General features: G+C 44.8%; 3 protein-coding genes and 1 pseudogene across 5 annotated transcripts; 3 read left to right on the top strand and 1 right to left on the bottom strand.

The window, feature by feature from the left end:
* The first annotated feature begins 27,945 nt into the window (after window positions 1-27,945).
* psmc6 (proteasome 26S subunit, ATPase 6) lies at window positions 27,946-34,140 on the top strand. The gene is made up of 14 exons (XM_041865105.2): window positions 27,946-28,058; window positions 28,505-28,584; window positions 28,698-28,737; window positions 29,269-29,321; window positions 29,432-29,499; window positions 31,002-31,116; window positions 31,208-31,295; window positions 31,582-31,643; window positions 31,762-31,885; window positions 32,120-32,181; window positions 32,516-32,636; window positions 32,990-33,070; window positions 33,215-33,286; window positions 33,570-34,140. Exons 1-14 carry the CDS (start codon window positions 27,974-27,976, stop codon window positions 33,686-33,688), a joined length of 1,170 nt encoding a protein of 389 aa, XP_041721039.1. The 5' UTR covers window positions 27,946-27,973; the 3' UTR covers window positions 33,689-34,140.
* A 299-nt stretch (window positions 34,141-34,439) lies between these two features.
* Window positions 34,440-38,201, bottom strand: LOC121552304 (annotated as a pseudogene).
* A 72-nt stretch (window positions 38,202-38,273) lies between these two features.
* Window positions 38,274-55,536, top strand: ddhd1b (DDHD domain containing 1b). Of its 2 annotated transcripts, none has more exons than XM_041865148.2 (13): window positions 38,274-39,416; window positions 39,637-39,819; window positions 40,207-40,335; window positions 40,624-40,771; window positions 41,109-41,218; window positions 41,585-41,691; window positions 42,363-42,622; window positions 45,543-45,621; window positions 45,738-45,887; window positions 46,166-46,230; window positions 46,384-46,565; window positions 52,428-52,679; window positions 54,436-55,536. In XM_041865148.2, the coding sequence occupies exons 1-13, from the start codon at window positions 38,624-38,626 to the stop codon at window positions 54,618-54,620; spliced, it is 2,643 nt and encodes an 880-aa protein (XP_041721082.1). In that variant the 5' UTR covers window positions 38,274-38,623; the 3' UTR covers window positions 54,621-55,536. The 2 variants fall into 2 exon arrangements, with proteins under 2 accessions (XP_041721082.1, XP_041721081.1); XM_041865147.2 differs by having other exon boundaries at window positions 39,637-39,840.
* A 4,053-nt stretch (window positions 55,537-59,589) lies between these two features.
* Window positions 59,590-66,478, top strand: stxbp6l (syntaxin binding protein 6 (amisyn), like). Of its 2 annotated transcripts, none has more exons than XM_041865917.2 (7): window positions 59,590-59,726; window positions 60,335-60,522; window positions 61,856-61,986; window positions 62,118-62,436; window positions 62,768-62,866; window positions 63,549-63,718; window positions 64,055-66,478. In XM_041865917.2, exons 2-7 carry the CDS (start codon window positions 60,369-60,371, stop codon window positions 64,076-64,078), a joined length of 897 nt encoding a protein of 298 aa, XP_041721851.1. In that variant the 5' UTR covers window positions 59,590-59,726; window positions 60,335-60,368; the 3' UTR covers window positions 64,079-66,478. The 2 variants fall into 2 exon arrangements, with proteins under 2 accessions (XP_041721851.1, XP_041721850.1); XM_041865916.2 differs by having other exon boundaries at window positions 63,546-63,718.
* Window positions 66,479-71,425: the final 4,947 nt, after the last annotated feature.

The raw sequence follows: 71,425 nt of genomic DNA, 5'->3' as shown, positions 1-71,425 counted from the left end.
GTGGGGTTGGAAAGTAATGAAGGGAAATATAATTTAAAAAAGGATATGTGTGTGTGTATGTATGTGTGTATGTATGTGTATGTGTATGTGTGTGTATATATATATATATGTGTGTGTATGTATATATATGTGTGTATGTATATATATGTGTGTATGTATATATATATGTGTGTATGTATATGTATATATATGTTTTTTTTTCTCGCATATATATATATATATATATGCGAGAAAAAAAAACATGGGGGATTGGATGTGATGCAGACAATTACATTGATGGAAGTTACAATCTATCTGAAATATTAAAGCTGATCTACCCACAAAAAAAAAAAAACCTGCACCATGCAGCCATCACCTGCATTGTGGGAGGCACTATTGGTCAACCAATCATTCTATTTTTTTTTTTACCCACGCGAATGTGGCCAAATACATGACTGACACAGCGCAATGTTGTTTTTCGTCACAAAAGGGGTGGCTCCTTATAAAACGATCCGTCATTCAACGCAGTTTTTTTCTACCTGGAAATTGAGACCTGACATATCATTCGTTGCGAAGACTGAGGGGCAGTATTGAGTGAGTTTTGCAACGGAAGTCCCGCCCGTGACTATTTCACATCTTTTCCGGTATCCTTGTGGTATAAACACGGAAGAGATGGAAGTTCTGCTACTTCGCCTCTACTAGTTGCAAGCTTCTTTATTTGTCCTTTTATTTCGAGATTTGCTACACGCAATAATGTATATTTCTCTGTTCAGTTTTGAGGAGCGTCTGTGCAAACTGGTGAGACATACGAGGATCGTTACAACCCTTCGATGCGGTTGTATTCGGACAAGCCCGCAAAAGACAACAACTGGAGGTATATATCATGGATATCACGAAATTTGAACACCGATACTAATATCAAAGAAACATGGAGAAAGATTTGGGACTGGTATGTTGGCAATCTGAAAAGGGTGAAGGAGACGAGGAGTGGGGCTGCCGCTGGTGTGTGTCCCCCACCGATTATCCAACAACTGGATTGGCTTCGTGTTCACGTGAAACATCGTCAGACGGACACCAATAATATGCCAGATACGGTATGTACTCTTGTCATGCAGCCGAGTCCTTTTGTACAGTGTGTGTGCTTGATCCTATGTTTACCGATGTAGTTAGAACATGTGAAATGTTCTCTTTTCTGGATGGGAGAAATTGTGAGTGGGAAATAGTCAGTGCCTGTGTTATCATACTGATTAGCAGGACTAGTTCAAACATCTGAAAAACAGACACTGGGTTGTGTGTGGGTGTGTGTTAATTAGATTGAGATGTTTATGAAATCAGTTATTTTGAGGAAGCACAAACTCAAAAGGAGCCCATGGAGATATTTTAAGATTGCTTGCAATGCATTTAAGCAATAAGGCATGAGGGGGTGTGGTATATGGCCAATATACCACGACTAAGGGCTGTTCTTATGCATGACGCAGCGCGGAGTGCCTGGATACAGCCCTTAGCCCTGGTATATTGGTCATATACCACAAACCCCCGAGGTGCCTTATTGCTATTATAAACTGGTTACCAGCGTAATTAGAGAAGTAAAAATAAATGTTTTGTCATTCCTGTGGTATATGGTTTGATATACCACGGCTGTCAGCCAAATCAGCATTCAGGGCTCGAACAACCCAGTTTATAATCTAATTTATACCATGGCATTGTTGAATGCTCGTTTCTGATTGGCTTGAAGGGCATTCTAGAGCGTGCATTATTTCCCTATAATCACATTTTAATACAACAGGTGTAGACCTTACAGTAAAATGCTTACAAGCCCTTAACCAACAATGCAGTTTTAAGAAAAATAAGTGTTAAGTAAAGAAATGGATAAGTTAAAAATAACAAATAATTAAAGAGCAGCAGTAAAATAAAATAACAGTAGGGAGGCTATATACAGGGGGTACCGGTACAGAGTCAATGTGCGGGGGCACAGGTTATTCGATTGTAATTGAGGTAATATGTACATGTGGGTAGAGTTAAAGTGACTATGTATAGGAAATAAACAGAGAGTAGCAGCAGTGTAAAAGAGGTGGTGGGGTGGGGGGACAATGCAAATAGTCCGGTTAGCCATGATTAGCTGTTCAGGAGTCTTATGGCTTGGGGGTGAAGCTGTTAAGAAGCCTTTTGGACCTAGACTTGGAGCTCCGGTACCACGTGCCGTGTGGTAGCAGAGAGAACAGTCCATGACTAGGGTGGCTGGAGTCTTTGACAATTTTTAGGGCCTTCCTCTGACACTGCCTGGTATAGATGTCTTGGATGGCAGGAAGCTTGGCCCCAGTGATGTACTGGGCCGTACGCACTACCCTCTGTAGTGCCTTGCGGTCGGAGGCCGAGCAGTTGCCATACCAGGCAGTGATGCAACCAGTCAGGATGCTCTCGATGGTGCAGCTGTATAACTTTTGGAGGATCTGAGGACCCATGCCAAATCTTTTCAGTCTCCTGAGAGGGAATAGGCTTTGTCGTGCCCTCTTCACGACAGTCTTGGTGTGTTTGGACCATGATAGTTTGTTGGTGATGTGGACACCAAGGAACTTGAAGCTCTCAACCTGTTCCACTACAGCCCCGTCGATGAGAATGGGGGTGTGCTCAGTCCTCTTTTTTTCTTCCTGTAGTCCACAATCATCTCCTTTGTCTTGATCACGTTGAGGGAGAGGTTGTTATCCTGGCACCACACCGCCAGGTCTCTGACCTCCTCCCTATAGGCTGTCTCATCGTTGTCAGGCCTACCACTGTTGTGTCGTCGGCAAACTTAATGGTGGTGTTGGAGTCGTGCCTGGCCATGCAGTCATGGATGAACAGGGAGTACAGGAGGGGACTGGGCACGCACCCCTAAGGGGCTCCCGTGTTGAGGATCAGCCTGGCAGATGTGTTGTTACCTACCCTTACCACCTGGGGGTGGCCCGTCAGGAAGTCCAGGATCCAGTTGCAGAGGGAGGTGTTTAGTCCTAGGGTCCTTAGCTTAGTGATGAGCTTTGAGGGCACTATGGTGTTGAACGCTGAGCTGTAGTCAATGAATAGCATTCTCACGTAGGTGTTCCTCTTGTCCAGTTGGGAAAGGGCAGTGTGGAGTGCAATAGAGATTGCATCATCTGTGGATCTGTTGGGGCGGTATGCAAATTGGAATGGTATATCAGCACGGTAGAATTCAATGGCTATAGTTCATTCTTACATGTTCTATGTTTGAGCTGCTTTTGAAAGCAAAAGTCCAATTGAAAACCTTATTGCATTGTTGTATTCAATTTTCATTATAGCAAGCTTGGACTAATAGTTTGGTTAGCTAACTAGCAAGTCTGTTTGTTTGGTTACCAAGGCAACTACTGTAGCTATCCAGTAAACTTGCTAGCTACTTCAGTCGATGTTGAACACATTTCTACCTGCAAATGAACACATTTCTACCTGCAAATGAACACATTTCTACCTGCAAATGAACACATTTCTACCTGCAAATGAACACATTTCTACTGGCAAATGTGTTAAATTATAGCGATGGTATAAAACGGACAATCAACTCGGGGCTCTATGCATTCTCTGGAAAATAATGCAATGGAAGGTTAGTTCCACTCCGCTAGCGCATTCTGGAACACACCTTCCACCTAGTTCATTATTTTCCATAGAATGCATAGCCCCTCGTTGATTATCCCTTATGTATTCCCCATCTGCTTGTAGGTGTTGGAGGGTGGTGGTGTTTTGGACACCCAGAGACAGAGCAAAGCCCTGAGGGCCCATCTACAGGTGGTTCATCGCCCCTTCGTTCATCTCTCTCCCCAGCCTGGTTCATCTCCTCCCCGGCCCCTTTCCCCAACGCCCAGGCCTTTCTCACCAACACCCAACGCACCGTCCAGGCACACCCTTGCTCTCTGCCTTGCAACTCCATCAACCATCAACCACCATCAGAGGTTGAAAATTACAGTGAATATGCCTGCCAGCTGTTCTGCGCATGCTCTGAGAATGTGCCCTGGAATACCATGTCTTGAGAGCGAGATCACCCAATCTTCTGGGTGGGTGACGGCCCTCACACCTGGCTTGATGTTGTTGTTGTCAAAGCGTGCGTTAAAATGCATTGAGTTCGTCTGGTAGAGAGGCATCATTGGGCAGATCACGGTTCGGTTTTCCTTTGTAATCCGTAATCCCCTGCCACATGCGCCGGTGGCGGAGCCTGTGCAATATGAAAAATTAAAACATCGTCACTAGCTAGAGTCAAAAAGAGTGCCTTGGCCCCTCTTGCTTGGTAAGCAACTCTGGCTCCCCAAGCCTCCTAGTGGATATACACTACACAAGACAGACTTCCTCTCTGGGTGTAACGCAACGGAAAGAGTCCGCTGCCCCCCAGAAACGAATCCACCAACAAACATGCGAGCGCGTAAATCTACGCACATAAACCGTGTAGCCGCCGTAAGGCCTTCTGCATCTGCAGTGGAAGGTGGCTGAGCTACAGCGGTGTTTGTCCAACTATGAGACATCCCGAATATCGGTCTTCTCACGAAAACGTCTGTAGCGGCCGAACAGTTTGGCCTACAAAACTAATATGACCACTCGATGGAAAGATGAGACTCTCACGAACACGATGGTGTTCGTTTTGCTCTACCACAAGTGTCATGGGAGGTAATCCTGAAGGTAACACTTTAAAACCTTATTCCTTGTGAGTAATTTTTTGTCTGTCTTATTTGCCATTTATGAATGTGTTATTCAATGCCTTTCTATGAGCTATAAATAATTGCTTTTGATACCTAAAGGGGTCCTAAAATTCAAAATCAAATAGCTAAATTATCCATGGTAAAAATTCATATGTTAGCTTAGTAGAATCCCGCTCCCCCAATGACTTAGACATTTAGAGGGTAAGGTTAGGGCTATGGTTTGGGGAAGGCTTAAAACAAAACACACAATTACCTTCAGGTATCATCAGTATTCTTGCGGCTTGCTAGAGTATCGTGATCTTCCAACTGCAGTGGTCTAAGTAATGCACTCTGGCTCCGAGCATCACAAGTTCCCTCCCAGTGCTGGGAAATTGTTTTTATTTTTCTGGGTGAGACTTTCACTCCACGGCCTTACACAAATCTTGTAAGGAAACACTTGCATTTAATTGTTTGACTATTACATTGAGCTGACATTTTGGCACATCTTTGCCAGGTCAGGAAATGGTACAGCTGCTCTTTGTAAAAGTGGCCATTGTAAACTGTTTTTATATCTGTGTCACTGTGTGTGGGTTGACCATTCTTAGTGTTAGTGAATTTCACTAGCCCATTGAAGTTAGGGAGAGATGTATCTAATATACTGTAGGTTTAGCTCTAATGCACCATATGTACAGAAACTCTCCAAATGGTCCTTTATTGAACTACAGAATGAAGAAAACAAGTCAATTATGACTCCAAGTGCAACAGTATATCATACTGCATTCCAACAGTACACTTCCAGGAAAGGATGCACAGTCATCTCACAACCTGTCTGGTTGCACTGATAAACATAGATTTGGACACGGAGCCCATTACACTAACAAACACTGTGTACAGCCCATAAAAATGTATCCATTTTATAAACATGGACATAGGATTTCGAAACACGGAACTCAGAACTTTATTTTCAAAGGGATCTGAGATTTCATTGCAGTGATGCTAACAGGGGCTATTCATGTTCATATCAGTTAGATTGGACAGCTCATAGAATGCATTTCTTATGATAATAAGAAGGAACAGACAACCACTAGTAAGAACATACTTCCTCAGCCGACATGACTATAAGTGTTAGTTTAGCGATTCAGAAATTGTTGACAGGATGCTAATAGTTAGCAGTGGTTAGTTTATCAAAACCAAAGTGTGGATTGCAATCACTCTTTGTCCATAGACAAATCAAATCAAAGTTTATTGGTCGCATACACAGTTTAGCAGATGTTATAGCAGGTGCAGCAAAATGCTTATGTTACTAGCTCCCAACAATGCAGTAAAATGTCAAACAAGTACACAGATAATACAAAAATAGTAATATTTTTTTAAAAATCAAATTACTTGGTAATAGGAAATAAATGTATTTCCATGACAGAAATAAAAAACAATTTTGGATTTACCAATGTAGATATTTTCAAATACATGCAACTTAAAAGTTTAATATCAAGACATTTCAATTTGAACTCTTTTGGACACTAGAGTAGTCTTTAGGGAACCCTATTTGAGTCAGAAAAAAATATTCACATGATAGATAAGATATACAAAACCTTGCAGAGAGCCTATCCAACTGACAATCTCTTAGAAAATAATACAAACTACTGAAACCAGGACTTAAAAATAACTGATATTGGCACAAAATGGAGTGAATGTTGGAACATAACTAACAAAATTACAGTTAACGAAAATGTACACTTAATCCCGTATAAACGAATGTATAGAATTTATTACACGAGACAAAATTCACAAATTCTACAGCACAACGGCAGAGTCATTGAATTGAGGTGTGTTCCGCCTCCTCATTAATTAACATAAGAAGTAGCCCATTTCACTGTTGCGGACAATTTATGTTTGAGGCTTTACTGAGCCGGACAAACTTCTCTCTTCAATGAGAGCCCCAGCACTTCCCCAGTGTTTCCCCAGATCAAGTATGAAGACATTGCGCATCTCTAGTCAGAACAAGCTTTACACAAACCTTTTCCCCCGGCACATTTTCTGGATGGCGCTCGCATTGCCTTCATTGTTGTTTTCCTTACAAACTGAACATCAAAATAAGTGGCTTATTTTCTGTATATTGTGTTGTCGTTTCTATTGTAGCACATCATATGTATGGATCATAATGTATTTACTGTTTTATTCACGTTTTCAAGTACTGGTGACAAATCATTCATTCCAATTCCTGAATAGATTGTAATGATGTGTGTAAAATACATTTTTGAAGGTTGTACTGATTATGATGAGCTAATGCTAAGCTATTTGCCGGCTATGTGTGGCGCCATGTTTGTTGACATCATACAATGCATTCTGGTTATCACATAAGCGTCTGTCAGACCAAAGATGTTATAACAAGGGATAGTTCACTCGACTGACTTATGGTTCATTCAAGACAACCGTGAACTCTGAAAAATTCTAAGTCAAATCATGACGTCAATGATCTTTAGTTCGGAAAGTCGGAGCTCTTAGAAAGAGGCCCGAGTTCCCGAGTTGGAATTCCGAGTCGGAGTTCCCAGTTGTCTAAAACGCACTAAAGTCATAAGTCGTAGATTTCCGAGTTCCCTGTTCCCAGTTGCATCAGATTGTAACTTTGGTACCTCAGGGTTGCCAGCTCAGACCCCCCTTTCCAGGGGTTTATTTTTATTTAGCTTATAAACTTCTCCTGTGTTTGCCCCCCATTTATTGATAAATCCCCATCATAGTAATATTTCCTGCATCATATCCCCCCACAATACCTTCCCCAATTTCTACCCCCCATGGACTTGAAAACCCCCCACAAATGAAATGAACCCCCCCCACAACCCCCCTAAAATGGTTTCACACCTGTTTAGCTTTCACGCTACGGTTAGGCTAGGCAGTAGGCTTGTATTTGGTGTGATGATCAGTGAGGTAATACAATTGTATTTGTTTTGTGATTTGTCAAAAATGGTAAACGACTTGTCAAGTCATGTGCTCCGGTTCTTGTATACACTGTAACAAGTACATTGAACATTTGTAATATGCTGAAAAGTGGATAAACTAAGTTCACACTTTTCAGGCAATGGGCGCAGCCATCTTTGACTTTGTTTTATTTGCATCTTATAGTGAATGGCATTCTGGGATTAGGGCGTTTTCGCCAAGTCAAACATAAACAAACATGGCTGCCATCATGAAGAATTTAGCTGCTGTTGGTTTACCTGACACGCATCTCTTTTCTAAACAATATTACATTTCTCCCTTGTGCTCACCAGAGATGTGGTACATTGTAAACAACTCTAGCTGTTAGGTCGCTAACTTATGTTTTGTTTTTTTGTCAGCGCAACCTGTTATTTAGACTGGTTTATGGAATGAGTTTAGCTGTGGATGTGTTCCGTGTGATGTTTGGATGATGAAGTTCGCATTTATCTTTTACAATAAAAGGTGAAATTGAGGAATAAAGTTGTGAAGACCTTTATTTCCAATCAGTACAAAATATTGTTTAGATGCTTTTCAGACAACAATGCTGTTTAGACGCGTTTGTTGCATCATACATTCCGTTGCTACTGTTCCAATCACAGATTTGTGATCGTACACTGCAGGGACCACTCAACAATGATCACAAATATGTGATTGTACGCCTCAAAGAATGTCTTCGGTGGGGTAATTGGTATTACCGAGAATAAGTATAAAAACTTTGTGAGCCATGCCATTCTGAAGAGGTTTATTCAACCTGTTAGATTTATGGGAAGATTGTTCAATTTAATTAGGTCTGTTTTCATATCGTTGAGTAATGAGATAAAGCTATCTTTATATATTTGTTGTTTGTTTTCACTTATTAAGCATATTTTTTTGATTTTGCTGTAGATCATGAGTTATTTTTTGTCTTTCTCTTTTTCCTATTGCCATTATTATTATGATTATTATGATTATTATGATTATTTTTTCAACATTAATTGTGACTCATTTCAGGAAACTAGGCATATGTCTCGCATCACTACTTCACAGGAGAGCCATTTGAACTGAAACTTTTTGGCAGAAATGCCTTCTGGAACGTGAACTTTCATGTGCCTTAATAACAAACTTGTATGCCATCTGTAAATACGAATAAAATTGTTAAATTAGGAGCCTAGTTGGTAGAACTGCATAAGTGTTGCTCTCCACTTTCTGGAGGACCGAGTTTTGAAATCAGTGGAATTAGAGTATGATAGCTAAGGAGATGGAGAACATTCTGCCGTTTGATTGCAAATATGCAGACTGAGTCGAAAAGAGAACACAGAAGGCTGTTGTATAAAACACCTTTCTCCGGATTACATCTTCAAACTAAGTGCAACCATGGCATCCGTAACAGAGAGGGAGAAGCGTCCATCCATGTAAATGGGTAAGATGGTCTAACTAGATACATTTTCAGATATTACACGTTTCTAATTTGGTCAGAAAGTCATTTTCATTTCAAGTTAAAGTGTACTGTTAGCTAGCTAACGTTAGCTGGCTCGCTAGCTAACGTTACGTGTATGATCTGTGTTATACTATTATTAGTATCTCAGAGCCATTTGCAGTACTAGTTATAGCCTAATTTTAGCTACAGTTGAAGTCGGAAGTTTACATACACTTAGGTTGGAGTCATTAAAACTCGTTTTTCAACCACTCCACAAATGTATTGTTAGCAAACTATAGTTTTGGCAAGTCGGTTAGGACATCTACTTTGTGCATGACACAAGTACATTTTCCAACAATTGTTTACAGACAGATTATTTCACTTATAATTCACTGTATCACAATTCCAGTGAGTCAGAAGTTTACATACACTAAGTTGACTGTGCATTTAAACAGCTTGGAAAATTCCAGAAAATTATGTCATGCCTTTAGAAGCTTCTCATAGGCTAATTGACATAATTTGAGTCAATTGTAGGTGTACCTGTGGATGTATTTCAAGGCCTACCTTCAAACTCAGTGCCTCTTTGCTTGACATCATGGGAAAATGAAAGAAATCAACCAAGACCTCAGAAAAAAATTGGTTCATCCTTATGAGCAATTTCCAAACGCCTGAAGGTACCACGTTCATCTATACAAACAACAGTACGCAAGTATAAACACCATGGGACCACGCAGTCTTCATACCGCTCAGGAAGGGGACGCGTTCTGTCTCCTAGAGATGAACATACTTTGGTACAAAAGTGAAAATCAATCCCATAACAACAGCAAAGGACATTGTGAAGATGCTGGAGGAAACAGGTACAAAAGTATCTATATCCACAGTAAAACAAGTCCTATATCGACATAACCTGAAAGGCCGCTCACCAAGGAAGAAACCACTGCTCCAAAACCGCCATAAAAAAGCCAGACTACGGTTTGCAACTGCACATGGGGACAAAGATTGTACTTTTTGAAGAAATGTCCTCTGGTCTGATGAAACAAAAATAGAACTGTTTGGCCATAATGACCATTGTTATGTTTGGAGGAAAAAGGGGGACCTTGCAAGCCGCAGAACACCATCCCAACCATGAAGCACGGGGGTGGCAGCATCATGCTGTGGGGGTGCTTTGCTGCAGGAGGGACTGGTGCACTTCACAAAATAGATGGCATCATGAGGAAGGAAAATTATGTGGACATATTGAAGCAACATCTCAAGACATCAGTCAGGAAATGAATGCTTGGTCGCAAATGGGTCTTCCAAATGGACAATGACCCCAACCATACTTCCAAAGTTGTGGCAAAATGGCTTAAGGACAACAAAGTCAAGGTATTGGAGTGGCCATCACAAAGCCCTGACCTCAATCCTATAGAAAATGTGTGGGCAGAACTGAAAAAGCGTGTGCGAGCAAGGAGGCCTAAAAACCTGACTCAGTAACACCAGCTCTGTCAGGAGGAATGGGCCAAAATTCACCCAATTTATTGTGGGAAGCTTGTGGAAGCCTACCCGAAATGTTTGACCCAAGTTAAACAATTTAAAGGCAATGCTACCAAATACTAATTGAGTGTATGTAAACTTCTGACCCACTGGGAATGTGATGAAAGAAATGAAAGCTGAAAGAAATCATTCTCTCTACTATTATTCTGATGTTTCACATTCTTAAAATAAAGTGGTGATCATAACTGACCTAAAACAGGGAATTTTTACTAGGATTAAATGTCAGGAATTGTGAAAAACAGAGTTTAAATATATTTGGCAAAGGTGTATGTAAACTTCCGACTTCAACTGTAGCTAACATGAAACCTGGTTGGTTAGCTACCTGCAGATTCATGCAGGGTAGTAACGTTATGAGTTGGGATTATGGTTAATTGTTTAGCTAGCTAGCTACATGTCTAAACAAAAGACTCCACTATGCAAGTAACAATTTCAATAGAATGTTCATGATGTCACTGCGACAACTGTCGATAGATGTAGCTGGTAATTTCGCTCTGGCTATCTACTCTGATTTCAGAGCACTCTCGTCTGAGTGTGCCAGAGCGCAGAATAACTGACAAATTTATGAACGGCAGCAGCACAGTTGTATTCACCAACGCTCTGGATAACATAAAAATAGCCTAACCAGGTCTGCTAGGGCGATAAAATGGTCAGAGTGAGCTGTTCTCTCATTTCTGTCTGGAAGTAGCTAGCTAGCCAACATTAGCCAGTTAGCTTGGGTGCTTGACTGCTGTTGTTAGGCCAGAATGCTCGGATCAACCCTACTCCTCAGCCAGAGCGTCCAGTGTGCGCTCTGAACGCTCCGAGAGCATAACGCTCTGAATTTACGAACGGACAATCTGACAACGCTCTGAGTTTACGAACGCCCAGAACATGTTAGGCCTACTGCTGCTAGGTAGCTCTCTCTCTGCTCTCCCCCTCCCCTCTGTCTGTTCTTGATTGCAGGAGTGAAGTCTGGTGTGCGGGAGTCAGGGTTCCAGCTGCAGCTCATTCACCATAATCACCTCAGCCTTAAAGACCCGGTCAAACTTGCCACTCATCGTCAGATCATAGTCAAGACGACCATGTTAGTCTCGCTGCTGGCTCAACCTGCTTGTTTTCGCTCTTTGTGTTTTTGGCCTGTTCTATTTACTTTTCTCCTGTGCCACAGATTATTGGAACCTGACTCCTGCCTCCGCTTCACTTCTGCCACCACCATCCTGCTTTCCACTACTGGACCTCCCTTTTGGACTCACCACGGACACTAGGACGTTACGGTACAAATCCTGCTCAGAACCTGGATCTGTTACCCTCCCTGTAGACCTGGACTTGCTCTTCCCCTATTTTTGGAAACCTGGACAATTGAACTTTGTAAATAAACCTGTTAAACCTTCTCTGGCTCGGTGTAGTTGTCTGCATTTGGGTTCATATCCAGTTAAATCGTGACAGTATGATCTGACCAACATGAACCCAGCAGACAGTAGCTCGGATACCACCCCAGAGTGCACTCAAATTCGGACTGCCATAGCCAATCAGGGCATTTTACTTGGCCAACATGATACTTTGTTTAAGACTATTTCTGAGAACAGTCAGATGCTGCTTAATCAGGTTCAATTACTCACCAATCAAGTGTCTGCCCTTACTACCCAAGTTAATAATACACCCCTCGTTCATGGCATACAAACTGCTCCTTCTCCTGCTCCGCCTGTTTTTCCTGCTCCTCCAGCCCAGATCAGAGAGCCTTTTGTTCCTGCTCCAGAGCGCTATGACGGGAACATGGGAACCTGTGGTGATTTTTTGACTCAATGCTCGTTAGTGTTTGAACAACAGCCCCTCACCTACGCCTCAGAAAGAGCCCGTATTGCCTACCTTATCAACTCTACTAGCGGTTCCGCTCGTTCCTGGGGATCCGCGGTCTGGGAGAGTCAGTCGGACATTTGCAATGCTTACGTTGCCTTCACCACTGAGATGAGGAAGGTTTTCGACCACCCCGTACGGGGCAAGGAGGCTGCTAAACGGTTGTTTTCTCTTCGGCAGGGGTCTCGCAGTGTGGCGGAGATGGCAGTGGAGTTTCGGACTTTAGCGGCAGTGAGTGGTTGGAGTGACGAGGCATTACAAGGAGTGTTCATTAATGCTTTGTCTGAGACTTTGAAAGATGAATTGGTGTCATATGATGAATCGCCTACGCTGGATAATCTTATTTCACTCACCATCAGGTTGGATAATCGGATTCGGGAGCGCCGCCGGGGAGAGGAGTGTTAGTTCCAAGCAACCTGTCTGTCGTCAACCAACTCCTCCCCGCCTCTTCCCTACGGAGAAGGCCGAGTCTTCCCGAGTCGATACTAGGAGCACTGAACCCGAAGCCATGGAGGTGGGTCGTGCACGGTTGTCCTCAGAGGAGCGTGCACGTCGTATTCAGGCTCGGGTCTGCCTGTATTGTGGAGAAGCTGGTCATTTCGTTCCTTCCTGCCCAGTTCGTCCGGGGAAAAGGGGCCGGCTCATCATTAATGGGAGAAGTTTTGGTGAGCCGAGCAGCGGATTCTTCCTCTTCTCCCCGCATTCTGCTCCAGGCATCCCTCCAGTGGCAGTCCCAGAGTTTCCCTGTTAGTGCGCTGGTTGACTCTGGTGCCGATGAAAGCTTTTGGATCGAGAGTTGGCTCAACAAATGGATTTAGAGACTGTTCCTATGGACCGTCCGCTGCAGGCTAAGGGTCTAAATGGACAATTGTTGACCCGTATTACTCATCAGACTGTTCCTGTTTGTCTCAGAGTGTCGGGTAATCATCAGGAGAACATTCAATTTCACATAATTGACTGCCCACAGACCCCCCTGGTCCTTGGTATCCCCTGGCTCATAAGACACAATCCACACATTGATTGGGTGACAGGTAGAATTGTTTCATGGAGCACATTTTGTCATGTGAACTGTTTGTGTTCTGCTCAGACCCCTGCCAGCACTGTGCCTCAACCTCCACTGGAGTCCATGGATCTCTCTGCTGTCCCTGACGTGTATCATTGTCACGATCGTCTGAAGGAGGAGACCAATGCGCAGCGTTGCGAGTGAACATGATGACTTTAATAATCAAAGCACGTAACTACAAAACAAAATGACGAAACGTGAAGTCCAACAGTACAATGACTAAACAGGAACACGGAAACAATAACCCACAAAACAAAGGAGAAAACACACAGAATATATATGGCTCCCAATCAGAGATAACGAGCCGACAGCTGACACTCGTTACCTCCGATTGGGAGTCATAGACCAATCACCATAGACACAAACAAAATGAAACTCACCCATCCCCAACACCACCAAATGAAATACACCCAAACAAATGAAAGTGAACAACCCTGGCTCAAATATCAAAGTCCATGGAGCCAGAGTGTCACAGTACCCCCCCCTAAAGGTGCGAACTCCGGGCGCACCAACATCAGGACTAGGGGAGGGTCTGGGTGGGCGTCTGTCCACGGTGGCGGCTCTGGCCCCGGTCGTGATCCCCACCCCACCACAGTCACAACCTGCTTCGGTAGCCTCCTCCCAATGACCACCCTCCAACTAACCCCACCTGGACTAAGGGGCAACACCGGACTAAGGGGCAGCATCGGCCTAAGGGGCAGCACCGGGATAAGGGGCAGCACCGGGATAAGGGGCAGCACCGGGCTAAGGGACAGCACCGGGCTAAGGGGCAGCACCGGGCTAAGGGGCAGCACCGGACTAAGGGGCAGCACCGGCCTCAGGGGCAGCACCGGACTAAGGGGCAGCACCGGGCTAAGGGGCAGCACCGGGCTAAGGAGCAGCACCGGGCTAAGGGGCAGTACCGGACTAAGGGGCAGTACCGGACTAAGGGGCAGTACCGGACTAAGGGGCAGTACCAGGCTGGACGACTCTGGCGGATCCCGGCTGGACGGCTCTGGCGGATCCCGGCTGGACGGCTCTGGCGGATCCCGGCTGGGCGGCTCTGGCGGATCCCGGCTGGACGGCTCTGGCGGATCCCGGCTGGACGGCTCTGGCGGATCCCGGCTGGACGGCTCTGGCGGATCCCGGCTGGACGGCTCTGGCGGATCCCGGCTGGACGGCTCTGGCGGATCCCGGCTGGACGGCTCTGGCGGGTCCCGGCTGGACGGCTCTGGCGGATCCCGGCTGGACGGCTCTGGCGGATCCCGGCTGGACGGCTCTGGCGGATCCCGGCTGGACGGCTCTGGCGGATCCCGGCTGGGCGGCTCTGGCGGATCCCGGCTGGACGGCTCTGGCGGATCCCGGCTGGACGGCTCTGGCGGATCCCGGCTGGACGGCTCTGGCGGATCCCGGCTGGACGGCTCTGGCGGATCCCGGCTGGACGGCTCTGGCGGATCCCGGCTGGCTGGCTCTGGCGGATCCTGGCTGGACGGCTCTGGCGGATCCTGGCTGGACGGCTCTGGCGGATCCTGGCTGGACGGCTCTGGCGGATCCTGGCTGGACGGCTCATGGCTGGCTGACGGATCTGGCTGCTCATGGCTGGCTGACGGGTCTGGCTGCTCATGGCTGGCTGACGGATCTGGCTGCTCATGGCTGGCTGACGGATCTGGCCGCTCATGGCTGGCTGACGGATCTGGCTGCTCATGGCTGGCTGACGGATCTGGCTGCTCATGGCTGGCTGACGGATCTGGCTGCTCATGGCTGGCTGACGGATCTGGCTGCTCATGGCTGGTTGACGGATCTGGCTGCTCATGGCTGGCTGACGGATCTGGCTGCTCATGGCTGGCTGACGGGTCTGGCTGCTCACGGCTGGCTGATGGTGCTGGCTGGGCGGCTAGCGGTGGAGGCGGACCCCAGCCTCGGATTGCAGTCATCACCTCCAGCAGGGCGGCTCCCATCCGCATGAGCCGCTCCTGCCCGTCACGAACCCGAGCCTCCAGTCCAGCATAGGCTGCGTCGGCTCCTGCTGATTCCATAGCAGGTGTATGATTCTGTCTGGCGGAAGGCTGTAGCGGCTCCCGGTCTGGCGGACGGCTCTGAAGGAACAGGCCGGGCTGGGCTGGTGACGCACCCGTAGGATACGTGCTTGGAGCAGGAACAGGCCGGTCCGTACCGGGAACACACACCACTGGCCTTAACTGGGGATCAGGAACGGGCCGGACCGGACTGGTAACACACTTCAGTCTCTCATGCCGTGCCACAACAACTTCCCTCCCTCTACTCGCCAATGGCTCCCGTAATCCGATAGCCTTCTCTCCAGCTCTCCCTGTGGCAGCCTCCTGCTGCCCAGGCGCCCAAGCCATGTGCCCCCCAAAAAATTTTTTGGGGAGTAACCACGGGCTTCCAGCCTCGACTCCGCGCTTCCTCTTCATACCACCTCCTCTCGGCTGCAGCTGCCTCCAGCTCTTCACGAGGGCGGTGATATTCCTCCTCATACCACCTCCTCTCGGCTTTAGCTGCCTCCAGCTCTTCACGAGGGAGGCGATATTCTCCCGGTTGTGCCCAAGGACCCTTACCATCCAGTATCTCCTCCCATGTCCATGAATCTTTTGGAGGCGTCCATACATCCTGTGTAGGTAGGTCCTGTTGCCGCTTGTTACGCCGCTTGGTCCTCTTGTGGTGGGTTATTCTGTCACGATCGTCTGAAGGAGGAGACCAATGCGCAGCGTTGCGAGTGAACATGATGACTTTAATAATCAAAGCACGTAACTACAAAACAAAATGACGAAACGTGAAGTCCAACAGTACAATGACTAAACAGGAACACGGAAACAATAACCCACAAAACAAAGGAGAAAACACACAGAATATATATGGCTCCCAATCAGAGATAACGAGCCGACAGCTGACACTCGTTACCTCCGATTGGGAGTCATAGACCAATCACCATAGACACAAACAAAATGAAACTCACCCATCCCCAACACCACCAAATGAAATACACCCAAACAAATGAAAGTGAACAACCCTGGCTCAAATATCAAAGTCCATGGAGCCAGAGTGTCACAATCATGACCTGGCATCCGTTTTCTGCAAACACAGAGCTACTTCTCTTCCTCCTCACCGGCCATACGACTGCGCCATTGACCTCCAGCCAGGAGCCCCTCTCCCTAACAGTCGCCTGTACAATCTCTCCCGCCCGGAGACGGAGGCTATGGAGAACTACATTCGGGACTCCTTGGCGGCAGGTATTATTCGTCCTTCCTCGTCACCTGTAGGAGCGGGATTCTTTTTTGTTGGAAAGAAGGATAAGACCCTCAGACCCTGTATTGATTTCCGTGGACTTAACAACATCACCATTAAGAACAAATATTCTCTGCCTTTAATTAATTCTGCTTTTCCCCTCCTTCATGGTGCAACTATCTTTACGAAACTGGATCTACGAAATGCGTATCACCTGGTGCGCATTCGTGTAGGTGATGAATGGAAGACTGCCTTCAACACACCCTTGGGACATTTTGAGTATCTGGTTATGCCTTTTGGTTTGTCTAATGCCCCTGCTGTTTTTCAGGCACTAGTGAATGATGTCCTTCGGGACATGTTGAATCGTTTTGTTTTTGTCTATCTGGATGATATCCTGATTTACTCAGAGTCCTCCCAGGAACATGAACTGCATGTGCGCCAGGTGTTGCAAAGGTTGTTGGAGAACAAACTATTTGTGAAGATGGAGAAATGTGAATTTCATGTGTCTGAAACCTCTTTTTTGGGTTACATAATAGCTCAGGGGGAGTTGCGGATGGACCCAGCTAAGATCTCTGCTGTCACGGACTGGCCAGCCCCCTCCACCCGCAAACAACGTCAACGATTCCTGGGGTTTGCAAACTTCTACAGGAGGTTCATCAAGGACTACAGCCGCATTGCTGCGCCACTCACCGCTCTCACCTCCATCTCACTACCGTTCGCTTGGAATGAAGGGGCCGAATCAGCGTTCGAAGAGCTGAAACATCGCTTCGCCTCGGCTCCCATTCTGATGCAGCCTGACCCCGACCGCCAGTTTGTCGTGGAGGTGGATGCATCCGACACTGGGGTAGGTGCGGTGTTGTCACAACGTTCACCTGAAGATAACAAACTGCATCCCTGTGCTTTTCTTTCACGGAAACTTTCTCAGGCAGAGAGGAATTATGATGTTGGCAATCGTGAACTGCTCGCCGTTAAGCTGGCTCTCGAGGAGTGGCGGCATTGGTTGGAGGGGGCGGAACAACCCTTCATCGTTTGGACGGATCATAAAAATCTTGCATACATCCAGTCAGCGAAGCAGCTCAATCCCCGTCAAGCCAGGTGGGCACTATTTTTTGGTAGATTCAATTTTTCTCTGTCTTACCGTCCTGGGTTACGCAACATCAAGCCTGACGCCCTGTCTCGTGTTCATTCTGCTGTTGATACTGGTAGTAACCCTGAACCCATCTTGCCTCCTACCTGCAGTATTGCTGCCATTACATGTGACATCGAAGGGATTGTTAGACAGGCTCAACATCTACAAGCTGACCCTGGGAGCGGTCCTCCTAACCGGTTGTTTGTCCCTGAGTCTGTTCGCTCCCAGGTACTTCAGTGGGCTCACTCGTCTCCCCTTACCTGTCACCCTGGAGTTACTCTGACCCTTGACTTTTTGCGACGGAAGTTCTGGTGGCCCAGGATGGAGGCGGACACTCGAGCCTTCATTGCTGCTTGTACGGTATGTGCACGAAGTAAGAACTCCACCCAGGCCAGCGCTGGTCATCTACGACCTCTGCCAATACCCAGCCGGCCCTGGTCCCACATTGCATTGGATTTTGTCACTGGACTTCCCCCCTCGTCTGGAAAGACTGTCATTCTTACTGTAATTGATCGTTTTTCTAAGTTTGCTCATTTTTTGGCCCTACCTAAACTGCCCACTGCCAGAGAAACTGCTGATATTTTGGTTGAACATGTGTTCCGCTCTCATGGTCTACCCACTGATATTGTCTCTGACAGGGGTCCCCAGTTTGTCTCCCAGGTATGGAAAGCTTTCTGTAAAGCTTTGGGCATCACATCCAGCCTGTCCTCTGGATATCACCCCCAGACCAACGGGCAAGCCGAGAGAGTGAACCAGGAGATGGAGACCGCTCTCCGCTGTGTCACAGGGTCTAACCCTGGGTCATGGAGCTCCATGCTCCCCTGGGTGGAATATGCTCATAACACCTTGACTAACGCTTCCTCTGGTTTGTCTCCCTTTCTGTGTGCTCTGGGTTATCAACCTCCCCTGTTCCCTTCTCAAGAGAGGGAACTGGCGGTACCCTCGGTGCAGTCCCACATGCGCCGCTGCTTCAAGGTCTGGAGGAAGGCCAGGGTAGCTCTGTCCCGAGCTTCGTCGTACATGCAGAGGCAAGCCAACCGTCACCGGTCCCAGGCTCCCGGTTACTCTCCTGGTCAAGAGGTATGGCTTAAGTCACGTGATCTTCCATTGAAAGTGGAATCTAAGAAGATGCCGCCGCGTTTTATAGGACCGTTCAAAATACTGTCTATTGTTAACCCCTGCGCGGTTAAACTACAGCTTCCTGCCTCCCTACGGGTTCATTCCACTTTTCATGTGTCCCAGATTAAGCCTGTGTCTGTTAGCCCTCTGTGCCCGCCCTCTCGTCACCCTCCTCCGCCCAGGATCGTGGGTGGGGGTCCTGTCTACACTGTCCGGCGACTTCTGGATGTTCGCCGCCGGGGTCGTGGTTTCCAGTACCTGGTGGATTGGGAGGGTTTTGGTCCTGAGGAACGTTCCTGGGTTCCCAGGAGCTTCATTGTGGATCCTGCTCTGGTCCGTGATTTTCATAGGTTACATCCTGATAAACCCTGTCGGCCGCCGGGTGGCGTCCGTAGAGGGGGGGTACTGTTAGGCCTACTGCTGCTAGGTAGCTCTCTCTCTGCTCTCCCCCTCCCCTCTGTCTGTTCTTGATTGCAGGAGTGAAGTCTGGTGTGCGGGAGTCAGGGTTCCAGCTGCAGCTCATTCACCATAAAGACTCAGCCTTAAAGACCCGGTCAAACTTGCCACTCATCGTCAGATCATAGTCAAGACGACCATGTTAGTCTCGCTGCTGGCTCAACCTGCTTGTTTTCGCTCTTTGTGTTTTTGGCCTGTTCTATTTACTTTTCTCCTGTGCCACAGATTATTGGAACCTGACTCCTGCCTCCGCTTCACTTCTGCCACCACCATCCTGCTTTCCACTACTGGACCTCCCTTTTGGACTCACCACGGACACTAGGACATTACGGTACCACTCCTGCTCAGAACCTGGATCTGTTACCCTCCCTGGAGACCTGGACTTGCTCTTCCCCTATTTTTGGAAACCTGGACAATTGAACTTTGTAAATAAACCTGTTAAACCTTCTCTGGCTCGGTGTAGTTGTCTGCATTTGGGTTCATATCCAGTTAAATCGTGACAGAGCACACTCTGGCACTCCAGATTAAATGTATGAACACACCCGTAGTATAAACCAGCCTTTAGTCTTGAAATCTTTGGTTGTTTACTACATGGCCTCACATGTAAGCTAAAACTTAAGAGGGTGTGAATGATGCTGAATGGGTGTAGACAAAGAAGAGCTCTCCAGTAGGTGTACCAAAACATTCAAGGGTCATTTTCTAAAAAGTGAGGTTACTAAAAAGTGTATCAACTTTCAAAGCAGAATTACTTTCCCATTGTTCCTCAACTGTAGTGTGCGATATACCATTTTCTAGCTCTGAGTCTCTACTTTTTTCCAATGTAAAAAACACAATTTCAAATTTTGCTACATAAGACCGAATCGAGCCGGTTGGTCACAATTTTATATCCTGAGATTTTTAAGCATTATTGGTCAGGTATATCAGGAGATCGTCTACAAATAAGTTGAGTTCATATTCATGTTTACCAATACGGATACCTGTTACGTTTAGGTCCTGTCTAATTCTTTCTGCAAGTGGTGCAATTGCCAGTGCAAACAGGAGGGGGGAGAGAGGACATCCCTGTCTTGTGCCCCTTGCTAAAGCAATTTCGTCCGATAATCTATTATTTGTGTATATTTTTGCTTTAGGACATTTATATAATATATGTTTAAAATGTAATATTTCAGCTGGAAAGCTGAAAGCTTCCGAAGGGTCTGAATTCTTACGTAAATAAGGTATTTCTGTTTTTGTTTTTTTGTACATTTTCTAAAAACCTGTTTTCGCTTTGTCATTATGTGGTAGTGTGTAGAGGATTTTTATTTATTTAATCAATTTTAGAATAAGGTTGTAACGTAACAAAATGTGGAAAAAGTCAAGGGGTCTGAATACTTTCCGAATGCACTGTATATAAAACTAGGCTACACTGCATTACACACTGCAATGAATAGGCCTTCCCAATCATGAGCCCCGGCCTGCCCTGCTGTTGTTGATGTATACCCCTTTGTGCTACCTAACCAATGACTGTGCTGTGTACGGTGCCACTTCAGGAGGCAAGTCAATTTGTCCAGAAAATGCAGTATCTGTGCCTGCGGACTAGGCCTACTGATGTTGTGTTCAGCTTGAGAGGGAGAGCGTGAAGATGAGAAGGAGGACCGGAGGTAAGCTTGCTATTGTTATTATTGATTTGAATAAAAACAAAATGTTTTGTTGCCCATAATGAATCTATTTATCAGAGATATTGACCTCACATTAAGCCATATTCGAGTAATTTACATACATTCCTATGAAGCGGCTGCTGAGATGGACAGCACACGGGTGATGAAAGTAGGCTAGTTTTGAGAAGACTTAATTAATTTAAACAGTCTTCATTTTAATTTGACTTTAGGCTACTAACAACAAGACAGCTTTGTGTTGGAGCCTATTTCTTCCTATTCAAGAAATAAGATGTAGGCCTACCTGTTTGACAGACGAAATTATGTTATACTACAGATTTTGTCAGCCAATTCCTTAAATATCTCAGTGTCAGTGAAGAGCTTGGTGTGTTAAGTTAAAACCACGGTTCAAATTGAGGGGGTATGTGCGGGTATGATGGCTTTTTTAAAGAAAATGGCTAAAAGCATAGGCCTACCCATCCTTAACTTAAGATTTTGAAAAAAAATCTATAACAACGCTTTAGTCCGCAATGCTAGAAACAAGCTGTATAATGCAGGGGACAGACAGCGATGCATATGGGATATATTTGGTTTGTCTCTGACATTCAGAGGCTGCACTACAACCTTCTATAGCCGAGGACAAGGAGACAAATGTACTTTGCTTGAGAAGTAATGATTCTGTCACTATCAATTGACGTTTTACATTTCAACAGGCTATTAAACAACATACTAACTTTAAATCAGTCAAGGGCAAGCCAGGTAGCCTAAGAAGGAACGAAAATTAATTATTTAGGCTATATTATTATTATTATTATTTCAAGGCTATAGCCTGCCATTTAAGAAATCAATTGTGAAGCATTTATGACATGCTACAGGCTGGCAGGAGCGCTCCGCATTTCAACAACACATCAACAACAGCACTTCAACAACATGCCTATACATTTTGCATTTAGGCTGTATAAAATGAAATTTCACTTAGAATTAAATAGTAATGAAACGAAAAATGCCTTATTAGGCTATACAGTCATTCTACAGTGCCTTTGAATTCACTTTTAGAAACAGCGGTTTGGCCAGTCTGTCACGGTTTCTGCCGAGGCTGCTCCTTCTCCTTGTTCGGGCAGGCTTCGGCGGTCGTCGTCCCCGGAGTAATAGCTGCCACCATTCGTTGTTTCTGTGTGTGTTTGGTTTGGTCTGTTTTGGTACACCTGTTGCTCATTTTGTCTTGATTATGTGTCCTTTAAGTTCTCGTTGTTTCTGTCTGTTGGTTGTGTGTAGTTGTTCTATGTCAGCAGGTGTTGCCAGTCAGTTTGTGCTCTATTTTTATAGAGAGTCCGCACTGTTGTGCGTTTGTTGTATTTTTTACGCTGAGTGCGTTATTTTCCTTGTTCTTCCGGCTCTGTTTGTAGCCGTTCATTCTGTGGACTTTAATAAAGTATTTTGGACTTGCATCTGCATCCTGCATTTGATTCCACACCACACCTATGCCCGTCTCTGACAGAACTACACACCTTTCATGGAATCAGCAGGAGCAGCAGCAGCGACCGAGTCATGGGAGGAGCGCGTCCGCGGACAGGATGACAGGATAGTCCAGATCACCAACGCTCTACAGGGAGTAATTAATACCCTGCATCGCCTGGAGACCAGTTGGGCACCCACGCCTCCTCCCACAGGACCACCAGCACCGGTCAGTCTCTTAGTCCACGTTCCGGAACCCAGTGGGATTCGGCTCTCGCTCCCGAGGGCGTATGATGGTACCGCTGCCGGGTGTCAAGGTTTCCTCCTACAAGTAGAACTCTACCTCGCCACCGTACACCCGGTGCCCTCGGGACACGAGAGCGTTTCCGCCCTCATCTCCTGTCTCACCGGCAAGGCGTTGGAGTGGGCCAACGCCGAATGGAGGAGAATAGACCCCGCGACGATCACCTATGCGGAGTTCTCCCGTCGCTTCAGGGCTGTATTCGACCATCCACCTGAGGGGAAGGCGGCGGGAGAACGTCTATTCTACCTCCGACAGGGGAAGAGGAGCGCCCAGGAGTTTGCACTGGAGTTCCGGACTCTAGCGGCAGACGCAGGGTGGAATGAGCGGGCCCTCATAGACCACTTCCGCTGCAGCCTACGGGAGGACGTCCGTCGTGAGTTGGCCTGCAGGGACACCACCCTCACGTTTGACCAGTTGGTAGACATGGCCATTCGCCTCGACACCCTGTTGGCCACCCGCGGACGTCCTGAGTGGGGGTCGTCCATTCCACCCTCCAGCACCTCCGAGCCTAGTCCTATGGAGCTCGGGGGTGCTGGCGCTAGAGAGGAGAGGAAAAGGAGCCCCAGGGGGACCAACCCCTGTACCTACTGTGGCCGTGGAGGACACACTGCGGCCAGGTGCTGGGGGGGGTCTCCTAGGGGGAGAGACGGCAGGCCACGCACTGGGGAGTCCTTCCAGGTGAGTAGGCGCCCCACTTACCCAGAGCTCTCTGTTGTGCACCTAACCATACCTGTTTGCTTCCCACAGGTTGCACCTCATTCCCAGCATAAGGCGCTAGTAGATTCAGGCGCAGCTGGGAATTTTATAGATCGGCGATTTTGTGCAGAGTTAGGGATTCCCCTCCTTCCTGTCAGTAATCCTTTCCCTGTACATGCTCTAGATAGCCGTCCGTTGGGATCGGGGTTGATTAGGGAGGTCACAGCTCCACTTAGGATGGGGACGCAGGAGGGTCATGAGGAGACTATTCAGCTATATCTTATAGACTCTCCTGCGTATCCGGTGGTGCTGGGGCTTCCCTGGTTGATTACTCATAATCCCTCTATTTCGTGGCAACAGAGGGCTCTCAAGGAGTGGTCTGTCCAGTGTGTAGGGCGATGTCTGGGCGTTTCCGTAGGGGCGACCTCGGTGGAAAGTCCAAACCAACTGCCCGCATTGCACATTCCCCCCGAGTATGAGGATTTAGCACTTGTGTTTAGTAAGGCGAAGGCGACGCAATTGCCACCACATAGACAGGGGGATTGTGCGATAGACCTCCAGGTAGGAGCTGCGCTTCCGCGAGCCATGTGTATCCTCTGTCTCAAGAGGAGAAGAGAGCTATGGAGACTTACATAGCCGAGTCTCTGAGACAGGGATACATACGGGCCCTCCACTTCCCCTCGTCCTCGAGTTTCTTTTTTGTGAAGAAAAAGGATGGAGGTTTGCGCCCGTGTATTGATTACCGCAGTCTAAATCAGATTACTGTGAAATACAGTTATCCACTCCCTCTGATTGCGACTATGACGGAGTCTTTACACGGGGCGCGGTTCTTCACAAAATTGGATCTCAGGAGCGCATACAACTTGGTGCGTATTATGGAGGGAGACGAATGGAAGACAGCATTTAGTACCACCTCGGGTCATTACGAGTATCTCGTCATGCCATACGGGTTAATGAATGCTCCTTCAGTCTTCCAATCCTTCGTAGATGAGATCTTCCGGGATATGCAGGGGCAGGGAGTGGTCGTGTACATTGACGACATTCTAGTGTATTCTTCTACCCGAGCCGAGCATGTAGCCCTGGTGCGCCGAGTATTGAGGAGATTGTTGGAGCATGATCTGTATGTCAAGGCAGAGAAATGTCTGTTTTTCCAGGAGTCTGTCTCCTTTTTGGGTTATCAGTTGTCTGCGTCAGGGGTAAAGATGGAGGTTGACCGTGTGTCGGCTGTGCGTAATTGGCAAACTCCAACTACTGTTAAAGAGGTGCAGCGGTTCTTGGGCTTTGCGAATTACTACAGGAGGTTTATCCGGGGTTTTGGACAGGTGGCAGCTCCCATAACGTCTCTACTAAAGGGAGGTCCGGTGCGCTTGCAGTGGTCTGCTGAGGCTGATAGGGCTTTTGGGAGACTGAAGGACCTGTTTGCCTCGGCGCCGGTGCTGGCGCATCCGGATCCCGCGCTACCATTCCAGGTCGAGTTAGACGCGTCTGAAGCCGGTATAGGGGCCGTGCTCTCGCAACGGTCTGGCACGCCCCTGAAACTCCGCCCCTGTGCTTTTTACTCTAAAAAGCTCAGTCCGGCGGAGCGAAATTATGACGTGGGGGACAGGGAGCTGCTAGCCGTGGTCCAGGCCCTAAAGGTGTGGAGGCATTGGCTTGAGGGGGCTCAACACCCTTTCCTCATTTTGACTGACCACCGAAACCTGGAGTACATCTGAGCAGCTAGGAGACTGAACCCTCGCCAGGCTAGGTGGAACATGTTTCTGGCCCGGTTCGTTTTTAAGATGACGTACATCCCTGGGTCCCAGAACGGTAAGGCAGATGCCCTGTCCCGGCGGTATGACACGGAGGAGAGGTCCGTTGAGCCCACGCCTATACTCCCGCCGTCTTGCCTGGTGGCACCGGTGGTGTGGGAGGTCGATTCCGAAATCGAGCGGGCGTTGCGTACCGATCCTAGCCCTCCACAGTGTCCTGTGGGTCGGACGTACGTGCCGCTCGAGGTTCGGGATCGACTTATATATTGGGCTCACACGTCACCCTCCTCTGGACATCCAGGGATTGGCCGGACGGTGCACTGCCTTAGCACTAAGTACTGGTGGCCAACGTTAGCTAGGGATGTGAGGGTTTATGTTTCCTCCTGTTCGGTGTGTGCCCAGTGTAAGGTACCCAGACACCTGCCCCGGGGTAAGCTACAACCCCTGCCCGTTCCACAACGACCCTGGTCTCAACTCTCGGTGGATTTCGTTACTGACCTTCCCCTCTCCCAGGGAAATACCACCATCCTGGTCGTTGTGAATCGGTTCTCGAAGGCCTGTCGTCTCCTTCCCATGCCGGGTCTCCCCACTGCCCTACAGACCGCTGAGGCACTATTCACCCACGTCTTCCGGCATTACGGGGTACCCGAGGATATAGTGTCTGATCGAGGCCCCCAGTTTACCTCTCGAGTCTGGAGAGCGTTCATGGAGCGCTTGGGGGTCTCGTGAGCCTTACCTCGGGGTACCAGCCGGAGAGCAATGGGCAGGTTGAACGGGTAAACCAGGATGTGGGTAGGTTTCTGAGGTTGTATTGCCAGGGCCGGCCGGAGGAGTGGGCGAGGTATGTTCCCTGGGCCGAGATGGCCCAGAACTCCCTTCGCCACTCCTCCACCAGACTCACTCCTTTCCAATGTGTATTAGGGTACCAGCCGGCTCTGGCACCTTGGCATCAGAGCCAGATCGAGGCCCCTGCGGTGGATGAGTGGGTGCGGTGCTCGGAGGAGACGTGGAACGCTGCTCACGTACATCTGCAGCGGGCCATCCGTCGACACAAGGCGAGCGCCGATCTCCACCGCAGTGAGGGACCGGTGTACGCACCGGGAGATCGAGTCTGGCTCTCGACCAGAAACCTGCCCCTCCGCCTGCCCTGCCGGAAGCTGGGTCGGCGGTTTGTGGGGCCTTTTAAAGTCCTGAGGAGGTTGAACGAGGTGTGTTACAGATTACAACTTCCTATTGATTATAAGAATATTAACCCCTCGTTCCATGTGTCTCTCCTCAGGCCGGTGGTAGCTAGTCCACTCCAGGACTGTGAGATAGCAGAGACTCCTCCGCCCCCGCTGGACATCGAGGGGGCTCCGGCGTACACAGTTCGGTCCATCCTGGATTCGAGACGCCGGATGGGGGGTCTCCAATATCTTGTGGAGTGGGAGGGGTACGGTCCGGAGGAGCGGTGCTGGGTGCCGAGGAGAGATATCTTAGACCCGTCTCTTCTGACTGAGTTCCATCGTGGTCATCCCACGCGCCCTGCTCCGCGTCCTCCTGGTCGTCCCCGGCGCACGGCTGGAGCCGCGCGTCAAGGGGGGGGTACTGTCACGGTTTCTGCCGAGGCTGCTCCTTCTCCTTGTTCGCACTGTTGTGCGTTTGTTGTATTTTTTACGCTGAGTGCGTTATTTTCCTTGTTCTTCCGGCTCTGTTTGTAGCCGTTCGATCTGTGGACTTTAATAAAGTATTTTGGACTTGCATCTGCATCCTGCATTTGATTCCACACCACACCTACGCCCGTCTCTGACACAGTCTTTGGTTTGAGGATCATGTGGTGAGCTATGCATGCCTAGTTTGTTAATTTAGCCTAGCAGATGCTCTTATATTCCAATGCCCTAATCACAGTCAACACAAATATTTTTTGTAACAACAATATCATGGAATAAAATATAATAAATTAGAAAATGATAGTTTCCCAAATGAAAAAAAATTACAAGTGCATACCTGATGATATGTGACTGCTGTGTTAAACAATTATTGGCCTTTTATTTAAATCATCAGATACTTCATTTGTAACTGGTTCTGTTGAGCTCCATTTTTACAGTTGATAGACATCTTTAGCACTGTTCCAAACTTAGACTATCCTCTTTTTTTTTTAACAATGGCCTGTATAGAAATCAAAAGGTTTCCGGTGCTGCAACATGCGCTCATTCGTTGTCCTGCTCTGTTGTGGTATTAAAAAAGATTCTGCTCATCCCCAGTCATGTAAAATTAGGTAGAATGGCATGAAATGCGTTTCTAAAAAGCAATTTTTTCTCGGACCGCAAATAAGATGATAGATTCAAGCAGTTATTTTATTGTGGTCCTCTGTAGCTCAATGTGGTCCTCTGTAGCTCAAATGGTAGAGCATGGCGCTTGTAACGCCAGGGTAGTGGGTTCGATCCTAACTAAACACTTTGACTCTCAGTATGAGAGCGGCGCATAATTGGCCCAGCGTCGTCCAGGGTAGGGGAGGGAATGGCCGGCATGGATGTAGCTCAGTTGGTAGAGCATGGCGTTTGCAACGCCATGGTTGTGGGTTCGATTCCAACGGGGGGGCAGTATGAAAAAAAAATATATATGTATGCGCTCACTAACTAACTGTAAATCGCTCTGGATAAGATAGTCTGCTAAATGACCAAAATGTACAAATGAGAAGACACTGCCCCCATGTGGCAGATATGACAAATTGCATGATGACACAGAAACAAACACATCTTCCGACGTTGTACTGTTCCCATAATTCATAGAGGCAACATGGCTGACACCAGAGAAAAGGGACTCCAAGATTACAGGAAAAGATTACTTGAACATAAAGAGATTGACGGACGTTTAAAAGAGTGTAAGTAATATATTACCTTGCCTTTGTCAATAGTTCGGAATAATGCACATAAAAGGGGTTATCTAACTAAAATTAGCAACATAACCAGTTAACTAAGCGGTTGTTGGCTACTAGTAACTCGCTTTGTCATGCAGTGCCAGTAGACTCGGCCATCGAAATGAATGGTCTTCACAAGCGGCTAACGCGTTAGCAAAATGCTAGCTACAAAAACCGCTGTAACTAGCAGTATATTGAAGTATATTTGCTGTAGTAAGCCATGGCAAAACAGTTTGTTAACCAGCTATTTGCCAAGACCGCTAGCTAACAGTCAATATTAGTTAGAATTTAGCTTGAAGTCATGGAAAAACAATAACAGACATGATCAGCTAACTAACAGGAACAGTAGCTAGCTAGCTAACAGTTACATATCTTGATTCCATTCGTATCCTCTGTCTGACTGTTTTCAGTGAGGGAACAGCTCAAGGAACAGACAAAACAATATGAAAAATCTGAAAATGACCTGAAGGCCTTACAAAGTGTTGGTCAGGTAAGATTGTTTTGTGTATTCACACATGATTATTGACCGGCAATATAGTGTACAAAAAGTGTGTGTCATAATGAATGGATTTGAACTACAAATTATTTTCATACTTTATGTAGATTGTCGGTGAAGTGCTCAAACAGCTGACGGAGGAGAAATGTAAGTTGTAGCTAACATTATTGCAATCGTCCTATTATATGCCTAGCTACATCCTTAGGCATTACATATTATGGTGCGTTCGTATATTCACTCTGGCTAGCTACTCCGATTTCAAAGCAGTCGTCTGTGTGTGCCAGAGCGCAGAATAACTTGTGAATTTACGAACGCGCAACACCCGTTGAATATGACCGGTGTCGGCCCAAATAAGTAATTAAATTGTTGCCAGCAGCACAGTTACAGTCACCAACGCTCTAGACAACATGACAACCGCCTAACCACCTCTGCTAGGGCTAGTAAAATTGTCAGTGAGGTGTTCTCTCATTTGTGTCTGGAAGTAACTTAGCTAGCAAGTTAGCCAACTTTAGCCAGTTGACTACCGTTGTGAGGTCAGAACGCTCGGATCAACCCTACTCCTAGGCCAGAGCGTCCAGTGTGCGCTCTGAATGTACAAACGCCTAGAGCGCACTCTGGCACTCCAGAGTGAATTTAAGAACACACTATGTCATGTTCATTATCTACTTCTCTTCACAGTCATTGTCAAGGCAACCAATGGACCTCGCTATGTTGTTGGCTGCCGCAGACAAGTAGGTCTTAAACCATGATGTTACCAACGTTTCATCAGTGTTTATTTACTTTCAGTGTCATCTCTCCATTATTGTAATTGAGCTAATCTGTCTCTGTCATTTTCACACAGCTGGATAAATCACAGCTCAAACCAGGCACTAGAGTGGCCCTGGACATGACCACCCTCACAATTATGAGGTAGGCACTAGGGATGCAAATTTCGGTAAATTTAGCTGTCGCTAACCGACCCTCATTAACCGGTCAATGAATGGTTAAATTTTTCCCAAACAGTAAAATGAAGTGTCCAACAGAAAATACTATGCATGCATAAAAGGAACGGACATTTTTCATTAAGAGCTTAGTGGAAACATGTAACAATAGCAAGCCTATCCTCTTAGTCAAAATGCCTTTTATTGAACATGCAACTCCTGTAATGAAGCAGCTAATAAAATGTCATTTTCAAATATTTGCTAAAATGCAATTTGTGGGAAACCACCGTTCTAAACAACGCACCTAATGAGAGCGATTCCATATGTGACAGAGATGAAAGATGGGGCATCTATTAGCAACAACTAGGATGGGTTGCTAATATGACTAGGATTGTGCCTTTGGCTTCTGGACGAAAGAAAGTTTATATGAAAAGCAATAGAACAGGAAATAAATGCTGGTTAATGGCATGAGGAAGTCTTTATAAAATAATTGCCTCTGTTTCTATGGCTAGGCTACTTTGAAGCAAGGTAAGACATACCTCCATTATTTGAAGTAAAGTAAAACGTTCAGTTTTCAAACAATTATACTGCCTCAAGCTCACATTGCAAAGTGGTAGGTGACGTGCTGATAGCCTGCCTACCGGTGACTAGCCTATTCGCGCCTATGTTTGAATGACGAATGGGAGGCGCGCTTTGATTACGAGTTGAGATTGAGAAATGAAAATAATAGCTCTTTAATCGTGGCTATCAAAACAGTTTAACACGTGATTGCATTTAGAATTGTTATATGTTGTGCAATGTCTGGGCTTACAAAAGCACGTTTCACTCAAGTACCAGCTTTTTGAGGAGCTACTCTCGCGGTGTCTGACAGGTGGTAGGCTATTCCGCTCCTCAAACTAGGCTCTGTATGCTGTGCGTGTGTGATTTAATAAGATGCATGATGACTAACAAAAATACACACGCCAATTTAATTCCACTAAATTATGCAAATTAACCTATAGACAGATAAGCATGACTGGTGAAATGTATTTTAGACGGTTAACCGTTAACATCACTAATTGATACTGCACCATACACAATAGGGCTGCAATATATTGGCAAAAAATGTAATTGCGATTTAATTTTTTAACCAAATATTGCGATTTGACATGCGATATAGATCAAAACACTTGGGTGAACTATTGAAATAGAATGATTTTATATTAAGAAGCAAAGTGGAAAGCAGCTTTGTGTTGACTGCATTTGACCTAACAGAACAGCATGCAAACTTATAGTGAATCTAACAGCGAGGAGGAGGAACTGCGCTGCTTGAGTGACAGGGGACGGGGCTTGGTGTGTGTGGGAACCAGCCACAAGAGATGAGAGGGAGAGAGACGACAAATGGAATAAACCATAACTGACATTACATGCGGCTTATTGGTGTTTCAAAATATTGCAGCCCTAAATGTTTTCCCTGATGGCAGATAACATGTACTCTCACTCACCCTACAGGTATCTGCCCAGAGAGGTGGACCCCCTGGTGTACAACATGTCCCATGAAGACCCTGGCAGTATCTCCTACTCAGAGATCGGGGGCTTGGCCGAGCAGATCCGTGAACTGAGAGAGGTACATATCACATCCTACAGTACAGTTATGATCAAGTGTTTCCTGAGACAGTCAGGTGTTATATATGACACTCCCCTATGTTCCCTGTCAGGTGATTGAGCTGCCCCTGACCAACCCTGAGCTTTTCCTGAGGGTGGGGATTATCCCTCCAAAGGGCTGCCTGCTCTACGGACCTCCAGGTGAGTCACTGGCAAGATTTCCATGTAGACTCTTAAGTTGTTCCTTGATTCCTCATGTCCTGGATTCCTTGACCTACATCTCAAAACACATTGGATGAAAAGATCTGAGGTCCCTCCCCTCAGACCTTCTCCTCCAATGCGTCTTGAGAAGGAGGTTGAGGAGTAAAGGATGAAGCGAACCAAGGAAAGACTTTTGAGATTCACCCTGAGTAATGCGATTTAAGATGTCACTCAGGTCCTGAGGGTTTATTCATCGATTTCCTTTATGCACTTGTCTTTTCATTAGGCACCGGAAAGACTCTTCTGGCCAGAGCTGTAGCCAGTCAGATGGACTGTAACTTCCTCAAGGTGAGTAGTAGGCTACACTTTGTTTTCCTCCACTGGCCCTTCGGGCTCTATTCACTGTTCTTTGAACAACATGGCTGAGGCTTAGTGTGTCCCGACTTCTTCGCACTGGCTGCGGCAGGTTGTGTCCAGCTCCATTGTGGATAAGTACATTGGAGAGAGCGCCAGGCTCATCAGGGAGATGTTCAACTACGCCAGGGACCACCAGCCTTGCATCATCTTTATGGACGAGATCGATGCCATCGGTGAGCATCCTCACCTGTAGCCTGGTCCCAGATCAGTTTGAGCTGTATAGCCAACTGCTGTGGTTGTTGTCAACCATAGGAGTTGGCTATACAGCAAAAGCAGATCTGGGTCCAGGCTAAACATCCTGAGCCCTGATGCAATATCTATTCCTTCTCCCTTTGCTTAGCATTGCGTGCAGTGTCTGGGAATGTTGAATGTGTTGTAAGTGAAATAGTAATTTTTTTCTCTACAAGGTGGCCGAAGGTTCTCAGAGGGCACGTCAGCTGACAGAGAGATCCAGAGGACCCTGATGGAGGTAAAATGAGCAGCCATAACTCTTAGATATATGTTACATAGAATGGATATTGTTCAACAGACGTTGCTTTATATGAGAATGATGGTTCTATAAAACATATTTATTTGGGGAAAGACTGTTCTGTGGCTTGGTCAGTACACTATACCTTGTGGGGATGTTGAAGATGGGCATAGAACTCAATGACGTGTTGTTTGCAGCCAGCTTGACTGTCATTTCAATACGCACTGAAGGGTCTTACTGAAAGATGTTTAAAGTTATTCGGATCCACAGCAGATAATTCTCATCATGAGTTTGCTTCTCACCTACTTATCTTTTGTGTGTTTTGCGCACTCAGCTGCTGAACCAAATGGACGGCTTTGACACCCTGCACAGAGTCAAGATGATCATGGCCACCAACCGGCCTGACACCCTGGACCCCGCGCTGCTGCGTCCCGGCAGACTGGACCGCAAGATACGTACGTTGTTCTTCCTCTCATCATCATCATCCTGTCTTCTTCATACTTAATCAATCCTCTTAATGTAATATAATGATGTATGCCATTTAGCAGTCGCTTTTATCCTAAGTGACTTAGTCATGTGTGCATACATTTTTTGCCTATGGGTGGCCCCGGGACTCGAACCCACAAACCTGATGTTGCTAGTGCCATGCTCTACCAACTGAGCCATGCAGGACCTTATCCCCTTTGGGACATAAGGCCACAATGATCTCCTTCCAGTTCTTTCTCCATCATAACCAAGTAGAAAGAAATGTAAATGTCTATGGTATGAAACGATGAGTGACCCATGGTTATTTCTACTGTTCCAACAGACATTGAGCTGCCCAATGAACAGGCCCGCTTGGACATCCTGAAGATCCACTCTGGCCCCATCACCAAACATGGAGAAATAGGTGTGTGTGCACGTGCTCACTCACTATGGAGACACTGTGGTCTTGATTTTAGCACAGCTGGGACTGGGACACATTTGGGTGCGATCATGTTTTATAATTTTTATACTGCTTCTTGTAACAGGTGTTGTTGCTCTGTCTTTTTAGATTACGAAGCAATCGTGAAGCTTTCAGACGGCTTCAACGGAGCCGATTTGCGAAACGTGTGCACTGAAGCAGGTAACAGTATGAAAAATGTATCCACTCACTAACTGTAAGTCGCTCTGGATAAGAGCGTCTGCTAAATGACTAAAATGTAATGTAACTGACCAACATTATGGGCGGCTTTCCCGGCTACAGTCCTGGACTGAAAAGCCATTTTAATGAAGATTCTCCATTGAGTATGCTTTTTATTCTAGGACTAGGCTTAATCTGTGTCCGTGAAATCTATCTGAGCATAGCTGTTATTGTCCTGAACCCAACCTGTTGTTCATGCACTGTCTCATCTCTTTCCATCTTCCAGGTATGTTTGCGATCCGTACTGATCACGAGTACGTCACTCAAGAGGATTTCATGAAGGCAGTTCGCAAGGTGGCCGATTCGAAGAAGCTTGAATCCAAGCTGGACTACAAGCCTATATAAATGCCTATATCTGTATTCCTATATGTGAAAATGGAGATGGAGAGTAGATGAGAAAGGGAGGCTGGGATGGGGTTTTCTGTTGAGGCATGTCAACTTTTTGTATGATGCAGAAAAGTGGATCTGTTCTTATTAGTGTACCATTTATATACAGAGTTGCCAAGAAGTGACCTCAAAACAGTTAAAGATATTGGAAATGCATACATTAATGTCCCTGTACCCACTCCGTAGTGTGAAATGTATGCCCACTGGCCCAGTATTTAGGGTTATATTAACAAGACGATAAATATTCTTGCCATTGGAGCACCTGTATCTGTAAAGGCGTACAAAAGGAATATGTCACATTGATATATCACACTGATCATTGTGCTAATTTTTTGCTTCCTTTTAAATGTTGGGGAAGCTGTGATGCCAGGTTTTATTTCTTTGCGATTTTCATAAAGCTGCAATTCATATTTCTGTCCAATTTCTGCCCACGATTAAAGCTCTAAAGAAAAAACCACACTGTATGGTATATTGACAAATACAATACATTCTCTATACATTACACACACAAAATATTTGGTTTTCCATATCTACACTGTTTACAAATAGTTCAAGGAGTAGTTTGCACCTCGATAAAATGTGGTTAATATGCTCACATAGCCATAAAACAGTTGGAAATGTCCAATAAAAGACACCTCAATGTAAAACCATACCATCCATTCTATGATTAACAGTTTGATTCGGTTGAAATGGTACTATTGTATCTGTGTTGGAACAGCACCCATAGTGACAATGAGCATGCACCTTTTGGACACCATTCATTCCTATCAGTAGCCCATAGAGCTACTCCAATGAGTAACTACTATGTTCATATTATAAATACTGATAATATTGACCTGCTACATTACAGTTCATTCTTCCTCTACCTCCTCCATATGGGGCTGCTGGAACAGGGCAAATTACTCTAATACGAAAGCTCTGCATATGGGGCAGTGTTGGAAGCGATGGACACAGCCGTCACACACACACAGGCGGTTAACAGGTGCATTCTGACACACCACACAGTCTTTGCCTTTTCCCTCCTCTGACCAATCCTCCTCTTCATCTTCCATTCCTGGCATCTTCTCCTCTTCCTCCATTCTGGGTTCTCCTTCCTGTGTTTCTGGTGGTGCCTCTGTGCTAGGGGCGGGGTCGGGATCAATCGCCCCCGGCAACCCCTTGCTCTCGGCTGACATAAAGAGTGGCTGGAGGAGGAAACAGACAACAGGTAACATTGCATTTATAAGGATGTCATCTGCCAGCATCAGACTTGCTCTTAACAGCGAACAGTCTGTTCCAATATCTACAATAGCATACCACTTAGGAAGCAATGTATTGGTATTTTGGCCTGCATTCTAAATGGTACGCTAGTATGGATATCGGAACACAAAGATCTGAATAAAATCATGCTAGGCTACTGTAATCTCACTGAGCCCTTGCCCATTACTTTGATCAAGACATTTCTGCTATGTCAATGGACTGGATAAATAAATGATGAATACAAAAATAAAGCCGTACCTTTAACTCATACATGTTCCCTTGTGCCGTGAATGTAAAAATGAGATAATGAAACAGGATCCGTGCCGACAGGCTGTATTTGTCATCTGGAACATGAACCACTGGCGACCTGAGCGAGAGGAACAATGAGGGATAATGAGTGTCACGTCTAGGACTACGCCCACGCCAAAATGGTAATTTAAACCTAATGAACACACCTTATATCGGGGTGTGGATTGCATCATTACCCCTAGGTTTATACACATTGAAGTGATTGGACTTCATGGGCCGGTTTCCCGGACACAGATTGGTCCTGGACTAAAAAGCACTTTCAGTGGGAATTCTCCATTGAGCATGTTCTAGGCCTAGGCCTAATCTGTGTCCACGAAACTGGCCCCATGTGATGATGTTCCAAGTATTACCATGACAGTCATATTAACAATATTGTACGTGTCCCTTGCTTCAGGCTCGGCCAGCGTGAGGAGAGCCACTAGGGGGTAGCGTTCCCGTGGCAAAAGGCCGAAATCAGTGATCCCCAGATCGGCTGGCATCTTGGTATAATGCTCCTCTCTGTCCTCTCCACCGATACTGGGGCTTTGGTTAAGTGGTAAAATACATGCATGGTGAAACTGAACTGAAAGACATGCAATTTTAGCCTTGCATGTACTCCATCCATCTATCCTCAATCTTAACGTTACAACTAAATATCATGATGATTAAATATCATGACATATCTTACATCAATGAAACGTGCATTAATATGCAATATGTCATAAAAGACAAACATTAGCAAATAATATATTATAGAACCTGAATATCAAATGTTATTTGTCACATGCGCTGAATACAAGGGGTGTAGACTTTATGGTGAAATGCTTGCTTACAAGCCCTTCCCAACGATGCAGAGTAAAAAAATAAAATAATAAAGTAACACAAGAGGAATAAAATACACAAGGATTAAACTATATACAGGGAGTACCAGTACCAGATCAATGTGCAGGGGTATGAGGTATTTGAGTTAGATACTGTATATACATAAAGACAGGGTAAAGTGACTAGGCAACAGGATAGATAATAATAAGAGTAAACATAACGAACACATAGGACCATCACATATACAAAACATGTATTTATACTAACAACAATGACACAGATTATACGATTATCAGATTATCGCCTGTGAGAAGGATACTGGAAGCTTTGGCAGCGGTGGTACTGGAAGTGCAGAGCTTCCTGGAACAGATGTGGCGTGCCGAGTTTACTGGGGCCGTGTTGGTGGGTCTGTAGCGCCCCCTGTAAGGCATGGACACCACAACCCCAGTAACAGTTCTGCACACAAGGCTACAGGCAGCATGGAAGCAGGGACACACCCTCTGGAAAAAGGAAAACAATGAATGATTCAAAGTGGAAGTCAGATGGGGTTGGGGAAATTGGCATGGATGCAATACTAGTTGTATTTTTCCCTGGTTAACCATTCAATAAGAAAATGTGGTATATTATGCAATACAATCTACATTCATGCATCATTCATGGCGGCACACCTATAACATAGAATGGGCAAAGGCCTAATACAACACACTATGCTATACAGGTCATTTTCCCGAAATCTCCATTGAAATAGCTTTTAGGCCCTGGAGGCTTAATCTGGGTCCCAGAAACTGGCCCTATGTGTGGTTTGTTGCATAATAACTGTCTTTGCATGCTCTCTCACCAGTCACAGAGGCCATCCCAGAGGGCCCCATCTCCATGGCAAAGGGGTTGGTACCTGAACCATCCTCTTCTCTGGGGCAGGCAAGACTGACTCACTCATCAGAGATGCAGAGAATCACTGGGATAATGAAACCAAACCTATGGGAGATGAGGTGGAACATAGGACAGAAAATTGGAATATTTAATTATGTTGTTTGTGTAAGAGATCAGACAAGATTATTGAAGTAGCCTACAGTATAACAACTTGATATTGCATGCACACCAAATTGATTTATAAAACAATTTCTGATTTTAAATAAAGCTTTCTAATAGCCTACCTAATGATGTAAAGAAATGTGTGTAGAACATTGAAAATTACTAAACTGCGCAGAACAGTGAATGTTTCAGTAAATACAATACCAGATACTGTATTTTTTTCTGAAGCAATGATACTTTGATTAACTTTCCCGAATGCCAGGACCATGCTATCCAGGGTCCTGGGACATCCCAACTCTGACTTTACCCCATTGAAGTTTACTTAAGGTTAAGGTTAGGTAAGGGTTATAGTTAGGGTAAGGACCGTCCCAGGGTTCCCGGATAGCACTAACCGTTTATCCAACGCTACAAAGTTTCATTCTACTTGTTGTGTGTATGTACTGACATGTATGTGTAACTGATAGATGCACACGCACACTACATGTGAATGTTCTTAAATGTATGTACATTGTAAAGTATTTTGTCTGTAATATCTTTTTCGTTATGTGTTGGACCCTAATAAGACTAGATGTCGCCATTGGCTTCGGCTAATGGGGATCCTAATAAATAAAATGTTCGCGTCCCTAACATAGCAACATTGTATCACTCTGTATGCTGTCACGTGAAGTGTCAATGTAGCAATGCCGTGATGTGAAATGATCAACGCCGTTTGCAATCTTTATTACAACAAAAAACACAGGAGAAGTTGGGCTTTACTGAACAAAATATAAACAGGACCGATTGCTTAATGTAGGCACAGATAGCTAGCAACTTGATTTGTAGGCTAAAATAAGACTTTCATTCAATAATAACAGCCTAATGTTGTTGTTGTCATAAGGCAATTTGACAGGAACCTAACAGCAGCGAACCATGGCGGCGGTAACAACGAAACATAACGATATGACACTAATGTAAAATAATTGAGAATATTCATACAACGTAACTAGAAACACGGCTGCCATTTTAAAACTTGGCTAAAGATAAATAAGCCGATTTATGATCAAACCCGGGAAGAAAACAACATTCGTATACTTCATAGCAGTTACTTCCATCTTTCAACTACCGTGGCAGGGCACAATCTGCCCTCATGCGCATTATTTTCGCGCATTTGGGAGGAGGAGCACGTAGCCTATCATTGTAATTCTGTTGTAAGGAAATCGCAGATTGGTATGCGAATAGAATAAGTGAACAGGTAAACCTACTGGCAGTGACAAAATGAGTCTCTGAGTAGTAGGATATCTATCAATAATTTCAAGAAGTCTCATTTTCGGTAGCCTATTTCTGAATGAGAGTGGATGAACCGGCGCAAAGATGGTGGCATTTGCGGTAAGCAAGAAGAAGGTTTGGAAACCGTTAGTCCTGGACCTATGACTGTCAATAATAAGTCAACAAGAGGCGCAGAAAGAAATACGTTTGAGAACGTAGGCTATATTGTTTTTTAGGCAACAAGCTGTTGAATTGTTTTGTGAAGTCATGAGCAATTTTAAGGACATTAAGTCGACTACCCGTCGATTGAGCTCGGATAATAATTCCGTGAGCAGCAATGACTGGGATATGGCCAATGATGTGTTTGTGTCCTGCTACGAGGAACCGATGGGAGAGACTATGCACGGGGAGATGGACTCGGTCCAGTCCGGCTTGGAAATGCACCTGCCTCCGCTGCTGCTAGGCGATCATCGTTTATCTCAAGACGGCATGATATTGGGCCTAGTAGAGGAAACTTACTCGGGCTATCACTCTCTCTCCGACTCGGGGACAGGCTATTTGGACATCACAAACGACCTGAAGTACACCGAAAGTGATGGGAATGTGACTACAAAGAAGCGGAACCGCTCCAACAGTTCCAGGCACCGTGGGGAGGTCGTCACCGAGCTGGGACCCGAGGAAGTGCGATGGTTCTACAAAGAGGACAAGAGAACCTGGAAGCCATTTGTTGGACACGACTCTTTGAAAATTGAAGTAATTTACCGCAAATTATGTGAAATAAACCCCTGCAAGGTGAAATGTCGCAGTCCCGCCACCGAACCAGAGGACGCCAATGGGTCAGCCACTGGGTCCGAGGCCCAACCGGAGAATGTGGCGGAGGGGGGAGCCGTTCAAGCGGAGCCGGCAACAGGGGATCGGGAAGGTGGAGGGGAGGGAGGATACGAGACGGATGAAATCGACCTGGATTCCATAAGTGTCAACATTGAGGCTGTTTGCGTAAGAGGGGGTCTCTATGAGGTGGATGTCAAAGAGAAAGAATGTTACCCCGTCTACTGGAACCGTAAGTAGCCTATTCTTATCACTATATATTTTTATGTCATGCTGTTTGTCTTATTAATCCTGGTTTTATCACACTGATACCAGTCCTATTCAATAAGCATGTCATAACAGTCCCACATCTATCAGAGCACAGAGCAAAGTTAGCCTACTGCTCATTCAATCCTGCTCATTCAATACAGTTGGACCGACATGACCATACATCACAACCCCTTTGTCCACAGAGCAGGACCGTATTCCTGTGATGAGGGGCCAGTGGTTCATCGACGGCACATGGCTTCCTCTGGAGGAGGACGAGAGTGACCTCATCGAGCTAGAGCACCTGGCCCATTTTCGTGGCCACCAGATGAGGGAGATCTACGAGACCGCCACCGAAGTGGTGACCACCACAGTGGACAGCAAGGACGGTAAAGTGGATGGACTCAATGGCAAGTGGGACGGGGGCGTGCCATGTGGGGCGTTGGGCGTGACAGTGTCAATGAAGGGTGTATGTGTCACATTCTATGTGAATGATATAGATGAACACACACCGGTTCTGGGCCCAAAAACAAACACTAGAACATCGCACATGGCTACCACAGAAAGCAAAAACAAGTGATTCTTATTGGACAATTTCATATCCGTTCTGAACAATGTTCTTCTGTTTAGTGCCTACTGAACACGACCCTTGATTGAGTGCATGCAAATGGTGTATGGAAGTGGGATTTCTACAAAAGTCACTGGAGACTTAATTCACATTAACGGAAGGAAGTTATTAGGTCGATGTTAATTAATGTTCGTCGTGATTCTTTCAGCAATCCACAGTTTGAAACTAAGCCGAAGCCATGTGGACTGGCACAGTGTGGACGAGGTGTATCTCTACAGTGACGCCACCACCTCCAAGATCGCACGGACTGTCACCCAGAGACTGGGCTTCTCCAAAGGTTTGTATCCCCACTGACATCAAATAAGAATCCTCTTTGTTTCACTGCCTACAAGATCGTGTATAACACCTAACTTAAAACCTGCAGGTACAATTGTGCATCTATGGTTATAATGCATTATAAGCCTTGTCATAAGCATGTATGACGCCCTTATAATGTATTTTTTTTTTAATCTCATAATGATCCTGACTAAAAACATCAATTTTGAAAGAAAGATCTAGCAATTTTGTGGCATTTGCTCAAATACTGTGTTTAAGAGCTGGTATAATTCCCCTGTGTCCTCCTCAGCTGGCAGTAGTGGAACGCGTCTCCATCGGGGCTATGTGGAGGAGGCAGCGCCCGAAGACACACCGCCCGAAACAACACACATTGTCTTTGTGGTGCATGGGATTGGCCAGAAGATGGATCAGGGCCGTATCATCAGGAACACAAGCATGTGAGTGACAGGAACAAGGAACTCTGTTATATTATTGTATAAAACCCTATCAGACCCTGTCATAGGGTTTTATACAATCTCATATGTTTAAAATATGGTATTATTATAGGGAAAGTGAACAGAGTGGGAGAAAGGATACCAACGAGTGGTCCTGGAGGATTCAATCTAAAGTTGTCACGGAACCATTGTTTATGATCAGTTATTAACAGCTATGTTGTGCAATAATAATGCGCTTATAAAGCTTCATGAAGACGGTATTACTAGAAAATATTTCCAAACATTCTTAGTAATGTAATGTTTATGTGCATCCGTGTCTTTGCCATTACTTGTTCTATAGGATGAGGGACGCTGCTAGGAAGATGGAGGAGAAGCATTTCTCAGATCGTTCCACAGAGCATGTGGAGTTCCTTCCTGTGGAGTGGAGGTCTAAACTGTGCCTGGATGGTGGTATGTATGGCCAGTTTGGCCACACCTACTTTGTAACCTATTGAAGACCTGAGTGGTGGAAAACGTTGTTGCCAATAAACCACATGGTAGCATAGATTGCAGGGTGCAGAGTCTGTTTTTATCGTTTGCTCCGGCACGTGCTCAAAGACAATGGATATGTGTATGTTTATCTTTTTCTTGTCTCTCTTGCAATGAGACAAACCTGTATACATAAAAGTTATAAAATAAAATATCACTTTAAGTAGTAACATCAGCTATTAGTGTGTATAGATCATTTTGCTTGTAGACCCACTGTTTGATGTACCGGAGGGACTGAAATGTCTTTGTAGGTGACTTGGTGTGTGTGTGATTGTGTGATGGTTGCAGACACTGTTGACTCCATCACTCCAGACAAAGTTCGAGGACTCAGGGACATGCTCAACAGCAGTGCAATGGACATCATGTACTACACCAGCCCTCTGTACAGAGACGAGGTGAGATTCTCTTTTATCTCTGTCCCTGTCTCTCTCTGTCCCTGTCTCTCTCTCTCTCTCTCTCTCTCTCTCTCTCTCTCTCTCTCTCTCTCTCTCTCTCTCTCTCTCTCTCTCTCTCTCTCTCGTCTCTGTCTCTCTCTCTCTCTCTCTCTCTCTCTCTCTCTCTCTCTCTCTCTATATATATATATATATCTCTCTCTCTCTCTCTCTCTCTCTCTCTCTCTCTCTCTCTCTCTCTCTCTCTCTCTCTCTCTCTCTCTCTCTCTCTCTCTCTCTCTCTCTCTCTCTCTCTCTCTCTCTCTCTCTCTCTCTCTCTCTCACACATGTGCAGTCTGTAAGATTTCTAATGGTAAATTAATGACACCACCCATTCATTAATATTCAAAATAAATTAAGTCCTATGAGCCGTCCTCCCCATTTAATGTATGTTGGTTGTAGAGTAGACAACTATAGGGGCCCACTGGTCACTGTGAGTCAAATAAACATACAGTAGGATGATACTGTCCACTTTCACATTCAATATGTCTAGACACACATACACAGACACACTTGTCTGCATGTTCCATGCATATTTTACCACATACACACTCAATCTCAAACTCTAATATCTACCAATTTGCAGTTGCAGCCTAATACACAAATGTAATTCATCATGCTTTGTGTGTCTGTAGATCACTAGGGGTCTAACTCAGGAGCTGAATCGTCTATACACACTCTTCTGCATGCGGAACCCTGAGTTTGAGGAGAGTGGCAGGGTGTCCATCGTGTCCCACTCCCTGGGTTGTGTCATAACCTTCGACATCATGACAGGCTGGGACCCCGTACGCTTCCATCATGAAGAACGATCGCCGGACCCAAAAGAGATGCAAGAGTGCTGGCCAAGCTATCAGGAGCGTCAACTACAAGAGGAGCTGAGACTCACACGACTCAGGTAGGTAGACACTCAATAGCCAGGGTCATGCTCTACCTGTGCAGAGCACATGCCCCTTTGCCCTTCCAGTTTCCCAAGTGCCCTTTTGGGTGGTGGTATAATTTCCCCCAAAAAATATTATTTTGTTTTGTCATTGTTGTTTGAAACCCACTGCCCGCAAGTCATCATCAAGTTCGCTACCCCCACCCTGTCCGTTGGTTGCGCCTGTTGAGCTGCCCTGTACGGAGCTTGTGCTCTCCCGATATCCAAACATGCATGGCTTGAGAAATGCGGTCACAGGTCATGTTTCTAGCTAGCTACCTAGTTTAAATATCAACAGTACTGCCAACAGTATCCCCCCACCCCAGGCTTGACTCATTCCGGGTCAAACGGGATGCCGGGCGTGCTTTGGCAGTACTCGCTGGTCCTGATAGGACCCAGGCCACACCCCCTCCTCTTTATAGAGCCCCACAGTGGAGGTGTCATAATACCAATAAAACCTAGCGGTCAAACAGAAATGGTTCCAATCGTTTTTCCACCATTAATTTTTCCCAAAGGGGATTTTAGAAACACTTAAAATAAGGGCTGTGTTTCGTGTAGGCTTACCCTGGCGTGATGTTTTGATAACCATGTACATTTATCTCGGACAAGGTGACTTTTATCAATATATTCGGCTCTATTTACTCTCAGATTCGAAAATGCTAATTAGCATCAAAGTAGACATCATGCAAGACTACAAATCCCTGCAAGCTCCTGCACGTCATCTCTAGCGGGCACCTTTGCTGACAGGTAAATGTAAAGAAATGTAGCCAATTTATTCTTGACTACATGTAGGTAACATTAGATAGTTAATGCAGAGATTCTTACCTTTGCCTCGATTCGTCAGTCTTGTCCAGATCATCATAGCATTTGTAGTTCTTTATGATAGCCACATTAGCAGCTAATTAGCATTTCATTTGTTGGAGGTAAATACAGGCGAATATATTGATAAACGTCACCTTGTCCGAGAGATTTAATGGGTTATCAAAACGTCACATCAGGGTTAGCCTACACGAAACACTGCCCTTATTTTAAGTTCTAAAATCCCCTATGGGAAAAATGTATGGTGGAAAAAACGATTGTAACCATTTCCCTGTTTGACCGCTAGGTTTTAAAATAAATAAACTTTAAATAGTTTTTAAAAACTGTGCTGCCACAGCATTTGATTAACACTTGATTTAGCCTACATTATCATCAATATTGGGTCTGATTGGATGATACCCACAGCAGAGAGAGGGAGAAAGACATATAGAGGTAAATCATTTACATTTTAGTCATTTAGCAGACGCTCTTATCCAGATCGACTTACAGTTAGTGAGTGCATACATTTTCATACTGGCCCCCCGTGGGAAATGAACCCACAACCCTGGCGTTGCAAGCACCGTGCTCTACCAACTGAGCTACAGGGGACCACAATCACAATCACAATCAGTAAAAGAAATTGAGCTAGCTAACTTGTAGATTTACATCAATCATCAACATCAATGCTCAGCTGATAGCACACCCTTTTTTCCCGATGTCAGTCATGTCTTTAGGAGGCACTGTAACTAGCTTGTTTACCATTTGTGATGATGAGTGAGTGTGTTGTTGCAGAAATAAATAGGCCTATGCCGAGATACACTATATACAAAAGTATGTGGACAGCCATTCAAATTAGTGGATTTGGCTATTTCAGCCACACCAGTTGTTGACAGGTGTATAAAATCGAGCACACAGCCATGCAATCTCCATAGACAAACATTGGCAGTAGAATGGCCTTACTGGAGAGCTCAGTGACTTTCAACGTGGCACCGTCATAGGATGCCACCTTTCCCACAAGTCATTTCGTCAAATTTCTGCCCTGCTAGTGCTGTTATTGTGAAGTGGAAATGTCTAGGAGCAACAACGGCTCAGCCGCGAAGTGGTAGGCCACACAAGCTCACAGAACGGGACCGCCGAGTGCTGAAGCACGTAGCCTGTAAAAATCCCTTGTCCTCGGTTGCAGCACTCACTACCGAGTTCCAAATTGCCTCTGGAAGCAACGTCAGCACATGAACTGTTCGTCGGGAGCTTCATGAAATGGGTTTCCATAGCCGAGCAGCCGCACACAAGCCTAAGATCACCATGCGCAATGCCAAGCGTCGGCTGGAGTGGTGTAAAGATCGCAGCCATTGGACTCTGGAGCAGTGGAAACGCGTTCTCTGGAGTGATGAATCACGCTTCACCATCTGGCAGTCCGACGGACGAATCTGGGTTTGGCAAATGCCATGGGAACGCTACCTGCCTGAATGCATAGTACCAACTGTAAAGTTTGGTGGAATAATGGTCAGGGGCTGTTTTTCATGGTTCGGGCTAGGCCCCTTAGTTCCAGTGAAGGGAAATCTTAACGCTACAGCATAAAATGACGTTCTAGACGATTCTGTGCTTCCAACTTTGTGGCAACAGTTTGGGGGAAGGCCCTTTCTTGTTTCAGCATGACAATATCCCTGTGCACAAAGCGAGGTCCATAGAAAAATTGTTTGTCAACCCCATCAAACACCTTTGGGATTAATTGGAATGCCGACTGCGAGCCAGGCCTAATCCCCCAACATCAGTGCCCGACCTCACTAATGCTCTTGAGGCGGAATGGAAGCAAATCCCCGCAGCAATGTTCCAACATCTAGTGGAAAGCCTTCCCAGAAGAGTGGAGGCTGTTATAGCAGCAAAGCGGGGACCAACTCCATATTAATGCCCATGATTTTGGAATGAGATGTTCGACGAGCAGGTGTCCACATACTTGTAGTCATGTAGTGTATGAATTATTTTGCTACGGTGTGCACTATTGAATACGACCCAGATCCCACTGTCATTTGTACCCAGTGTTGAATGTTTATGTTTCATTTACAATTGTGTGATAATATTGGTGTTGCATTCATGTCTAAAGGTTACGGGATTTGGAAAATCAGTTTGCTGGTTTGCAATCCCCATCATCTGAAGGTTCTTCTTCAGCCTTGAAATTTAAGGTGACGTTGACAAATTCCATATTCCATTCCTTCTAATTGTTATGACAGACAGATTGAGCCATGGATTTAACAGCGGTTCCGCTCTGACGTTCTCTGTGCCTTTTATTTTGTTCTAGGTGGAGAACTTCTTTTGCATGGGTTCTCCGCTGGCCGTGTTCTTGGCGTTGCGAGGGATCCGACCGGGGAACAATGTGACCCAGGATCACATCTTACCCAAATCCATCTGCCAACGTCTCTTCAATGTTTTTCATCCTACCGACCCTGTGGTGAGCCAACCAACTGAAACCAGACAGTAGAGTCATTCAGCCATGCAGTCAGTCACTGATGGTATACTGTAGTAGATCCGTAAAAGATTGGAAAGGAAATGGGCTTGGGAAGGGCTTTGGTAGGGGTGGACAGATACCTGCTGTTTCCGTTTCCGCTTCCAGAATCAAATAAAGTGGCTAGCTAGCTAGTGCACGTAAGATTAGTTTTTTGGTTCCGGTTCCGAGATTGCTGATGGCATGATGGATGTGCTTAATGATGCCTGTGGCTGTATTTTCAGGCGTACCGATTGGAGCCGCTGATCTTAAAGAACTACAGTAACATTTCACCTGTCCAAATACACTGGTGAGTAGTGGATTGAGTATATATTTTTGAATAGAATAGATCACACACATTGGGAGCAGCACAGAACCGGTGGCAGAGCAGCACCCTTGGAGCAGTTTTGTACGAATCAGTGTTTGTGAATGTCATGTATTGTATTGTGACCGGGATCTACAGGTATAACACAAGTAGCCCGACTCCGTACGACCAGATCCGTCCCACGCTTCTCAACCCTGCACTGAAGGAAACTGCATCTGTCTCGGACACGGAGAGCCTCCCTAGCCCCTGTACCTCCCCTCCTCAGGCCCGAAGACACTACGGAGAGTCCATTACAAACCTGGGGAAAGCCAGCATTATGGGTGAGAGAGGGAGTGAGAGATGGGGGAGGGAGGAAGGGAGAGACATAGGGTCTTTCAGTGATGGATTCTTAATTTCTATCATCTTGCTTTTTAGACTTTGCTCTTTGTTTATCTTGTTGGTGTTTTTTACTTTGGTCTTTCCTGAAATTGGCTTATTTTGTTATTTCATAGTAGAGGGAGTGGGCTGTTAGGCTTTAGTCAAGGACAGACCCACCCATTAATATATACAGTTGAAGTCGGAAGTTTACATACACTTAGGTTGGAGTCATTCAATCTCGTTTTTCAACCACTTCACAAATTTCTTGTTAACAAACTATAGTTTTGGCAAGTCGGTTAGGACATCTACTTTGTGCATGACACAAGTCATTTTTCCAACAATTCTTTACAGACAGATTATTTCACTTATAATTCACTGTATCACAATTCCAGTGGGTCAGAAGTTTACATACACTAAGTTGACTGTGCCTTTAAACAGCTTGGAAAATTCCAGAAAATGATGTAATGGATTTATAAGCGTCTGATAGGCTAATTGACATAATTTGAGTCAATTGGAGGTGTACCTGTGGATGTATTTCAAGGCCTACCTTCAAACTCAGTGCTTCTTTGCTTGACATCATGGGAAAATCAAAAGAAATCAGCCAAGACCTCAGAAAGAAATGTGTAGACCTCCACAAGTCTGGTTCATCCTTTGGAGCAATTTCCAAACGCCTGAAGGTACCACGTTCATCTGTACAAACAATAGTATGCAAGTATAAACACCATTGGACCATGCAGCCGTCATACCGCTCAGGAAGGAGACACGTTCTGTCTCCTAGAGATGAACGTACTTTGGTGCGAATCAATCGAAGAACAACAGCAAAGGACCATGCGAAGATGCTGGAGGAATCAGGTACAAAAGTATCTATATCCACAGTAAAACGAGTCATATATCGACATAACCTGAAAGGCCGCTCAGCAAGGAAGAAGCCAATGCTCCAAAACCGCCATAAAAAAGCCAGACTACGGTTTGCAACTGCACATGGGGACAAAGATCGTACTTTTTGGAGAAATGTCCTCTGCTCTGATGAAACAAAAATAGAACTGTTTGGCCATAATGACCATCGTTATGTTTGGAGGAAAGAGGGGGACGCTTGCAAGCCGAAGAACACCATCCCAACCGTGAAGCACGGGGGTGTCAGCATTATGCTGTGGGGGTGATTTGCTGCAGGAGGGACTGGTGCACTTCACAAAATAGATGGCATCATGAGGAAGGAAAATTATGTGGATATATTGAAGCAACATCTCAAGACATCAGTCAGGAAGTTAAAGCTTGGTCGCAAATGGGTCTTCCAAATGGACAATGACCCCAAGCATACTTCCAAAGTTGTGGCAAAATGGCTTAAGGACAACAAAGTTAAGGTATTGGAGTGGCCATCACAAAGCCCTGACCTCAATCCTATAGAATATTTGTGGGCAGAACTGAAAAAGCGTGTGCAAGCAAGGAGGCCTACAAACCTGACTCAGTTACACCAGCTCTGTCAGGAGGAATGGGCCAAAAGTCACACAACTTACTGTGGGAAGCTTGTGGAAGGCTACCCGAAACGTTTCACCCAAGTTAAACAATTTTAAAGCAATCCTACCAAATAATAATTGAGTGTATGTAAACTTCTGACTCACTGGGAATGTGATGAAAGAAATAAAAGCTGAAATAAATCATTCTCTCTACCATTATCCTGACATTTCACATTCTTAAAATAAAGTGGTGATCCTAACTGACCTAAGACAGGGAATTTTTACTAGGATTAAATGTCAGGAATTGTGAAAAACTGAGTTTAAATGTATTTGGCTAAGGTGTATGTAAACTTCCGACTTCAACTGTATATATATATATATATATATATATATATATATATATATATATACAGTACCAGTCAAAAGTTTGGACACACCTGCTCATTGCAGGGTTTTTCTTTATTTTTACTATTTTCTACACTGTAGAATAATAGTGAAGACATCAAAACTATGAAATAACACATATGGGATCATGTAGTAACCAAAAAAGTGTTAAACAAATCAAAATATATTTTATTTTTGAGATTCTTCAAAGTAGCCACCCCTTGCCTTGATGACAGCTTTGCACACTCATGGCATTATCTCAACCAGCTTCATGAGGTAGTCACTTGGAATACATTTCAATTAACAGGTGTGCCTTGTTAATCGTTAATTTGTGGAATTTCTTTCCTTAATGCATTTGAGCCAATCAGTTGTGTTGTGACAAGGTAGGGGTGGTATACAGAAGATAGCCCTATTTGGTAAAAGACCAAGTCCATATTATGGCAAGAACAGCTCAAATAAGCAAAGAGAAACAACTGTCCATCATTACTTTAAGACATGAAGGTCAGTCAATTTGGATATTTTCAAGAACTTTGAAAGTTTCTTCAAGTGCGGTCGCAAAAACCATCAAGCACTATGATGAAACTGGCTCTCATGAGGACTGCCACAGGAAAGGAAAACCCAGAGTTACCTCTGCTGCAGAGGATAGGTTCATTAGAGTTACCTGCCTCAGAAATTGCAGCCCAAATAAATGCTTCACAGAGTTCAAGTAACAGACACATCTCAACATGAACTGTTCAGAGGAGACTGCGCGAATCAGGCCTTCATGGTTGAATTGCTGCAAAGAAACCACTACTAAAGGACACCAATAATAAGAAGAGACTTGCTTGGGCCAAGAAACACGAGCAATGGACATTAGACCGGTGGAAATCTGTCCTTTGGTCTGATGAGTCCAAATTTGAGATTTTTGGTTCCAACCGCTGTGTCTTTGTGAGACGCAGTGTAAGTGAACGGATGATCGCCGCATGTGTGGTTCCCACCACGAAGCATGGAGGAGGAGGTGTGATGGTGTGGGAGTGCTTTGCGGGTGACACTGTCTGTGATTTATTTAGAATTCAAGGCACACTTAACCAGCATGGCTACCACAGCATTCTGCAGCGATACGCCATCCCATCTGGTTTGCGCTTAGTGGGACTATCATTTGTTTTTCAACAGGATAATGACCCAACACACCTCCAGGCTGTGTAAGGGCTGTTTGACCACGAAGGAGAGTGATGGATTGCTGCATTAGATGACCTGATTTCCACAATCCCCCAACCTCAACCCAATTGAGATGGTTTGGGACGAGTCGGACGGCAGAGTGAAGGAAAAGCAGCCAACATGTGCTCAGCATATGTGGGAACTCCTTCAAGACTGTTGGAAAAGCATTCCAGGTGAAGCTGGTTGAGAGAATGCCAAGAGTGTGCAAAGCTGTCATCAAGGCAAAGGGTGGCTATTTGAAGGATCTGAAATATAAAATACACTGCTTAAAAAAATAAAGGGAACACTTAAACAACACAATGTAACTCCAAGTCAATCACACTTCTGTGAAATCAAACTGTCCACTTAGGAAGCAACACTGATTGACAATAAATGTCACATGCTGTTGTGCAAATGGAATAGACAACAGGTGGAAATTATAGGCAATTAGCAAGACACCCCCAATAAAGGAGTGGTTCTGCAGGTGGTGACCACAGACCACTTCTCAGTTCCTATGCTTCCTGGCTGATGTTCTGGTCACTTTTGAATGCTGGCGGTGCTTTCACTCTAGTGGTAGCATGAGACGGAGTCTACAACCCACACAAGTGGCTCAGGTAGTGCAGCTCATCCAGGATGGCACATCAATGCGAGCTGTGGCAAGAAGGTTTGCTGTGTCTGTCAGCGTAGTGTCCAGAGCATGGAGGCGCTACCAGGAGACAGGCCAGTACATCAGGAGACGTGGAGGAGGCCGTAGGAGGGCAACAACCCAGCAGCAGGACCGCTACCTCCGCCTTTGTGCAAGGAGGAGCAGGAGGAGCACTGCCAGAGCCCTGCAAAATGACCTCCAGCAGGCCACAAATGTGCATGTGTCTGCTCAAACGGTCAGAAACAGACTCCATGAGGGTGGTATGAGGGCCCGACGTCCACAGGTGGGGGTTGTGCTTACAGCCCAACAACGTGCAGGACGTTTGGCATTTGCCAGAGAACACCAAGATTGGCAAATTCGCCACTGGCGCCCTGTGCTCTTCACAGATGAAAGCAGGTTCACACTGAGCACATGTGACAGACGTGACAGAGTCTGGAGACGCCGTGGAGAATGTTCTGCTGCCTGCAACATCCTCCAGCATGACCGGTTTGGTGGTGGGTCAGTCATGGTGTGGGGTGGCATTTCTTTGGGGGGCCGCACAGCCCTCCATGTGCTCGCCAGAGGTAGCCTGACTGCCATTAGGTCCCGAGATGAGATCCTCAGACCCCTTGTGAGACCATATGCTGGTGCGGTTGGCCCTGGTTTCCTCCTAATGCAAGACAATGCTAGACCTCATTTGGCTGAAGTGTGTCAGCAGTTCCTGCAAGAGGAAGGCATTGATGCTATGGACTGGCCCGCCCGTTCCCCAGACCTGAATCCAATTGAGCACATCTGGGACATCATGTCTCGCTCCATCCACCAACGCCACGTTGCACCACAGACTGTCCAGGAGTTGGCGGATGCTTTAGTCCAGGTCTGGGAGGAGATCCCTCAGGAGACCATCCGCCACCTCATCAGGAGCATGCCCAGGCGTTGTAGGGAGGTCATACAGGCACGTGGAAGCCACACACACTACTGAGCCTCATTTTGACTTGTTTTAAGGACATTACATCAAAGTTGGATCAGCCTGTAGTGTGGTTTTCCACTTTAATTTTGAGTGTGACTCCAAATCCAGACCTCCATGGGTTGATAAATTTGATTTCCATTGATAATTTGTGTGTGATTTTGTTGTCAGCACATTCAACTATGTAAAGAAAAAAGTATTTAATAAGAGTATTTCATTCATTCAGATCTAGGATGTGTTATTTTAGTGTTCCCTTAATTTTTTTGAGCAGTGTAGAAATTTGTTTAACACTTTTTTGGTTACTACTTGACTCCATATGTGCTATTTCATAGTTTTGATGTCTTCACTATTATTCTACAATGTAAATGTCACGATCGTCTGGAACAGAGGACCAAGGCGCAGCGTTGAAAGTGAACATGCTCTTTTATTAGTGATTTACCGAACAAAAACGATAACGTGCCGTCCACAGTCTAACACAAACCACACTGGAACAAGATCCCACAAACACTGTGGGAAAACTGGCTGCTTAAGTATGGCTCCCAATCAGAGACAACAAGCAACAGCTGATACTCGTTGCCTCTGATTGAGAACCACACTGGCCAACATAGAAACACAAATACTAGAATAGAACGTAGAACCAAAACACATAGACTCTACACACCCTGGCTCAACATATTAGAGTCCCCAGAGCCAGGGTGTGACAGTAAACAAAATTAAAAATAAAGAAACACCCTTGAATGAGTAGGTGTGTCCAACCGTTTGACTGGCACTGTATGTGTAACTATTCTTTAATTATGTGTAAAGACCTAATTTGAGCTGTCTGAAACAGAAGTAGCTTGCATAGCTGATATAGCAGCAAGCCAAGCACATAATCACTTTCCAGAAAACCCAACCTCAACAAATCAATGGAGAGCCATTAAGTCTTGTCACAGGGATTGACACTATAGGACCTCTGAATAAAAGATTTCCTTCATTCATGATTAGATATTATTATTACAGAACACTTTGCAGTATAGGACCAAGTCTAAGGCATTGATTATTTAAATCAATGGGGGTGATATGTACAGTATAAATGTTCACTTGTTTTCCTGCCTATATCTGTGAGAAGTTATTAGACTTAAATGTGTTGTCCTGGCCTCTGCCATGCGATCGGGAGAGTGTGTGTGTGTGTGTGTGTGTGCTTGTCTGTCTTTGAGTTTCGCTGTGTTCTCTTTCTCGGCAGGCGCGGCAAGTCTCGGTAAAGGCATCGGCGGGATCTTCTTCTCCCGCTTCTCACGCTCAAGTGGTCATGTGGGCGGCGTGGAGGAGGAGCCTTCCGACTCGGAGGGTGGGGTCTCGGAGGTGGATAATGCCATATCGGGAGAGGAGGGCGTGGCTGCGGAGTTAGAGGAGAAGTTACAGGTAGTCGAGGAGACGAGGGAAATAGAGCACTCCATGTCTCGTTCCACCTCGGCTATCCTGGACAACACCACATGTACGTATCCCTATACCGGACCTATTTAACCAGGCACCTACCTTAGTGCTCCCCACAGACCTGGATCAAATATGTATTGCAAATATTTGATACTGAATACTTGAGGTGTGCTTGATTTAGCTTGTCAGGCACAATCAATCAATCAGTCAATCAGTCAAATGTACAGTGAGGGAAAAAAGTATTTGATCCCCTGCTGATTTTGTACGTTTGCCCACTGACAAAGAAATGATCAGTCTATAATTTTAATGGTAGGTTTATTTGAACAGTGAGAGACAGAATAACAACAACAAAAATCCAGAAACACGCATGTCAAAAATGTTATAAATTGATTTGCATTTTAATGAGGGAAATAAGTATTTGACCCCCTCTCAATCAGAAAGATTTCTGGGCTCCCAGGTGTCTTTTATACAGTCCGGGGATAGCACTCTTAAAGGGAGTGCTCCTAATCTCAGTTTGTTACCTGTATAAAAGACACCTGTCCACAGAAGCAATCAATCAATCAGATTCAAAACTCTCTACCATGGCCAAGACCAAAGAGTTCTCCAAGGATGTCAGGGAGAAGATTGTAGACCTACACAAGGCTGGAATGGGCTACAAGACCATCGCCAAGCAGCTTGGTGAGAAGGTGACAACAGTTGGTGCGATTATTCGCAAATGGAAGAAACACAAAAGAACTGTCAATCTCCCTCGGCCTGGGGCTCCATGCAAGATCTCACCTCGTGGAGTTGCAATGATCATGAGAACGGTGAGGAATCAGCCGGGACCATAGTCACCAAGAAAACAATTGGTAACACACTACGCCGTGAAGGACTGAAATCCTGCTGCGCCCGCAATGTCCCCCTGCTCAAGAAAGCACATATACATGCCCGTCTGAAGTTTGCCAATGAACATCTGAATGATTCAGAGGAGAACTGGTCTCCAGACCTTAATCCCATAGAGAATCTGTGGAGTGGGACAAAATCCCTCCTGAGATGTGTGCAAACATGATGGCCAACTACAAGAAAAGTCTGACTTCTGTGATTGCCAACAAGGGTTTTGCCACCAAGTACTAAGTCATGTTTTGCAGAGGGGTCAAATACTTATTTCCCTCAAATCAATTTATAACATTTTTTTCTGGATTTTGTTGTTGTTATTCTATCTCTAACTGTTCAAAAAAACCTACCATTAAAATAATAGACTGATCATTTCTTTGTCAGTGGGCAAACATACAAAATCAGCAGGGGATCAAATACTTTTCCCCCTCACTGTATCTGTAAAGCCCTTTTTACATCAGCAGTTGTCACAGGGTGCTTTTACAGTAAAACGTTTTCTTTGGCTGTCCCCATAGGAGAACCCTTTTTGGTTCCACGTAGAACCCTCTGTGGAAAGGGTTCTACCTGGAACCAAAAGAGGTTCTTCAAAGGGTTATCCTATGGGGACAGCCAAAGAACCCTTTTTGGTTCTAGATAGCACCTTTTTTTCTGAGTGTATAACCAAACCGGTGTCATAACCAAAAGTGCAAACTCATGTTAGGCAGGCTAAATCAAGCGCATCGTAATTATTTTAAAGTATTTGAACAAGGTATTGGACCCAGGTCTACTCCCTCATATTGTTATCGGAAACCAGCAGTGAACTTTACTATGCACAATGTCCTTTTGACAGAGGTTTCCCTATTGCATTTTCTAACTGTTTTGGCTAGTATTTCAAGTGTGTGTGCGTGTTTGTGTGTTTGTGTGTGTGTTTGTTGTGGAACTCTTTGTCTTTCTGTGTGTTACAGTGGAGTTGGAGAGGCGTATTGACTTTGAGCTGCGAGAGGGCATGGTGGAGAGCCGCTATTGGTCGGCGGTGACCTCTCACACTGCCTATTGGTGTTCACACGACGTGGCACTATTTCTTCTCACTTTCATGTATAGACAGGAGTATCCCACTCAGCTCTCTGAGGATAACCCAGAGTTATCGTAACCCACAGCCAACACACACACACGCAAACACACACACTTGATCTTGCAACCAGACCGAGGAGACATAACTGTGTATCAGAGACCACTCCACAGCCTGTGGTCAGCCTGTGGTCATCTCGTCAGAGACCTTTCCCTTTACTCTATGGTTCTAATAGTGACTGTTCCTCTAATGGTCCCAATGCTGTCAATTCATCCACCATGTGGGTTTATTGAATACTGTCTCCCCTCCAAAGCACCCACCAACCCCAATTAAGACTGTTCCTCTTTCCTGTGACTGTAAACGATGACTGTGTCTCTAGGACTGTGTTGGTGTCGGACACAGCTTTGACTCGGTCTGTGGGACTCCTGAGACTGTAGCCACGGCTCAAGCCTAACCTCTCTCAACTCTGAGCATCAACACTCATTCAGATGTTTAGCCTGTTGAGAGAGTTACATTCAAATCCATCCCTTCATGGTCTGAATGCCTCAGAGAAGAACATTGAAACCCATTCAATTTCATCGTTTGATTTCAACCCGTCAGGTCAATCAAAGTGGATTGTTATGGAAGGGTTGAAGTAGCCAGACGGAACGCTGCACTCACCATTGTTTTATCTGTTCAGTCTGGTTTAACCAGGCTAGGGTTGAAGCCCCTTTAATGATGACGGCATTGGACTGGAGCATACTTATAAAATGCAGCCCTATATACTAACTGTACTGCTACGATGATGTGGGGAGTCGCCAAATTGTTATATGTCATGTTCCCATGTTTACACATGTTTACACATGTTTACACTAACTGACTAACTGCAAGACTAACTGAAAGATACTAATGTTGGATACACAACTTTAGCAAAGTTGCCAAATAATTATATAATATAATATGCCATTTAGCAGACGCTTTTATCCAAAGCGACTTACAGTCATGTGTGCATACATTTTTACGTATGGGTGGTCCCGGGCATCAAACCCACTACCCTGGCGTTACAAGCGCCATGCTCTACCAATTGAGCTACAGAGGACCACAAGCATTTTTGTTTAGCTCTCTCCTATAACTTAGTGGCAGGTTCGGTCTCTTTGCTGATCCATTGGAAGGCAACAGAATTGCTTTGTTCTACTGCGAATTGTCTTGATCGAAAACAGCACTCCATTTGTACTACTAACAGTGACATGTTGTACATATACGGTAGCTTTACATATTTCTGCACTTTCTAGTCAGGCAACAAACAGAGATACAACATATCAGTAAAACAAGAGGAACACACACATGAAGGACCCAAAATGTTTCATGTGCATCCACGGAACTAAACAGAGTTGCAGTGGAGCGGTCTGCAGAGTACACTGCCCTTATTTTTCTAACACTTTATTTAAATCAAGAACTATTCGGGTCAAAATGAAAACGAAGCATGATATGCAGTATGTACATAGACAGGGATGAAGAAGCTCTGCTTAAGATTGTCTTGCTAGAAGTGAGGGATTGTAGCATGCAGGCTCATTGAAAGCCAATTGGAGGGTTCCTCCATGATTATTATTCTTTATTTATTTATTAATTACACTAACACCGAATGACATCACTCATATTGGATCTCTCTGCCATAATCAAGGATCAAGCTTACCATCAGGAAGTTTTTTTTTATATGATTTGTGTAAACACATTATTATGTGTTAGAGAATGACTTTTTACTTTCTTGTGAATGTTTGCTGTTTAAGTTCTCCTCAGATGTGTTTGAGTGCATCCCTTGTTAAGTCATACTGTCAGATTCCTAGGTATGCTACTGTGTCATCCCAATGCATCTTCTCTTACAAATGCCTGATTCACACTATATGGCCGAGCCGAACTGTACTGTGCTGGCACAGATATTTTCTTTTCACTTTGTCCTTTCTAGCATGGTTCCAGCGACTATAGTGGAGGAGTAACCAGGCCAGTCCAATACAGCTCAGCTTAATTCAGTTTGGCTCAGTCATGTGAAAAGAGTATTGAGAGACAACTTGTTTGTGCTTCTCTCCTTGGTTCTGCATATCGTTGTGTACATGTCACACTGTCACTGTTACACTCAAACATAGCAAGCTGATACCTCCTTCTTCCTTATGATACAACTTACCCATTCATGTGCCATAATGTGCAACTGACATAGATGTCTTCTCTTAATTGTGCATAGAGTTGTCATTCTAGGCAAAATGAAGTACTATACCCTAAGGGCATGGAATTGTGATAGATTGTGTTGTGGGTAGTCCATCCTTCAACTGTACTCCCCTTTGCCTTGCACCAGAGGACACTATTTTTCTGTCATGTCTCCGCTCACTGTCCAATCTTCTGTGTCATGCTCATTGCTCACTCTTTTTAACCTGTGTTTTGTTCAAATTAATGACGTAATGCTTAACCTTGGTAAACCTTTTGTTTTACATTAAAATGGATCTCTACAGCTGTCTGTCTGTGGTCTCAGTTCATTCAACTTTACTCATGATCATTCCACCAATTAGGTGCCTTTTGAGTAGTGTTACTTCACCTAATTTTAACGTTCTGTCAAAAAGAGCACATGTTCCACTTAATGAAAAACAGATGGCTTTCAAATCTCCGGAGGTTAAATACAAAAATACTATAGTAAGTGCCAAATAAAGTGATAGGGTTGACCGTAACAGTGTTGACGATTTCATCTTAAGTCAGCCATAAATCCCCTTGTGACAGGGGGAATTGAAGCCTGTTGTGTGCAACAGGAAGGGGCAATTGAATGCAAGCTCCCAAAAAATGTTTTCTTTAGAAAGAAATTCTAGCCTGTCTATCTATAGGTAACAGGGTTGACATGTTATTTACATTTACATTTACGTCATTTAGCAGATGCTCTTATCCAGAGCGACTTACAAATTGGTGCATTCACCTTATGGCCAGTGGGATAACCACTTTACAATATGTATTTTTATTTTTTATTTCTTTGGGGTGGGGTAAGGGGGGGGTAGAAGGATTACTTTATCCTATCCCAGGTATTCCTTAAAGAGGTGGGGTTTCAAGTGTCTCCGGAAGGTGGTGAGTGACTCCGCTGTCCTGGCGTTGTGAGGGAGCTTGTTCCACCATTGGGGTGCCAGAGCAGCGAACAGTTTTGACTGGGCTGAGCGGGAACTGTGCTTCCGCAGAGGTAGGGGGGCCAGCAGGCCAGAGGTGGATGAACGCAATGCCCTCGTTTGGGTGTAGGGACTGATCAGAGCCTGAAGGTACAGAGGTGCCGTTCCCCTCACAGCTCCGTGAGGCAAGCACCATGGTCTTGTAGCAGATGCGAGCTTCAACTGGAAGCCAGTGGAGTGTGCGGAGGAGCGGGGTGACGTGAGAGAACTTGGGAAGGTTGAACACCAGACGGGCTGCGGCATTCTGGATGAGTTGTAGGGGTTTAATGGCACAGGCAGGGAGCCCAGCCAACAGCGAGTTGCAGTAATCCAGACGGGAGATGACAAGTGCCTGGATTAGGACCTGTGCCGCTTCCTGTGTAAGGCAGGGTCGTACTCTCCGAATGTTGTAGAGCATGAACCTACAGGATCGGGTCACCGCCTTGATGTTAGCGGAGAACGACAGGGTGTTCAACAGTTGTCAACCGTGATGGCGAGATCATGGAACGGGCAGTCCTTCCCCGGGAGGAAGAGCAGCTCCGTCTTGCCGAGGTACAGCTTGAGGTGGTGATCCGTCATCCACACTGATATGTCTGCCAGATATGCAGAGATGCGATTCGCCACCTGGTTATCAGAAGGGGGAAAGGAGAAGATTAGTTGTGTGTCGTCTGCGTAGCAATGATAGGAGAGGCCATGTGAGGATATGACAGAGCCAAGTGACTTGGTGTATAGCGAGAATAGGAGAGGGCCTAGAACTGAGTCCTGGGGGACACCAGTGGTGAGAGCACGTGGTGCGGAGACAGATTCTTGTCATGCCACTTGGTAGGAGCGACCGGTCAGGTAGGACGCAATCTAAGAGTGAGCCGCGCCGGAGATGCCCAACTCGGAGAGGGTGGAGAGGAGGATCTGATGGTTCACAGTATCAAAGGCAGCAGACAGGTCTAGAAGGACAAGAGCAGAGGAGAGAGAGTTAGCTTTAGCAGTGCGGAGAGCCTCCGTGACACAGAGAAGAGCAGTCTCAGTTGAATGACCAGTCTTGAAACCTGACTGGTTTGGATCAAGAAGGTCATTCTGAGAGCGATAGCAAGAGAGTTGGCTAAAGACGGCACGCTCAAGAGTTTTGGAATGTTATGCTCGACCCTCTTAAGTTTTCAACCACAAAACACCAGAAAATGGCCAAAAAGAGTAGAACCAGCTCAGCTGATTTTACACTATGATTTGACTATTAGATGTTCAATGTTTTTTTTGAATTCATTTTTTAAAGGAATAGTTTCACCATATTAAAGCGAGAGTTCAGTTCACATAACAGGGTTGACCTTTTTTCTGTTTTTTTTTTAACCTTAAAATGAAACACTAATCACATGAAATAAATAATAATCTTCAGAAATGACTTTGTCATAGCAACAGAAAAAACTAGGGCTTTACAATGATGGTAAAAACTTTGGAGACATTTTGGAGGATGCACAGAGGGACATTTTGGCGCATTAGCAAGTCTTTATTCTTATAAAAATTCGGATTTATTGAATTTTCCATGTGGTCTATATTAAAGGGCACTTGGTGTAATATTACAGGCTTTTAAATCAAACATTTGTGCACAATTTCTACTTAAAATATCGAAGGGATGCAAAGGGAACTCATTTCGTGGATCAACCCCAATTTCAGTGCGCTTTGAAAATAGTTTAATGGCAAAGGAAGTTTTTACAGTACTGAAAGAGTACATACATTGTTTTCATCAATATGTTCTAGATATTTGCAACCTGCAAAGAATAAAGAGTATTCTGTTAAACCAAGATTAATATTTGTATTTATTAAAATGTATTGTAATGAGATTCAACTCAATAGTACAATTTCCCACGTGACTTCTAACTTGCTCAAATGGGATGGTCTCCCAGACAGATTCGCCTTCTCCGCAAGGCATGCCGTTGTTGTGTGACAAAACAACACCATTAAAAGGCGTTGGAATAGTTTGGTGAGCATTACTGCAGCTTCTCTGTTTCTGCATCTCGAAGGAGCAAGGGGTAAAACAACAAAACAGGTATTGTAAACGATTCTTTCTGCTTTCTTGCAAGATGTTCTGAAGGCCACCGTGGATAATTTATTGCAAATAATTTTGCTACGATTAATTTAATTCCCTCCGGTTAAATACATTTGATATTCAACTGTTTTAAATGAACTGCCACTTTTAAAGGTGTAAAGTTCGCCACTTTACTAGTTATAAATAACCCTTTAAGGGTCCTTGATGTTTAATTATGATCTATATATGACACACAGGAAAATAAGATTTTGTTGTTGTCTACATCAATGAATATGTATATATTAATATGTTTTATTATTGTTTCATACACTTCTCACTTACACCTCTGCTACTCCCCCTATAGACGTTCTACCCCGCCCACCCAACGGACATTTACCCTGCCCCCACCCCCCAATGGATCTTTATCATTGCTACACTTGTCAATGTGTGTATATAGTATTATTAATTTGTTATATTATTGTCTCATTCACTTCTCTTTTTTTGACCTGCACTGTTGCTCGGAGCTTAATAGTTTCACTGCACCCTGCAATTACATCTGTGACCCTGTGCATGTGACTAATAAACTCATCTAATCTAATCATCAGTCTCTCTGTCTACTATCTTCATAGATCACCCATCAAATATCCTGTACCCAGTTCCACCATGAATATCCAGTCCGCTATCAACAGGGAGGTGTTTGCTCCCCGGGATGAGAGGATGCTAGTGGCCGTGGAGGTCAAGAGGAGAAAAAGGAAAAGAGTCCCCTTTCTTCCCACTGGAGGCAAGGGAGAATACATGACATACATCTGTTTGTCAGGTAACGCCTATGTTAGCTGCTTTTTTTATACATCCAACATCATGACTACATCAGCATTCAACATCTTTTTTGTAGACCCTCAGCCCGTGTTCACAAAGCGTCTCAGAGTAAGAGTGGTGATCTAGGATCAGTTTTGCCTTTTAAAGATGCACTATGCAGAAATCGCTCTTCCATTTCCTGGTTGCAAAAATTTGAATCGTTCGCCTAATTTCAGTTTATATGACAAAACAAGCAAGTGTAGACAATCACTGTACCATCTAAACTGCTGTGAAATATATTTTCCATAGCCAAAAATATAGTATTTTCAGCTGTTTGAAGCTGGTGTACAAAACCGAAAGTAAAACTCGCAAAAACGAAACTTAAGAACAGGAAGCATAGAAATGACGCACATAGAACAGATCTACAGCTTCTTAGACTTGCTTTCAATGAGAAGATCTATCATCTATAACTACATTTCTATGTGAATTTGGTCAGGTAGCCCAAAAAGTTACATATTGCAGCTTTAAATCATAATGAATAAGAGGGGGGGGGGGGACCTGATCCAGATGAGCATTCCTACTTTGAGACACGCCGTGAATACGGGCCCAGGTATACTGAGAGAGCAGGTTGATAGATCAGTGTGACTTTTTGAATTCACTATCCTGTTGCTACTCTGTAGTCCCGCTACATACAACTCTCTTGTTCAGGAGGGTATTGAAAAGCTGCATTGTTTAACCGTCTCATAGTGGCATTGTCTGAATGGAAGGATGCAGAGTTATTCATCGTGTTGCAATAAGGACATTGTGCTGCTGGCAATGTAAGATAACTGCGTCTGACACTGTCAGGACATGGATCCTAAAATTGAGCATGAAGGATCATTCACATATTTAGCTGTGTTCAGTGTCACCGGTCTTCATAGTCACTATTGTTACTTTGATGAAGTCACCCAGAGCCATGGTCATTCACTGGCCCTACCCAAACACCACTGATGGGTGGGTGATGGCTGGCTGGGTGTCCTCAGCTGGCACTGCCAGTCTCCCCCCGTTACAAAACCCTCATATCGTGTTAACAAGAGAAACCACTGAAGAAGAATAGGCATTGGCGGTCTGTTTGTTGATCTGCGATGGTGACTGGTCACTAATGCCTTCTGTGTTGGGTTAATTTGTTCACAATGAAACACATATCTATTACTGGATAGCCAATCTTTTATCAAGTGTCTTTTTCATCTTCTATCGTGATTCTAGTAGGGAGTACATTAACATTTCCTTCCTCCATTGTGGATGTTATGAAGTGTGCTTGCTTACCTTTCAGTATTGGCATATTTGTAAACCCTGACCCCCTCCCAATCCCCCAGTGACCAATAAGAGGCCAGCTCAGCTCCTCATCACCAAGGTCAAGCGGTTTGGAGGCTCCGCCCCCTTCACCAGGAGGTCACAGTGGGCCGTGGAGCAGCTCCGCCAGGTCAACGGCATCAACCCCAACAAGGTGACATCACCACCAGTATACAGGCCTATTGGCTGGGATTGGAGGACCTTCTGACCCATGTTTGTTTAGACCAATATTCCCCCCTACTGTCCAGTGACCTATACTGTATCCCTCCTGTGTATCTCCCTCAGGACTGCCCAGAGTTTGACCTGGTGTTCGACAATGCCTTTGACCAATGGGTGGCCAGCTCAGCACCAGAGAAGTGCATCTTCATCCAGATCATGTACCACGCCTGTCAGACCTACTGGGAGGGCAAGGAGGGGGTCCCTGGTGGCCCGGCTAGCCCAGCTGGGGACCAGCAGAAAGGCCAAAGAGGTCAAGGGGGCCAGAGTAGCCCAGGGGCCCAGGGGGGCCAGAGTAGCCCAGGGGCCCAGGCTAGACGGAAGAGCACCGTGGGTCCCAGGCCCCGCCAGACTGAGTTTGTTAACTGTCAGTCCAAACTCACAGGAGGTAAGGGAGTGTTGAAGGAAAAGCAGTCTATCAACAGTCGGTCCCAATTCACTCCCTTCCCCTTGGTCCTAACCCTTCCATGTTTGCAGATCGAAGTGCTAGGTCCTAGGGGAAGGGTTAGGGAGTGAATTTGGATCATATGTGAGTGTGAATTGTTCTGGGACCACTGGGTCAACCCTAGGAGTGGCATGTCTTCTCATCTCATAAAATATGGCAGGGACTCCAATTTCATGTTTGATTCTGTAGTAAAAAAAAAAATCATGGTTATAATACGGCTATTATCAGATTCGACTATTTGTGTCATTGGGTGTCATTGTTGTCATTCTAACAGATGCCTGCACAATGAATCTGGTCATGTACCGTTGCAAGGTCTTTTTCAACCGCATGAAGAAGGTGATGGTTTCAAACCAAAGCCGTTCTCAGGCTGGAGGTAAGTGAGTCATAAAAGCCCAAATAACCTCTAATACTCACTGAGTAGCAACACAATCTTTGCAGAGATGACAAAGGCATGTGGGAACATGACCTTAGTAGGCCTATGGCTGTATCCGTTATATTCTCATGGATTCCCAATCCTCTCTCAGGAGATGGATGGTTTTGGTCTATTGTCTTCTGTTACACCTCTCCGCTGCAGTAGAGAATGGCTCTTCTATGAGGTTGTGCCTAGATGAGTGGTGACTTTGTGTCCAAACCTCCTGCTAAAAAACAAAGGCTGGCCTTGAGTCTCCGGGGCAGGGAGACTGAGAAGGAACGCGGCTCCCCATTGAACCCGCTGACAGGGGGGTTGTCATGTGTGGTACTGGGAGAGGTGCCAGGCAGTAGCAGGACCTAGCGAGACAGAGCAACAGCAAATGTTGCGGATTCTTTGTCCTAAGCTGACCAGGGCCTGTATCCACAAAGCGTCTCAGAGTAGGAGTGCCTTTTGGAGCATAATGAATAATATTATATGGACAGATCCTAGATCAGCGCTGCTTCTCTGTGACACTTTCACCCATGAACATACTGAACTAATCTGTTTTATAACTGTTAATGATCAATTAACAGGATTTGTTTGCAGTCTTCTAAGTATCCCATCTCTGATGCACTACTCTCTGTCCCTGTGTGTTGTGCAGCAGGTCCTAGAGCAGGTCCCAGTGGGCAGCACCCCCCAGGGGGCAGTATGGGTAGTGTAGTCCAGAGGGCCAGCCAGGCCCTGCAGGAGCGTGGGGAGAGACTGGGCCGGGCCGAGGACAAGACGGCAGACCTGATGCACACAGCCCAGCAGTTTGCAGACACTGCTCACAAGGTGAGACATAGCATTGTTGAATGGAAATAGTATACACACACACGCACACAGATTCAGCATGTGGTTAAAAGTTTGACTTCCCTGAGTTTGGTCCACTTTGGTCCAACTTTTATTATGAAGTGTGCATCATTCCACACTATGGATATCCTGCTGTGTAAGTTGACCTTGTTTAGAATGTCTACCCACTGAGAAAGCCAGCAGGGCTACAGACAACCTCATCTAAAAAATATCAGGCCCTAGAATGCCCTCCAACTTGCCCATCAAAGTGAAAATACCTTTTTTATTTCATAGGAAATTAGATAGAATGTGTAAATGATGATTTTCTTTCTCCTCTAGCTGGCTCTGAAGTATTCAAACTAGAGGCAAATCTTCCTGTGGATCTGCTCCTGGAGTCATTGGCCCAAATGTACATTAATTCTAGGTAATAACATCTATACTAATGTTGGACTGCGTTGAAACTAATGGACTAATGTTGGACTGAGTTGAAACCCAGTGGACACACTGCAATTCCTCTGTGAAGAATACTATCTATTCTAAGGGAGTACTGGGTTATTGTACTTGCTCTTAGGACTTTGACTGTGGACAAGCAACTGTCACTTATGTCAGAAGGACATGAAAACGTTTACAGATGGGCAATGGTGAGGACGATCCAGGAATGGACCCCAGTATTAAAGAATTACCTTTCACCTCTAGAATGGGACCTGTGGATTACATGATGGTGTCCTTTCATGGGATAGATAGCTGGTATACTGGATAGCAATGTTGTGTTACAATGCTCCCACTGATTGAGTGTCTTCCCTGCTTCAGTAGCCTCTGCTCTGATAACAATAATTTTTGATTTTATTCATTAACTTTTGTTTCGTGCGGTTTTAGATATTTTAATATGGATTTATGAATTCACACAGTGAACAGATGACAAGTGAAGTTGAGAACTTACGTGTCTTCTCCACTATGAATGTATTATTTCAATGGTGGTTTGCTCATTGCTTAAATTATTGATAATTTATGACTGAATAGGCACACACAAAGAGCAGCTTGTGAATATTGGCACGAACAGATGCAACTCGGATTGCACATTTATTCCTGGTGTTATCATTTTCTATAGTTTTCTCGATGTATTGTTGGGAAGGGCCCGTATGTAAGCATTTCACTGTTTGTCTACACTTGTTTTACGAAGCATGTGACAAACCCATTTTGTAGATGGTTTTTACAAATTACACATTCATTGAATGTTTGAATGGCATTGAATGCATAAGTATGGCTCTTTAAGGTTATTGCCTTCATGTTTTGTCAGAGCAGGTGCAGGGGAACGAGGAACACCTGGTGAAATAATGTTTTTCTTTGCATGGTTGTGTAATAGTCTAATTTGCTTTCACTATTTTTCAATGCTCAATTCCTCCAGTACGCTTTCCCTGCTTGTATCAAAACCATTGGTTAGTCACCAATCACTATTCCAAATTCAAGTTAATATATTCCTATTTGATCCTTGATCTTGTCTCTTGTCTTTGTCTAATCGTGTTTGATTCATTGATCCCCTGAATTGTCACTGTCTTGTCACGTATGTCATCTGTTTTTGTCTCTTGTGCCATATTTACATGTATGCATGTACTTTTTTTTATCTTCAAATGATGGTCCCGTGTCAAAAATAGTTAAGTGTAGCAGTTGGAATGATGGGTTCATGTATGTAGACAGGGCTCTTCTAGGTGAGGTCATAAGCAAGGTATTTAATGTTGACTGTAAATGTTTGTGTGTGATGGTAATCACTTCCACCCAGCCGGCTCTATGCGGTAGCAAATTGATCCTGGGGATGAGGTTAGTGTGATGAAGGTTCTGATTAACACTGTAGAGATGAGACCGTTGAGTTGGATAGTGATGAGGAGACTGGTAGAGATGAGATGGGTTCAGTTGGTTAGTGATGAGGGTTGGTTAGGAGGAAGGTCTAGTTGTTGAAGGTCTAGCTATATGCTGTTTGCTGTTTTGACGCCTAGTGATAATGTTTTTATTCTACACAGTACAGACAGAGTTTACAGGTAAACGCCACCCCAAAACTATCTTTTGGTATTTGTTTCAGTAGTCCATTGTTGACATAGTCTCAAAATGGTTTGCTTGTCAGCAATCAAGTTTTCAATATATGTAACTTTTAAAATATAGAAATCATCCCCCTATGGTGCATTTTGTATCATGATGCTGCGTCTTACATATATTGAAAACTTGATTGCTTACAAGCAAAACATTTTGGGACTATGTCAACAATGGACTAATGAAACAAATACCAAAAGTCTTTGGGTGGAATTTTCCTGTAATTGATATGCTTTAGCAGCTGGGGCAGTATGTCCCTCTTTATGCTGAAAGTCTCATAGAGAGTGAGAGGGTAGTCTTATCTCTGTCTTCAGAGTACTCTTATTAGAATGAAGCTTAACTGTGGCAGCTAACTGTCAGGAGTGGAATCCAAAGATGGCACTTGTCCTGACTGCACGTTTGCTGTTGCTATATTACTGCTGTGGCGAAATATTGGTTAGAATCTAAATTCATTGTCCAAGAAGAGTGCCTTACTACCGTTATAGCCTGATCGTGGAGGTAAACCCTGTACTGACATCTGTTATTATTCCTAGAAATGCCTACTATTTAACATTGCCTTATACTACACAGAGGTTCAAGTACTGTTCTAAGTGTAAATGAGATTTGTTGTACTGTCTTTAATGAGAAGAAGATCAATGACCTTAACCCTGCTTTTTGACCCAATAAATGAAATGGGACCCATCTGATGTTCTCTGTTTTCATTGTGATAGTGTCTAGTGTGTCCCTGGACAGACGAATAGGACATTACTTTTGTTTGCCTTATTTATTTCTCAACACTAGAGGGTGCTCAAACCGCAGTCAAATCTGATCCACCATCCATCACAAATGACATCATTACTTAAGGGTATTCTTTGAACATGTAATTATTTTGCATAGACAATACAACACATTTGAATGTTCTTACAGATAATGTAGTAAATAACTTATGGTCAGGATGGTTTGTTATGAATATTTTAGATCTGTAAAGTTTTGTAGTCACCAATGATTGTTCAGTAGAAGGAAATGTTTACTTAAAAGAACTGGGATCAATGTTTTGGGATCATAACCTTTAACTGCCCATGTGTTCAATCCACAGTCATAATTCTGTGTCGAACCACTCTCCAAACCATTAAAAACGATTCTGTAATCAATTGGAAAATATTGCTTATGCAATATATCTGTCTGTATTTTGATATATTGTATATCCAGGCAGCTTGGTGTGCATCTATGGATCCGAGGAAAACCATCTCTGGTCTCTCTAGTGAATACAGTACTTACATTGATGCAACTGTTATGATGCAACTAATATAATGCATGAGGACAAGGTTATTTTTTGAAGTGCTCTTATAAATGCCAACATGGCTACGCTCATGCAGGGAAAAACAGACACTCCGAGATGACTGGGATATAAATTGAAAATCATGTCATTCTTTGTATGTGGTGTGATAGGACTTTTGTGTTTGTGGTACTGTATTTACAAAATGTAAATGAACTACTTAGCTCCCACTTCTTTTGTACCATAGATGTATATTACAATTTACTCATTTAGTACCATTACCATAGATGCAATTTTGTACCATATACTGTATGTAATCTATGATTTAGTTATTAAGTACCATAGATGTAATTTACAGCTGTATGATTGACTCATTTAGTACCATAGATGTCATTTATGATTTTCTCATTTAGTACCATAGGTATATTCTGATTTACTCATCAGTATTACGTTGTGGCTAATCAATGTGTTTAACATTCATGGTCACACCAGGAAGTGTCAATAGTGTGTCGTATCGACAAAGAAGATACATTTCCTGATGCCTAAAGTAGATGTATCAGCAAGAAGGGCCGGTCGTGACTTTGTGGCAATGGAGCCGCAGTGACGTTGCATCAATCTTATATTGATCCTACTTGTCTTTTCCTCCTTGGATGTTAACATGTCACTGACCTTTAGTTTAAGTCTGACTTAAGCGTGGCTTAACTCTGACTCAGACCGCTGTGTCAGTGTCATGAGTCACGACTATTGACCAGGCACACAGGGGTTGTATTCATTTGGGTAAGCTGTGGCAAAATGTTTTTCAATGGAAAACAAACATAAGAAGCTCTTATCGAATACGTTTTGGTAGTCCCTCCCTGTTTCAGTCCGTTTTCTTCCATTTGATGCTTAATAAACACGACAAGGGAGAGCATTTAAGCTTTTAATGGCTTTTGGTGGTATTGTCATCACTATTATCTGACTGCTACAGTAATACATCTATTGTATTACATTAATAATCATTTTTTGTTAGTCAGAGGAACTGGGTGTAGTAATCCAGTGTACCACAGTAGGGCGCTACTGTGCAAAATCAAATCAAATTGTATTGGTCGCATACACATGTTTAGCAGATGTTATTGCGGGTGTAGCGAAATGCTTGTGCTTCTAGCTCCGACAGTGCAGTAATATCTAACAATTTCACAACATATACCCTATACACACAAATCTAGTAAGGAATGGAATTTAAGAATATATACATATATGGACAAGCAATGACAGAGCGGCATGGACTAAGATGCAGTAGAATATTATAGAATAGAGTACAGTATATACATATGAGATGAGAAGTGCAAGATATGTAAACATTATTAAAGTGACTAGTGTTCCATTTCTTAAAGTGTCCAGTGATTTCAATAGGCAGCAGCAGCAGCCTCTAATGTGCTAGTGATGGCTATTTAACAGTCTGATGGCCTTGAGATAGAAGCTGTTTTTCATTCTCTCGGTCCCAGCTTTGATGCACCTGTACTGACCTCGCCTTCTGGATGATAGCGGGGTGAACAGGCAGTGGCTCGGGTGGTTGATGTCCTTGATTATCTTTTTGGCCTTCCTGTGACATCGGGTGCTGTAGGTGTCTTGGAGGGCGGGTAGTTTGCCCCCGGTAATGCGTTAGGCAGACCGGGGGCAAACTATATACAGTACCAGTCAAAAGTTTGGACACACCTACTCATTCAAGGGCTTTTCTTTATTTTAACTATTTTTTACATTGTAGAATAATAGTGAAGACATCAAAACTATGAAATAACACATATGGAATCATGTAGTAACGAAAAGAAGTGTTAAAAAAATCAAAATATATTTTATATTTGAGATTCTTCAAATAGCCACCCTTTGCCTTGATGACAGCTTTGCACATTCTTGGCATTCTCTAAACAAGCTTCATGAGGTAGTCACCTGGAATGCACAAGTTAATTTTTTGAATTTCTTTCCTTCTTAATGCGTTTGAGCCAATCAGTTGTGTTGTGACAAGGTAGGGGTGGTATACAGAATATAGCCCTATTTGGTATATAACCAAGTCCATATTATGGCAAGAACAGCTCAAATAAGCAAAGAGAAACGACAGTCCATCATTGCTATTAAGACATGAAGGTCAGTCAATCCGGAAAATGTCAAGAACTTTGAAAGTTTCTTCAGGTGCGGTCGCAAAAACCATCAAGCACTATGATGAAACTGGCTCTCATGAGGACTGGCACAGGAAAGGAAGACCCATAGTTACCTCTGCTGCAGAGGATAAGTTCATTAGTCTGCCTAACTGCACCTCAGATTGCAGCCCAAATAAATGCTTCACAGAGTTCAAGTAACAGACACATCTCAACATCAACTGTTCAGAGGAGACTGTGTGAATCAGGCCTTCATGGTCGATTGCTGCAAAGAAACCACTACTAAAGGACACCAATAATAAGAAGAGACTTGCTTGTGCCAAGAAACACGAGCAATGGACATTAGACCGGTGGAAATTTGTCCTTTGGTCTGGAGTCCAAATGTGAGATTTTTGGTTCCAACCGCTGTGTCTTTGTGAGATGCAGAGTAGGTGAACGGATGATCTCCGCATGTGTGGTTTCACCGTGAAACATGGAGGAAGAGGTGTGATGGTGTGGGGGTGCTTTGCTGGTGACACTGTCTGTGATTTATTTAGAATTCAAGGCACACTTAACCAGCATGGCTACCACAGCATTCTGCAGCGATACACCGTCCCATCTAGTTTGCGCTTAGTGGGACTATCATTTGTTTTTCAACAGGACAATAACCCAAAACACACCTCCAGGCTATATAAGGGCTATTTTACCAATGAGAGTGATGGAGTGCTGCATCAGATGACCCGGCCTCCACAATCACCCGACCTCAACCCAATTGAGATGGTTTGGGATGAGTTGGACCGCAGAGTGAAGGAAAAGCAGCCAACAAGTGCATATGTGGGAACTCCTTCAAGACTGTTGGAAAAGTGTTCCAGGTGAAGCTGGTTGAGAGAATGCCAAGAGTGTGCAAAGCTGTGGTCCTCTGTAGCTCAATTGGTAGAGCATGGCGCTTGTAACGCCAGGGTAGTGGGTTCAATCCCTGGGACCACCCATACGTAAAACATTGATGCACCCATGACTGTAAGTCGCTTTGGATAAAAGCATCTGCTAAATGGCATATTATTATTATCAAGGCAAAGGGTGGCTACTTTGAAAAATCTCAAATCTATTTTTATTTGTTTAACACTTTTTTGGTTACTACATGATTCCATATGTATTATTTAATGGTGATGTCTTCACTATTATTCTACAATGTAGAAAATAGTAAAAATAAAGAAAAACCTTTTAAACTTTTGACTGGTACTGTACATATGAAGTGGGTAAAACAATATGTAAACATTATTAAAGTGACCATTGTTCCATGTCTATGTACATAGGGCAGCAGCCTCTAAGGTGTAGGGAGGAGTAACCGGGTGATAGCCGGCTAGTGACAGTGACTAATCTCCGGGCAGGGTACTGGGTGGGTGGAGGCCGGCTAGTGATGGCTATTTAACAGTCTGATGGCCTTGAGATAAAAGCTGTTTTTCAGTCTCTCGGTCCCAGCTTTGATGCACCTGTACTGACCTCGCCTTCTGGATTATAGCGGGGTGAACAGGCCGTGGCTTGGGTGGCTGAGATCCTTGATGATCTTCTTGGCCTTCCTGTGTCACCGGGTGCTGTAGATGTGCTGAAGGCCAGGCAGTGTGCTCCTGGTGATGCGTTGGGCTGACCGCACCACCCCCTTGCGGACGGTGCAGTTGCCGTAGTGCAGTGGTGTAGTCAAGAGATGTTTTTACGGTGTTTACACTACAAAACATTCACGAGAGTAAAATTAAAAAACACCCTCCGTTACACATATTACTGTAGTGTAAGCCGCACATTTCTCACATCTACTACACCCCCTCGGTAGGTAGCTTGCGAGACTCGCCCTGGACTTGCCCCCCTCCGAGCAGAGGGGGGCAAGTCAATTGTCTCTTGAAGCCAAATGCTCCTACAGTAAAAATCTTAATAGCAGTGCAATGTTTTTGAAACATTTTCTTTGCATTGGAGACTTAATCCCAGCACCTGAGAATTGAGAGGAAGTTGAATCCTTATAATCTCTTTTGGCTGAGATGGTCCATCCACCTGCTTTCTATGAAGGCTGTCTGGCTAGACAACATCTGAAGAAGTCACTCTCTCTGTGTTGGTTGAAATAGGTAATCAATAATAATATAATAATATGCCATTTAGCAGACGCTTTTATCCAAAGCGACTTACAGTCATGTGCACATACATTTTTACGTATGGGTGGTCCAGGGGATCAAACCCACTACCCTGGCGTTACAAGCGCCATGCTCTACCAATTGA

This window comes from Coregonus clupeaformis, chromosome 36 (assembly GCF_020615455.1).
Source record: "Coregonus clupeaformis isolate EN_2021a chromosome 36, ASM2061545v1, whole genome shotgun sequence".
Taxonomy (NCBI): domain Eukaryota; kingdom Metazoa; phylum Chordata; class Actinopteri; order Salmoniformes; family Salmonidae; genus Coregonus; species Coregonus clupeaformis.
This window is presented reverse-complemented; position numbering and strand designations above follow the sequence as displayed.

Bases quoted from the DNA above. Each gene is read 5' to 3' on its own strand.
- psmc6 (XM_041865105.2), top strand. From the start codon at position 27,974: ATGGCTGACACCAGAGAAAAGGGACTCCAAGATTACAGGAAAAGATTA. The intron at 31,296-31,581 runs GTGAGTCACTGG...TCTTTTCATTAG, and splicing joins CCTGCTCTACGGACCTCCAG to GCACCGGAAAGACTCTTCTG. The intron at 32,182-32,515 runs GTAAAATGAGCA...TTGCGCACTCAG, and splicing joins TCCAGAGGACCCTGATGGAG to CTGCTGAACCAAATGGACGG.
- ddhd1b (XM_041865147.2), top strand. From the start codon at position 38,624: ATGAGCAATTTTAAGGACATTAAGTCGACTACCCGTCGATTGAGCTCG. The intron at 41,219-41,584 runs GTATGTATGGCC...TGATGGTTGCAG, and splicing joins TAAACTGTGCCTGGATGGTG to ACACTGTTGACTCCATCACT. The intron at 52,680-54,435 runs GTACGTATCCCT...TGTGTGTTACAG, and splicing joins TATCCTGGACAACACCACAT to TGGAGTTGGAGAGGCGTATT.
- stxbp6l (XM_041865916.2), top strand. From the start codon at position 60,369: ATGAATATCCAGTCCGCTATCAACAGGGAGGTGTTTGCTCCCCGGGAT. The intron at 62,867-63,545 runs GTAAGTGAGTCA...TGTGTTGTGCAG, and splicing joins AAGCCGTTCTCAGGCTGGAG to CAGGTCCTAGAGCAGGTCCC. The intron at 63,719-64,054 runs GTGAGACATAGC...TTTCTCCTCTAG, and splicing joins TTGCAGACACTGCTCACAAG to CTGGCTCTGAAGTATTCAAA.